Genomic DNA, 72,089 nt, shown 5'->3' with positions numbered 1-72,089 from the left:
CTACCTCTTCCACTGGTGATGCAGACAAGTAACGACAGGGTTAATTGGAGAGGCATGGGAGAGGCCTTTGCCCTGCAGTGGGCATAGTCAGGCTGATGATGAACAACAAGCAGGCTACCTGATATTGAGGACAAGTGTCAGGATAGTGCACCAACAAAGTCGCTTAAGCATTTCTGTGCTGATGAATTTTTATTAAAATCAGCTCATAGCTTAATATCTACATCCATGGGGACATTTAGCATATGTTTGGCATTTGTTTGACTTTTAATTCGCTAGTGTTTGCAGCCTTTAATGTTGGTCTTAAGACAGTGTAAGCATTGTTTCACTGTGTGGGATTTTTTAGCTGTTTTGGAGAGATGTGTGTGTGTGCATGCAGTTTTTTTCCACGGGTTTGTTATGTGGCTCATGGAACTTTCATGTTACAGAAGAAATTATTTCGTTTCTGTGTTGTACAGGAAAGTGAGCAGTATTTATATGCACCAGGTGTTTCAGGGAAGAATAAGTAGTTTTCAAAAATATGGCTTTTGCTGCATTATATTACCAGTGTTAGCAGACACCAGAAAGCCGGTGAGGTGTATTTAGTAAGCTGGTTAACTAATTTCTGATAATTAACTTTTTAACTAACACAGGTTTGCAACTGGTTGCAGTTAGAGACTTTTAGCCAGTTGTTCGTAGTAGCCATATCAGTTTCTGGAATGTACAAAACATGATTACTTTCGCCGCTGTGGCTCGACAAAATTTGGCTGCATCGCGCGAAAATACATGCGCTTTTGAAAGCACACAGGGAAAGAAACCCCTCCAGTGCATGTAACTGCTACAAATCTAATGGCAACTAGACGCCTAACTCTTATAGTGAAGGAATCATATTCTTAGCAGTAAGAAACACACACAACACCAAGACACACACACACACACACACACACAGGACACCCGCTAGACTTCAACTATCTTTACTGGACACTTGTACAACATAAATATGTATCACTGAGCACACGCAGGTGCCTCGTCATCCACAACAGGTCTAACTACGCCCTGCCCTCTCCTGCAAGGCATACGGTTGCGCCGATAAACAATCTCTTTTTCTGCCAACACCAGGGAGGGAGTGCTTACACATGTCACCCGCCTCTTGAATACGAAAGACTTCGATAATTTTTCTTTCTTTTTTCTCGGCTCCCAGGCCTTTCGTATTCAAGAGGCGGGTGACATGTGTGTAAGCACTCCCTCCCTGGCATTGGCAGAAAAAGGGATTGTTTATCGGCGCAACCGTATGCCTTGGAGGAGAAGGGAGGGCGTAGTTAGACCTGATGCCGATGACGAGGCACCTGCGTGTGCTCAGTGATACATATTTATGTCGTACAAGTGTCCAGTAAAGATAGTTGAAGTCTAGCGGGTGTCCTGTGTGTGTGTGTCTTGGTGTTGTGTGTGTTCTTACCGCTAAGAGTATGATTCCTTTAAGCCGTTCATTAATAAAAATTAGCTCACCAGCTTATTACGTAAGACTCTTCACAAGTTTTCTGGTCCCTGCCAACACTGGTAATACTATGCTGAAAAAGCCATACATTCATCTCAAAATACCTGTTTTTTGAAAATTACTTAGTCTTCCCTGAAACACCTCGTATCTATGTAAGAAAAACCTAACGGGATTTAATTGACGATGTTTTGGTTGGAGGGCCAGTCGTTTTCAAGTGTACTACAGCATTTGAAGCGCACAGCTTTTGTTTCGAATGCTATACTGTACTCGAAAAAGGCTGGTCCTCCAGCCGAAACATCGTGAATTAAAACCTGTTATGTTTTTCAATTGCTGTGTGTCAGTCATTGTTACTCAGAGGGAACTGAGGGGAAGCGTGCCGAAGGCAATATTCTGTTCCTCTATTGTTCTCCATAAAATATTTTGATGCATCATGCATGTGTTGTAGCGCGTATGTCCACTTGTGCACAATAAATGTAATAATTTGCATTTTGCTTCTATTATTCTTTAAGCACTCCAGGATAGTGTTCACAAAATGATTTTGAAGTGATAAAACTATGTTGGTAAAAGTGTTGTACTGTGTAGTTAACATACACTTTTCCAAAAGTTGATGTAGGAATTATACTTTCTTCGTACTTGAGTCTTTTGAATAACGGTGGCCAATTGTCGGAAGACCGTTGATAGGGTGTTGGTAGACATTGTCGGTATGTGGTTGATAAGAAGTGTAAAGACTTTCATGTACTTGTGTCTTTTGGATAACGGTGGCCAATTGTCGGAAGACCGTCAATAGGGGGTTGGTAGACATTGTCGGTATGTGGTTGATAAGAAGTGTAAAGACTTTCTATGTACTTGAGTCTTTTTGATAACGGTGGCCAATTGTCGGAAGACCGTTAATAGGGTGTTGGTAGACATTGTCGGTAAGGGGTCAGTAGGAACTCGATAAGGGGATGATAGGAAGTATAAAGACTTTCTATGTACTTGAGTCTTTTGGATAACGGTGGCCAATTGTCGGAAGACCGTTAATAGGGTGTTGGTAGACATTGTCGGTAAGGGGTCAGTAGGAAGTGTATACAAACTCGATAAGGGGATGATAGGAAGTATAAAGACTTTCTATGTACTTGAGTCTTTGGATATCGGTGGCCAATTGTCGGAAGACGGTTGATAGGTTGTTACTACAATGTGTCAAAGGCGTTTAAAAGACTTTCTATTCAATGTTGATAGGTTCTATTAACAATTGTCGAAAGACTTTCTAAAGAATGTTACTAAAAATTTTTGTAAGGGATGTCGCCTGCAGAAACCGAGTGCGGCTTTGCCGCATGACCTCGGTTGCTTGACAGGCAATATGGCGGACCTATGCGCAACTATGCTACCTTTGATAGCATATACAGTAGCATATACAGTAACCCTAGCGAGATGGCCGAAAAGCCGGTATCTCGGGACTAATGAGCGCGAGACGAAGTGACAGCGCGTATATACATTTCGCCAAACACAGCCGAAACGCCCATAAAAAGTTCGTCATAGTTTTTACAAACTACGCGAATATCACCAAATTCATTACATAGGCACCGGACGCTCCCCTCATAATCTGTGCCAACTTTAACGACGACGATAAGAAATCACAGTGGTTCCATTTTCACGGGCGAACTACTCGGTGCAGCAACTGCTGCAATTTGCATTGAATACATATTTGCACGACAAATCGACGTAACCAGCAATAGCTATTTATTTTACTTAATAATAATAATAATGAACTTTATTAAAGCGAGATTTGCGCAGCAGCACTACATGATAGGCCTGATAATGCATCTGAAAACATGCCGTTGCTCGCTGTGCTGCGCGACAGCAAAGACGGCACGCGTGAATAAATGTTTCCTGATAGACTGAACCTTGTGTATGGCAACAGAACATGGGTCAGCACGCATGAATTCTTCCAGCGGAACAATCAGCCGCAGGATGGATTGCACAGGTATTTTTTTTTTGCTCAGCCGTACATAATATTTGGGAACAGCGAGCAGCGAGTCTTGCACCAATTAACCTGTTCTCGCCTCTTGCACTTCGCGCCGGAACGGTGGCTCAGTGCTTATGGTGCGCGGCTGGTGACCCAAAAGACGCGGGCGCGATCAGGCGCGCGGCGGTCGCGTTTCAATGGAGGAGAAATACTAGAGGCCAGTGTTGATTGCGAAACCTGTGCATAGAACCCCAGGTTGTCCAAATTATTTGCAGCCATCCACTTCGGGGTACATCAAAGCCCGTCGATGTTGGACGATAAACCCCCTAAAACCGAAATTGCACCTGACTGCCCACGGCGCAGCAACGCCAGGTTAATAGCAGCAGCAGTGACTCAGTGGCAAGGGCGTTAGGCTGTTCAGCAGAAAGCGCGAGATCACGGCAAGGCGGCTGCGTTTCGATTAACGGGAGATGCAGGTCCGTGGTGGCTCAGTGCTTAAGGCGTTCGTGTACTGAACCGGAGCCGTGTGTGAATCCGATCGCGTCCGAAGCGTTTCGATGGAAGCGACACGCAAGAGGCGCCCCTGTGCTGTGCGAATGTCAGTGCTCGTTAGTGATCCCCAGGTGGCCGAAATTATCCCTCGATACCTCCATTGCGCCACCTCTTTCTTCCTTTCTTTCGCTGCCTCCTTTATCCATTCGGCGTGGACAATTTCGCGCCCATGACGACACCGATCCAATGAGCAGGCGAGCTGCTCGAAGCGGTAAATGATCGGCGAAGTTTGTGCAATGAAGTGGAAGGGACTGTTTAGCGAGATAAAAGTTTGATGCACAGGACGGGAAGGGGGAAAGGGACCCAGAGCTAGACGAGCGAATCTTGAGGGTAGGAGGGCGCTGAGTTGCTGGCGTTGCTGTGTTCCTGTTGTGAATTCACCGGAAAGCTGGCGGCACTCTTCGGCGTACTGAGCAGCCTGGGAAAGCGGCGTTTACTCTGAAGCGTCAGGGCGATACAGGAAGATGGTGTTAATTATGCACATAGGGTCCCGACAGTATGGAAGGGAAAAGGGCTAGAACCCAGTGGCAGCTTGCAGCGCGGTATTATACGCGTATATTTCGAAGGGAAGGATTTTCTGCGAATTACAGTGGTAGCGGTTAACATACTTAGCGACCATGTCTCTGAGAGTACGATTGAAACGCTCAACTAAGCCGTTGGTTTGGGGATGGTAAGCAGAGTAGTGCGCTGAATAAGTTGACATTCCTTGATTACTGCCTCGACGACTTCCGAAAAAAATACACGGCCACGGTCACTAAGTTCTTAGGGTGCGCCATGTCGAAGGATGAGGCGATGAAAGATGAAAGGGGCAACATCAATCGTGGAGGCGCACAACAACTGCGCGGTTTCTTTATGACGGGTGAGTGGTTCAATGGCGACGATTACATTACGATGGCCGTCAGGAGTCGGTGGAAGGGTACCGCAAAGATCGACCCCAACGCGGCCGAATGGGTCTTCAGTGCAGGTGAGTGGCAGCATGGGTGAGGTGTGAAGGCGAGGCCGTGGCTTTCGGTATTGGCAAACCGGACAGGCGAACATCATCATCATCATCAGCCTGACTACACCCATTGCAGGGCAAAGGCCTCTCCCATGTCTTTCCAATTGACCCTGTCCTTTGTCACTTGTCGCCACTATAGTTAACACACACTTTTCCAAAAGTTGATGTAGGAATTATACTTTCTTCGTACTTAAGTCTTTTGAATAACGGTGGCCAATTGTCGGAAGACCGTTGATAGGGTGTTGGTAGACATTGTCGGTATGTGGTTGATAAGAAGTGTAAAGACTTTCTATGTACTTGAGTCTTTTGGATAACGGTGGCCAATTGTCGGAAGACCGTTAATAGGGTGTTGGTAGACATTGTCGGTAAGGGGTCAGTAGGAAGTGTATAGAAACTCGATAAGGGGATGATAGGAAGTATAAAGACTTTCTATATACTTGAGTCTTTTGGATATCGGTGGCCAATTGTCGGAAGACGGTTCATAGGTTGTTACTACAATGTACAAAGGCGTTTAAAAGACTTTCTATTCAATGTTGATAGGTTCTATTAACAATTGTCGAAAGACTTTCTAAAGAATGTTACTAAAAATTTTTGTAAGGGCTGTATCCCCGAAAACTTCTTAATCTCATCCGCCCACCTAACTTTCTGCCGTCCCCTGCTACGTTTGCTCTCTCTTGGAATCCACTCCGTTACCCTTCAGGCCCAGCGGTTATCTTGCCTTCGCATTACATATTGCCTTCGCATTACATATAGAAGCGGACATATTGCCGCACAAATCAGTACATGCTTCGTCAATAGTACCGCAGAGGTAAGTGTGCATACGTTTCAAACACTCCGGCATAAGCGCACTGGCGTTCAACGTGGAAACTTGCGCAGATGTCAGAGCTCAGGTGGCGGGGAATAACCAGGAGCCACTTGCGCCCCTTGGAGAGATAGGTACGGCGGTAGAACAAATAACTCCGAACGGCGAAGTGGCGAGCTTGGGATTGAAGAGCTGGAGAAGCAGAATGGCGGGAAGGAGACAGCAGAGATATGAGGGCGGCAATCCAATGTCTATTTCTCTGTTCAGACGGCATGTCTGAGATTTCAAGGGACGACAAATTGTTAATGGTGGAGACCAGTCACTCGGAATAGGTGCACGTGAAAGGGCGTCAGCATCGCAACGTTTGCGGTAAGCGACATGAATGTCGTACTCCTGCAGGCGGAGGGCCTATCTAGCAAGAAGGCCAGATGGATCCTTCAGAGAAGAGAGCCAAAAGAGGGCCTGATTATCCGTCACGGAGCAAAACACGCGGATATAGACGTAAGGCCGGAATTTTCCAATCGCTCAGAGGAAGGCAAAGCATCGTTTTCCGGTCACCAAATAGACCGATTCAGCTTTTGTTAAGGTACGACTTGCGTAAGCCAACACGTATTCACCAGAAGCCGGCATCCGCTGCGCGATCGCTGCGCCGAGAACGACTCCACTGGCGTCAGTGTGGATTTCAGTCGGTGCAGTGGGGTGAAAATGTCGTAGAATTGTGAGGATCGTGGGAGATTGCAGGTCTTATTTTAAACAAACACAAAAGTACAAACAATAAACGAGGCGGCTTTTATCGGAAAGGAAACCAATTTCAATATGAGCGAGAAAAAAGGAAAGGAACAAGAGAGGAAGGCAGCAACACACGGGAAAAACACACGGGGGAACAGAACAAAGTGCTTACGAAAAATGCAGGAAAAAGAGTCAAAGAGGAAAGTTCACACTACTTGTCTTATTCGAGCAACGAGCGGGGAGGACTGGCTGGGTGTCGGGCAGTCAGGGAGTCTCTTGGCGTTCCAACGTCGATGCAACGCTACCGCAGCGTCAGCGTTCGTGGGCTCCCGGCACGGTTCCCAGGTCTGGTATCACGGAAAAGGTCACGTAGGCGCCAGATGCGGCCTGTGTGGAGCAGCTGACGGATGGACGGAGAAGAGTGGCGCCTGGGCCAGGTGGTTGAGGCTCTCGACGATGGATGTCCAGGTCTGGTGGCCCGGACGTCTGCGGCTGAGGCCCAAGCCCGGAACTCGGGGAGCCAGCAGAACTCGTCCACGTCCGTCGCCCACCGCGGTCTTCTCTTCTCTGCCACGTAATCCTCTTCGACCTACCCCGCGTTCCCCTCCGCACGCGCTCCTCGTGCTTTGTCTTCTACTCCTCACGAACGCCGCTTGGTGGCGCTATCTCCTTACAGAAGGCCCCCTCTTCGGAAGTTTTTTCCAAGGGAAAGAACTCAACTTCAGGAGAGCGACACCAGACGCGTTCGACGATCGCAACACAGAACATCGCACCACAGCGCGCACCCTACACACCACACACAATACGACGGTCGTCAATGTTCGAAGCGTTCACAGACATTCGCACACACAGCACAGAGAGCACATGGAAAGTCAACGTGAAGCGTCCATAGAGGGCGAAGAAACACGGAAAGCATCAAAAGTAAGTAGCCGACACCCAAAAACAAACATGAACAAAAACAGACAATGCTAACAAGAACAGGTGTGGGCTACATTCTTCCGTATTCCATTGTTCACATCAAACCACTTCACCGTCGCGAGAACTCTTTCAACTAGTACTTCCGTTTTCCTTTGTGAAACCGGTTTCTCCAAACCGACCTCGGTCTCCACCATGGTTTTAAATATCCCCGTCCTACGATGTTATACACTCTGTGCCGGCCGTTGTCCGCCGGCACCGATGGACCAACGGCGTCATTTACTTTGTTCTCCCTTTCCTTTGACACAGTCGGTTGACACTTAGCACACGATCTGACATAACTCTTAATGTGAGCCTGTACACCGGGCCAGTAAAACTCACTGAGCACCCTTGCTATTGTTTTCCGTATTCCTCGATGGCCGCATAATGCACTCTTATGCGCCAACTTAAGCACTTGCGTGCGTAAGCCCTTCGGAACCACCGCTTGCTCAACGACTCGGCCGGGACACACTTGGTATGTCCGGAAGAGAACACCTTCATCTGTATCAAAAAAGTGGGCGGTCTGTCCCTTGCCACGAAATATTTGCCCCAACTTCCTGCGACACACCTCTAAAGTCGAGTCTTCTTCCTGTTTCAGGCGAAACTCCGGCCGTGACAAGTGGAGTGCGTTCAGAGTGGGGCTTTTACTACTCTCTGAAACCTTTGCTGTCACCATAAGGGAAGGAACATCGACCGCACTCGTCATGGCAAGGGAAACTGCCTGTTCAGTTAGAACTGGCGGGTCAACCGAGAATGGAGGTTTAGCGCCAGGGACATTGCCTATTATGATGTCGTACAGGGGTGTAGACAAGTACCGCGCGATGGCCTTACCCGAAAAGTATGGTGAGGAAATCACCACCTCCGCTTCCGGAACTTCTACACGGGTCCCATTGGCCAAGATTAATGTAGCCTGTTTTCCTGTAAGCGCCGCTGGCGGTACAAGAGACTCACGCACAACAATACCGGTGCTGCCCGTATCCCGTAATACCGAACCAGGCTGGCCGAACACCTCACCGTGCCCCACGGGCATTGCAGTTTCCACAGGGGTGGAAGGACAGACCATCTCCCCCAACTGGCCCTCTACGCGCGTTACCACTGCAGTGCTATCGGGATGTGAATATCGAGGTGTCATGCAACAGGCGGACTCCTCACGGTCTCCTGGCCTCTTAGCTTTGCATGACTGGGCATCATGTCCTACCTCGCGGCACCAGGTGCAATACGATTGCTTCGGCTTCGTCCGACAATCCGCCGCCTTGTGCCCAGTCTTCTCGCAAAGAAAACACCGCAGGCGAGATTGTGAAGCTGAAACCTCGTCCTTGGCTTTATTCATCGTATGCTCCCCCTGTTCTTTGAAGAACAACAAGTTATTTTGCCGCTGTGATTCGAGAAAATGATCGGCAGCCTCCGCCAGCTTGGAAACTGTCTTGCCCTCCCGCTCACGTAAGAAAAGGGCTAAACGAGAATGACAGCTGTTCAGAAATTGCTCGCTCACGACCATCTCGCGAACCACCTCAAAAGTGCGGCCTTCTCCCCGCATCTCGACCCAACGGTCAAAGAAACTAAACAACCTGGCAGCATATTGCGAGGCCGTTTCTCCATCCTGGGGCTTGCTCTGGCGAAACTTCTCTCGGTACCCTTCCGCGGTGAACCTAAACCTCTGAAGCAAGGCAAGCTTCGCTTTGTCATAATCCACAGAATCCTCAGGCGAGAGCCGACCGAAGACCCTAAGTGCTTCGCCGCCAAGGCACAAGCTCAACGCCGTTGCCCACTTTTCTTTTGGCCAAACCTGCCCCGTGGCCACATGCTCAAACCTCTTTAAGTAGGCATCGAGGTCATCCCGCGCTTCATTGAACTGTGGTATGAGGCTGTGCGGGTTAATGGAGCTGGCCGGTGAGACGCTACGCTCTCCACGGTCACTTGGAGGATTTGCGCCACCCTCCATGAGCGTTATTTTTAGCTGCAAGTTCCGCGCCTCCAACTCCAATTTCTGTTTCTCCGTCTCTAAATTCCGTGCCTCTAATTCCAATTTCTGCTTCGCAGCTTCACGCTCAGGGGCTCTCTCTTCCCGTGCCTTACGAAGCTCGTCCTCCACCCACGCTCGTAACTCGGCGCCGCACAAGCCCATGCGCTCGCCTAAAGCAACCAAATCTGACGCGCTCATACTGTGCCTAAATTAACACACCAGGAAAAGAAATAAGAACCAACCTCGTCCTGTCGTAGTGGACGCCAAATTTGTGAGGACTCTGTGTGATTGCAGGTCTTATTTTAAACAAACACAAAAGTACAAATAATAAACGAGGCGGCTTTTATCGGAAAGGAAACCAATTTCAATATGAGCGAGAAAAAAGGAAAGGAACAAGAGAGCAAGGCCGCAACACACGGGAAAAACACACGGGGGAACAGAACAAAGTGCTTACGCAAAATGCAGGAAAAAGAGTCACAGAGGAAAGTTCACACTGCTTGTCTTATTCGAGCAACGAGCGGGGAGGACTGGCTGGGTGTCGGGCAGTCAGGGAGTCTCTTGGCGTTCCAACGTCGATGCAACGCTACCGCAGCGTCTGCGTTCGTGGGCTCCCGGCACGGTTCCCAGGTCTGGTATCCCGGAAAAGGTCACGTAGGCGCCAGAGGCGGCCTGTGTGGAGCAGCTGACGGATGGACGGAGAAGAGTGGCGGCTGGGCCTGGTGGTTGAGGCTCTCGACGATGGCTGTCCAGGTCTGGTGCCCCGGACGTCTGCGGCTGAGGCCCAAGCCCGGAACTCGGGGAGCCAGCAGAACTCGTCCACGTCCGTCGCCCACCGCGCTCTTCTCTTCTCTGCCACGTAATCCTCTTCGACCTGCCCCGCGTTCCCCTCCGCACGCGCTCCTCGTGCTTTGTCTTCTACTCCTCACGAACGCCGCTTGGTGGCGCTATCTCCTTACAAGAATCAAGGGTGACACGAGAAAGTGGCGTGAGGTGGTAAAGGCGTCATTGCAAGCTGGCGTCCAAGTGGACAGATTGTCGCTGGAAGACAGCACGCGGGTTAAAGTGATGAGACTAGAAGAAAGTTTTCGAATCAAGAGCTGAAAATACGAACATAATCCAATAAACCTTCAAAATTCTTCAACATCTGATGGCTTGGGAAAATCAGCAACCGTACGAAGTTTTGCGGAATCGAGAAGAACGCCAGCCTTGGAGACCACATGGCGCAAAAAATAGAGCATCTTAGTGGCGAAGCAACACTTATGCAAATTTATTTGAAGGACAGGAGCACTCGGACAAGTGTCGACGTGCTATAGGCGACGGAGGTGGGTAGGAATGTTCGGAGTGAACAATACAATATCATCAAAGTAACAAAGGTAGGAATGCCACTTGAGTCCGCTCAAGATAGTGTCCTTCATTCGCTCGAATGTCAAAGTGCATTTAATAAACCGAGATGCGTCAAGTTAAATTCTTTTAAGCAGTCTGGGGTGAAAAAAGTTGTTTTCGCGCGGTTAAGGTCGGCTGGGCGACACCACAGAGCCGTTCTTCGGAGCAAAGCTCTCGAACGGCAGGCCAGCCGAATGCACCCTAAAGGCAGTTATAAACCGCGACCAAGTCGGAAGGATCGCTTCACAGTTCCTACACCACTGAAGGGCAAAACCCCACAGGTAGAAGATGACCATGGACAGTTTAGTGGTGCTGTCCCGTAAATTTTTTTTTTTTGCCTGAAGTACTCTAATTACCCAACAAAAAGTATGTTAAAATCAAATATTACCTTTTGGACTCATTGGTGTTCGAGATTGGATCATGTCATATATATAGGACATCAGGGCTTGGAGGTTGTCAGAAATCAAAACACAAAGTTGCAATCTGAAGTTTATTTTCAAACAGAAACAGTTGTTTGGAGCTTTTTCTAGCAAAGGCTTAGGCTAATGCGTATGGAAGGCTCGAAAGCAGTTCTTTGCTGCAGATAAGCAAAGGTGCACATTGCACTTTTGGCACTTCACCTTGGGCTTGCCTTTGCATCCTTCAAGCTTGCATCGCTGCTGCTCTTCCTCTACAGAAGGCCAGTGACCAGTTTGGTCGTACCGAATGTCTTGGATTGGCCTCACTTCAATCAAGTTCGGCCTCTTCAGCGGCTGAAGTGGAGAAGAAAATGGCCGTCCGCGCTTCCGTGGCAACCCGGCAGAGCAAGCTTTTGCCAAGCTCTCTATTACATTCAGAGTGAACTCTAGTAAATCCATTTGATCCTTCATCTTGATTTTTTGGTGCTCGGCATGGCGCCTGTATTCCAACCACGAGTTTGTGACGCACAAATTGAAAAAGTGCGTTATTACACGCAGTGTCCATTTCTTCGATCGAATTGAGGTCCTGTAGAGGGACACCCAAAAATCTGTCTTGTCTGCTCCCCCCATGCTTTCGTTGTACTGCTCCACAACTGCTGGGCGTTTGACATTTATGAAAGCCCCGTCTGCTTTGCTCCACCTTGTCACATCGCCTAGATCATCAACGCCAACAAAATTCGATGCCAGGTTTACTGCTCGATTGTCCATCCATTGTGTGATCACAATTTTTCCGTCGTTGCTCACGAGGTAGTCTGATGACCCTCTTCCTTCTTTTTTCAATTGTTTTTCCGTCTTCAAAGGGCATTTTTCAGTTCTGTTCTTGCGAATAGTGCTAGCAGAACAAATTGTTTTCTCAAGCAGCACACGGATCACAGGCAGGGAGGTGAAATAGTTATCAAAAAACAACTTGTGCCCGATGCCATCAGGTATCCTGGATGCTAAATGGAGAACAAAGGCGCCTGTTACTCCGAACGTTTTCTTGATTTCTGAGGTAAGTTCTGTTGTGGACCCTTTGTAAACGAGAAAATCATAAATTATTCCCGACGCAGCACACAACATGAACACTTTGACGCCCCAGGGGTCTGGCTTGCCTTTGATGTATTGCTTGATATCAAGCTTCCCTTTGAACGGAATGATCTGTTCATCAATGCATAGGCGCTCCTCCAAAGGAAGATTATGGCATCTTTCTTGAAATGAATTCAGAAGTGGGCTCACTTTCCACAAGCGGTCATTATTGTTGTGATCTCCATTTACATCTACAATATGAAGACAGTTCCTGAGCTTTTCAAAGCGATTCCTGCACATGTTTACAGATGCCAAAAGTTCTGTTTTCATTGAAGGCTTCCAATACATGCGCAGCCGTGGATAGCGCAGAACACCCATTGTCAAATGAAGTGCAATAAGTTTTCTGATTTCTTCATTTGTCAGCACTGATTTTCCATCTTGGAAAACTGAGTATATGTTGGTCTTGTCGGCTAACTCAATAAACACGCTTTTGGGCACATACTTTGAAAAATACTCGTAAGGCGTGAGAAGAGGTTCGCGATAGCTTTCGTTCTCGTCAGCTACCGGCTTGAATTCAGCAGCTGGCTTTTCAAATGGTTTCCTGCACCAGGAGCCGTACTCTCGAGCGCTCTCTTTATCCGGCTCTTCCTCGTCAGACTAGTCAGATAGCTCCTGCTGGTTGTCCCAGTCGCCGTCCACTGCATCGTCCAGCTCACCTGCTTCGTCTACCTCTTCTTCGTCATCGTCGATGTCCGATATATCGCCGTTGCCCAGTGCAGTAAAGATAATATCCGGATCTTCGAGACGTGGCCTTCTTGAGCGAGGCAATCTCCTTGCCGAGTAGAACAACACAGTAGGTATTCTCGCACCTACATAAAAAACAACGCGAAATTATTGCTCCCGTAAAAGTAAACACCGAACGCCCCGCAGTAAAACCTCCCGCTGATCGCTAACCCTTGAGCCCTGGTGTCCTTTATATAGGACACGAAATTCGTGGCCTCTTGTGACCGACATACATCCCAATGTAGAAGCTGCTGTATGATTTTAGCATCTCGAAGGTCTTAAAAAGAACGTATATAATTCTCAGGGGCAGCATGCAAATTAGTCGTTGAGTAAACCAATCACAAAATCTCGCTTACCTTCACTGCCGTCGCCCGCGCCGTCCGCCATTTTCGTCGTCGTCTCCCATCGTTGCAAACGCCACAACAACATCGGCATTGATGCCCATGTCAACAGCGATGTCCCAAGTTCTGTTTCGGTTCTTGTTTCGGTAGTTTTGGTTGGTTTCTAGCCTCATGTCGCGTGTTTTGCTATGTGTCCTATATTTAGGACACCAGGGCCGAAAGGGTTAATATAGCGGCTCCCGCGGCCAAATGTGGAGAGCCAGTCGTCGACGTCTTCATCGGCGTGACCGCGGAAGAGAGGGGGGTTGTGCTAGCACGTGGTACTGGATGATGGTAGCGCCTAGGGTTGGCGAGGTATGGCTTGACCGCGGAAGAGAGGTGGGTCGCTTTTGCACGTGGCACTGGATGATGGTAGCGCCTAGGGTTGGCGAGGTCTGGCTTGACCAAGGAAAAGAGGGGTTCATGTTTGCACGTGGTACTGGATGATGGTAGCGCGTAGGGCTGGTGAGCTGTGGCTCGGTTCGTCAGGCATAGCGGACGCCAATAGCAAGGTTCTGCTGCAATGTTCCAGGATGGGGATCCAGTCGTTCCTCCAGAACATGTGAGTGGACTAGCGGGTCCCATATGATGACCAGAAGGCAGCCGCAAGGTAGCGATCAAGTAAGCGTCAGTGCGAATCGAACTAGTTGAGAAAGGCGGTTCAGCAAACTGCTCTCGCGGATTTGTCCCAAAAGTCTGACTATTTCATTGGTTGGCTGTTCTAGGGCCGCGCTGGCCTGCTGTATTACAAGACACAATCGTGTCTGATAAGTTTTCATGACACAACATAGCCATCTAAAGCTTTCCGATTAATAAGAGTGGGAGAGGTTGCATAAAGTAGCAGGGCAGATAAACCCGCTCAGGTGGCTCATGGGTAAGGGCGGTCGTCTACCGAACCGGATAACCCGGGTTCCAACGCGGCCTCCGCGGCCGCCTTTCAGTGCAGGCGATAAGTAACCATACCGGACATTTTTTCGTTTCACCTCCATCGAAACGCGGCCGCTGCGGTAGGGTTCAGCCCCAGGTACTGTGGCTAAGTATACGGACGCCGCGGTGGCTCAGTGGTTACGGCGTCGGCTGCTGACCCAGCAGACGCGGGTTTGATCCTGGCCGCGGCAGCCGAATTTCGATGAAGGCGAAATTCTAGAGGCCCCTGTACTGTGCGATGTCAGTGCACATTAAAGAACCCCAGGTGGTCGAAATTTCCGGAGCCCTTCACTACGGCGTCCCTCATAGCCTGAGTAACTTCGTGACGTTAAACCCCAATAAACCAAACCAAACGAGCGCCCTAATCACTCAGCCAGCGTGGCGGGTGGACATGAAGGATCATGACGCGATATGTATACATAACCTGTTAAGTTTTACCTGTCGAAGGATGCGAGCCTCTCGCACAGAAAGACTAGGATTAGGGTCACGGTAGAGTTTACATAAAGGCGGAGAGCGTTGTAACGCTCATTAATGGTCGCGCGAAGAGACGCCTTGATACGACCTCCGCAGGCCTTGGCTAGGGGATCAACGCCCGGAGAGCAGTATTGCGTGCGAGCTGGTTAGCCAGCTGATTGCTCTCAATCCCTGAGTGTCCAGGGATCCATCGCAGGAAGATAGCGCAAGGCAGCAGCAACGCAAGTGCGTCCTCGGCCTGCTTTTAGATTTCAAGGTAGTGTCCTAAGGCGATAGCGTGAAGGAGCCCGTTTCGCAGAAAAGCCAGAGTCGTCGTCGGCGGCGTTCGCCGTGAGCGGAAAATCCCCGAAGCATTAATAAACAAATGTTTCAGGTAGCAGCTTGGATTAGCCTATAATGTTTTTACTGACCTAGTGTATTGAATACGAGGACGTCTTGTCGTGTACAAAAGTTCCAATGCAGGCTTTCGTCGGTATGAAAATGCGGCTACCGCGTTCGCCGGGTGCCTCTGCAAGTTTCTGCAAGTTTCTGCTGCTTCACCGTGTTGCTTTCGCTCACTCATGCCCCTGCGCCAGGATGTAAAGCACGCTTGATTTCCCCGGCCATGCTTTAATTTCTACTTCAACTTCTCGTTTCCATCCTTGCGACCCCGAATGCTAGCACTCCACGCACGAGTGTGACACCTCACAACCCGCATATATCTTGCTCTGGGGTTAAGGTTAATAAAGCAACCACAAATGACATGACGGTCACGAGGTGTGAACGCGATATTCAGCGACAGCTGGTAATGGGATACATTGTGGTTGAGAATATGAGCGCGACCTATCATCTGTGTAGCTTTGTGGCGTTCTTTTGAATATCACACACATAGACGTTTACGCACCAGCGTATGCAGCTCGCTCGGTCGGAAAGCCATCGACGTCGTAGTTGTAGCTGCCGGCACCGCGCGTCGGAAACGCGTCTACCATGAGAACAGTTTCCCGCAGAATGTTCCAGATGGTGCAACACCATTCAGCATTTTGAGCAACATAACATTACTAGTTAAGTTAGCTTGCTGCAGCAATTAGAACTGGCGACTCATAATCGGAGCTGCGGGTAAACCACAGAGATGTGTGAGACAGTTGCTGCAGGTTCCGCTCCTCAAATGAAATTTTTGTTTCCCTCATTACGGCACCTCTTTCTCTCGCTCCCTTTTTTCGTCCATTCCCACCTGCCTCCCTTTCCTTACGGCGGTGTTCGGATGTCCACCGAGATGTGAGACAATTACTGTAGACGCGGCGCATGCGTTCCTTCCGTTGGAGCCGCTGCGCTTTGGCTTCCGCAACCTACCAGGCTTAACCAAAGCTAAACTCCCGCCATTTTTTAAATCTGAGTTTTTCTTTCGATCGTGTGCAGGTTGACTGCGCGAAGTGCTCTGCTCAGTGATTTTTCGTAAAAAATTTTGCACTGCGCCCCCTGCAAAAAGTCGTCCTGTTTGCTTTCATTGGTGGAAGTTGCATGAATTTTGGAACCGCATCTTCGGCGCTTGAAATGGCAGAAAAAGCTTCCGCTCGGCATGTGGAAGATCAATGCTGAGGAGAGAGATGGGATGTTCGTCGTAATGCCCCTTGAATGAGACCCTTCAGCCAGTAGCGCCGACCTAGTGTCCCGACGTCGCGTTCAGCTACATTGCACCGAGAATCACTGCTTGGAACTGAAGGCGCCCATGACATATGCGTCGACTGCGACGTCATCATGATTGCTTGATACCACTGGTTAGAAAGACTCCTTTAACAGCATACTTCTTTCGAAAGAATACCTCCACTTTCCAGCGTTTTTAAATGAACGCAGCACGTACACATAAGAGCAACGAAGGAAAAGACGCACTAAAGCCTAGTAAGTCTGATTGCTCAACCGAGATCTCACAACCCGACATCTCACGACATCTCACATCTGACCGACATCTCACGGACAAAAAATGAGCAACGAAGGTATACGCGGAAGTGAAAAATCTGGCTGGCACCGCCACGTTTTTTTATGCGTTTCTCAAACCATATACAAAAAGAGGATCTAACGGTGAGTATCACGCATTTGCCTTAAAGAGTTCTAAGAGGCACAAGATTTGCAATAAACGAAGAGCATGGGGAGCACACGCACGTATGTGTAAAAGAACAAAAGGACTTTCTGGCAGAATGAAGGGCCCAGTTAAAAAGGAAAGAAAGGTCGGAATATGGCCGGTTGGTCCGATCGTACGTTGGTCAGCGGTACTTTGTCCGCTCGTCCGGCGACACGTTGCCGGTTGGGGCAGCAATTCCAAACTTCTTGCGACAAAACTGAAGCAAAAAACTAATTTATTGAAGACGAGACCAAAACACAACGAACTTAAGAAAAAGGCGGTTTAAAGAAAGGCTGTCAAAAAAAGGCTGTTTAAAAGAAGGGCTGTAGAAAAGCGGCCGAGACTGAGACTCGGCGCGCTCCCTCCGCTCTTTGTTTGCAGCGGTTTTTATCCCCTCGATAATTGGGCGGAGCTTTAATAAACCGGCTCTCGCCCAATTCCAACCAATACTGCTGCAGTGGCACTGCGCATACAAGTAGGCGGAGCCCAGTGCACGCCAGGGCCCGACTCTGGAGGCGCCACTGCTTAGCTAGACAGTCGGGGGTTTAAGGAGTCGTCGACCTTATTGTCCCCAGCTCCCACCTCTATGTTTGTCAAGGGATCCTTTCAAGGGGTCGTCGGCCCCTTGGTCCCCGACAAGGCGGTCGCGGTCTTTCCCGCATCCTTGGACGGCATCCGAAGCGCGCGACCCGCTGTCGCCATTCCTAACCCCTCCCGACTTCAGACGGACACGGTAGGGGGGGGGAATTAGCCTACGGGCGCCGTAGGCTTCTGCCTTAACACCTCCCCACCAAGAATGTTGGGTGGACGCTCGCCGTACACCCAACATACAAAAGGGCGCACAGGCACAAAAGACCCGGCCCTGAACAACAAAAAAAAAACGCCACAGCACAAGGGACAGGACCGTCAACCGGACGCTGCACCAACAGCATAAAAAAAGGAGCGCTTCTGCGTCCTGCAAACAATTCCAAGAGAAAACCTGCTCAGCACGCTGTCTGCATGCAGATGCAAACACAATGCTCAATTAACACATTTCAATTCCAAGCAGAGAAGCACAAATAGAACCCTCTGGTAAACTCCTGACGAAAATCATACATGGAACAATATGTCAATAAACACAAGATGAAGAAAACATTATGCTACAGAGTTTTCATTAAATTGCATATACACCGCAACACGATCCCAACGGGGGCAAGACAAATAACACGGCACTCTTCAGACGCGGATTATGTCCTCAGCTCAAGAACAGCTCACAAAGGACACAATCATCACACCCGCATGATCCTGTCAAGTCATTTTCACAGTCTCAGCTGTACACTGTTCATGTCTCCCCACTCTCACCCACTGCCTCATATTGCGCTCGAGCCACAGAGCATTTTTGCGCGTATCGCAACCTGGCAGTGGCAGAGTGGGCTAAGGCTGTGGACATTAGGCGCTCGTCGCCATCCACCAGGATCGAACACGCCGTCATAAGCGGCGTCTAAGCTTGCGATCCACCTGTTGCGCCGACCCGCAACGAGATCGCAGCATGGATCGCGATACGCCCCTATCAGCGACAGTGTAACTTCGCTCCTCTGAAGGCCTGGAGCGAATTCGCCGTCGCCACTACTCAGATTCCACTCATCTACCCCGAAGGCTATCGCGGTGTTACACGGGTCTGATTTTTCCGAATCAGAACAGCCTCGCCTACCCAGCTGTGCTGCTGGCTTCTCCGACACTGCTGTGAGTGCTGCGCATGGTCTCTGAACACACCTGTCACTTTCATCAAACCCTGCCTGGCATACTGATGCTTCGGTGGGCAACGAAAGGTCGTACTGGGCAACCCGGCCAGCCGAGCCGTTCATACCGTTTTGCTCATCAGTGCCATTAGCACCACTACTAACATGTTCGGCTGCCTCGCCAGAGTTGGCTTGCACAGTTTCATCACGAGACGAATTTTTACCTGGAATGTCCGTGGAGCTCGCCTCCACCTCGGGAATCAAGGCCTGCTTTTCTGTGTCAACAGTCGTGGCTGACTTCACAATGTGCGGCTCCTCGGGGCTAGTGATTGCTTCACTGTCTGCAGGAACCAGAGGTTCCTCCTTACTGTTCTCAAAGGGAACCGACTGAATGCCGCTGCACTCTTTCTTCGCTACCTCGATCAGCGTTAGATCAGCGCCTTTCGTGCTGTTCAGGTATGCCTTTGTCTGTGCCGGCTCCGGCAGTACCCTAGCCGCTCTCCGTGAGCGCTCCTCCTCCTGAATTCTCTTCCTCTCCTGCCGGAGATTCTCTTCGGCTATAGCTAATTGACGCTTCAGGTCTCGTATGTAAGCGTCGCTCCTCTCCTTTGCTCTTGCTCGCTCAGCCTCTGACATTTCGGCTCGCTCATGGCCATCCCAATACCCACAGCCATAACCACTTCGCCAACCTAATGTTGCCATTTTGCCTTGGTTAATAATAACCCTGCGGCTCAAGCACTCCCGAGGCAATCAAAGTGAGAATGGTGAAACTCACTCCGTTGTCGGGCTGCCGATCATGGCACTTGATCCGTGGCAGCAGGAGGTCGCGTCCATAGGCGCAGATGAGTGGCCGGCATCCAGATCTCGCAGTAGACCCGTCACGTCCTCTCGGCAGAAGAAGTCGGCAATCGCAGGTGTCGCCCAAGTCGCAGCGCTTCGCTTTGTCGGTCTCCCTTCGCTCGCTCCTTGGCGCTGTCGTGGAGTCTTGGCTCCGAGGCCTCTCACAAAGACCTCGCCTCAAATGGACCTTGGTCCCCGGGGCTTCTCACTAGGATGTTGCCCCGTCAATCTTCCGGAAGGCACTGCCTACAACCGCTTAGCAGAAAGCCGCTCGGACGATCCTGGTCACGGCACCAGTTAAAAGGAAACAATGTCCGAATATGGCCGGTTGGTCTGATCGTATGCTCGTCCGGCGACACGTTGCCGGTTGGGGCAGCCACTCCAAACTTCCTGAGACCAAACTGATTTAATCAAGACGAGACCAAAATACAAACACTTAGAGAAAAGGCGGTTCAAAAAGAAAGGCTGTCAAAAAAAGGCTGTTTAAAAGAAGGGCTGTAGAAAAGCGGCCGAGACTGAGACTCGGCGCGCTCCCTCCGCTCTTTGTTTGCAGCGGTTTTTATCCCCTCGATAATTGGGCGGAGCTTTAATAAACCGGCTCTCGCCCAATTCCAACCAATACTGCTGCAGTGGCACTGCGCATACAAGTAGGCGGAGCCCAGTGCACGCCAGGGCCCGACTCTGGAGGCGCCACTGCTTAGCTAGACAGTCGGGGGTTTAAGGAGTCGTCGACCTTATTGTCCCCAGCTCCCACCTCTATGTTTGTCAAGGGATCCTTTCAAGGGGTCGTCGGCCCCTTGGTCCCCGACAAGGCGGTCGCGGTCTTTCCCGCATCCTTGGACGGCATCCGAAGCGCGCGACCCGCTGTCGCCATTCCTAACCCCTCCCGACTTCAGACGGACACGGTAGGGGGGGGGAATTAGCCTACGGGCGCCGTAGGCTTCTGCCTTAACAGGCCCCTTTAAGCCTAACAAGGTCCCTTTAAAGGCTCAACCGATGCGGCTCGAAGATGCACGGCTAAGCGCGCTAGCGTATCGTCCGAAAAAGACACCACGTAAAAAAATTTGCCGCAACACATAATGCGCAAGAAAGCAGGAGCAACGGAGGTGGTTGCAGGGATAACGAAAATACTTGGAGCTGTCCGGAAGGGCCCGCACCCGTAAGGCTTAGCATGTAGTACTACCACTCAACCATTATCTTACCTATGTAAGGGCAGGATACGAATACAAAATGTACCAAAACCCAGGTAATAAAATAACAAGGAAAAGAGGAACGCTGCTAACGAAAACACGTTTAGGCTGGTATGGTTAGGATCCCCTTCTGCCTAGCAAGGCCTATTTCTAACTATGCTTAGGCGAAAAAAACATCGGTTTACTCAAGGCTCCTTAATTTTGGTCATCTGCCTCGTCCAGCGCCTTCGCGAAGGCAACCGAGCGCTACCAGAACGCAGAAAGTCTTCGGGCGGAGACGACTAGAAAAATCCAAAACTTCTTACAATCATCACTAAGTCCTCGCCACGCCTCTGCCCAGCTCTCGCCGGCGAAATGTCCAAAAACGGCTTACCGATGGCGCGCCGCTCTCTGCGCTAGCCAGACCAAGCAACACAGTACAGGTACAGGCCACCAGCAGGAAGACGAGGGCATCCACGGCGGCCAGCAACCGGGTCAGGGTAGCAGCTGGGGCCAGGGTAGCTTCGTCTTTCTTTCGCGCGTTGCTGGCGCGGCACGAGCCAGCTCGGCTCTGGTATCTCGGAACAGCGCGTTCAAGCGGAGGCCCGAGCTGTGGGCGCCTTTTCTTCTTCTCCATATGAAAATGGCACATACCCACGCGAGGGGATTGGCCAAGGTACGGTGGTGAATGCCAAGGAGGTATAAGTGCGGAAAAAAAAGCTAAGTAAAATAGTAGAATGTTTGAAATTAGAAAATATGTATCAATTGTTAAAAATATTTAATAAATAAGCAAATTAGATACATCAGGAACAAAATAAAATGCGCTTTTGGACATTCAGTGCAATTTTATATGGATTCAACAGGGAAAGCGACCAGTTGCAATGATGTAATCGTGAAGGTAGCCGCGAATGGTGGTTAACGAGAATCCCGTGGCGCTCGCACCAAAAGAAAGCAGAACTGGTAGAGACAAAGGGAGTCCGAACCTGGAAAGAGGGACCACCAAATACTGTTTTCTCTGAAATGCGAATCGCCGGCTAGAGAGGAGATAATGGTCAATTGTTTCAGCTTCTCCGCATGTGTTACATAGGTTAGTCGTAGCGAACCCGCATCTGCATAAGTACAAGTTGAAGTGCGGGATTCTGCATCGCAGAAGCGTCATGGACACTCCATACCGCCTTGTTTTACATAATCGAACATTCCATGGGAACTTTAAATGTTGGAAGTCCAAGGTATTCAGCAACGGATCACCCAAGCTGGCTGATATATGTTCGAACCGCTGGAAACGGGAGGTCATAACACAATAAGGTGCGGTTCGGGAAATATTACAGGGGCATTGAGAGCTGACCTTGCAATAAATCGGCCACCTCGTTGAAATAGATTCCCGAATGACCAGGTACCCAGACAAAGCGGACCTCCCTTACTGTGCGCGGAACAAAAATTACCGACGATTACGTTACTTCCTAATGCGAAATTTGAGCGCAGCAAATAAGCTTTTTCACCTTTTCGATAGATTGAGGCAAAGAAATCGAGCAACACATGTATGCGCTATCACAGAATTTTTTTTTTATTTTTCACACGTATTCCTTTAACAAAGACTCCACTAACAGTTCTTGACAGTCATGAAGGAAGCTTTGTGGTCGGAGAAATAGACTGATATATGTTCGACTTGGTACACCAATGCTTGATTCTCAAAGACGAGATCTATAAAAGTGCCTCGCGAGGTTGTCACAGCCGTGGGACGCGTTACGAGCGAGAGGAACGGGATGTTCTCCCGCATAAGTGTTAGGAAATTGCTGTTTGTCTTTATGTCAACATTAAAGTCCCCCACTACTAACATCGGTGTGGATCGATGGACGGTTAATGCGAGTTGCAGGAAGTGCACGACGTCTTTCGTGAGTGCGGTAGGGGCGAAGTAGGCAGCTACTACCAGCAAGCCGTTGGGCACTTTGCGGCGCACAGTTCGCCAACTTCATGTGACGTGCCAGACATTTCGACTGGTATTGCAGAGAGACCTGTGCGCAAGTAGATAGCGACTCCCGCCGCTCTGTTGTGGTCTCTGCGAGCACCACAGCAGTATAGGAAATCTATGATTTCGAGAGGCTCTTCGGGATCCATCCAGGTTTCAGCAAAGCAAAGTACAGAGGAATGGCGCAGAATGTGATCGTGGTGTACGTCCTTGGCATGTGCGGCAAGGGAGCGTACGTTAAGAATGTGGTTGTGAATGATGAATCAAGTGCTGCCAGCGAATGACGCGTCCATCGGCTGTCTGCGTGTGTTACTGATGTGTGGTTAACATATTAAGCTTCACCTGTAAGAGTGGAACGCGACAGCGTCTTGCAACGCTGCCAGGGAGTCCACAGAACGCCATCGCCAATTCGGCTGTACGCCTTGCTGGACGGTAAATTTATTTTTTGAGGAAAGGAAATGTATCTCTCTCGCATATCTGGGTGGACACCTGCACCTCGCCGTAAGGGAAAGGGGGAAGATGGGAGTGAACGAAGACGCCGTATTAGCTAGACGCGCCTTTGTTCATTCCAAACCATTCAGCTGGCATTATGGAGTGGCTAGCGTGCTCGTATCGCACTCCGGAGACCCTGGTTCGATTCCCCAACTCGACCAATTTCGTTCTCGGTTTAATTGATTTATACGGTCTAACTAGAAAGGTTAATTAGGCTATTTCATATTTATATTATTGTATTTCTATCCATCGTGTTCTGTCATTAACCTGTCAATTGTTGGAACTGTCTAGGATGTTCGACACAACGTATATGAAACGAGCAACGTCTTACTGAGTGGGGAAGTGCGTGGTGGTGGAGGGAACGCGGCTTCGTACTTATCTGTTTTTTTCAGCAGCGTCTCCTTCCGCGGACGCTGCTGTCGCTGCGGCGCGCGTCTTTCTTTTCTTTTCTTCTGACCTCTTCATTCTGCTCTATATTAATTAGGCTAGTTGATTAATTAAGCAATTAACTAAACTCAGTCCAACTTAGTTGCAGCATCACTATACGATCCCTTTGATTGGTTGCATGGTTACTAGCCAAAGTACAATTGGCCCCATTTGAAATTCGCGCACTGTGACGTCACGAGCATTTCGACCAATTGAAAAGCGTGACATTGGGGGCGGAGCTGGTTACGAGGCCGACGCCGGCGCCGACGCTTACGCGAAACCCAGGAACGGACGCCAAAGAGCTGCGCTCTAAAAACCAAAGGGAACGCATCAATAGAGAGGTGCCGGAAGTTTGGAGAGAGACTAAAACTGAAAGGCAGTCTGTAAGGATAAGTACCTGTGCTACAAGCGTCGAAATTTTAAGAAGAGCCAAACCGAGTGCCAAAAACTCTGCAAAGAATCCAGAAGTGTAATATGGGATACGAACGGAATAGCTGAAAGCGAGATCCTGTGAATATATCCCTATTGCCGCCTTCTCACAGCTCCCGGAAGCATCAGTGGAGAGAACAGCATGATGAGGAAGATGCTGTAAGTGCTCAGCCAGAAGACCATTTAGGATATTTGAGGGCATGTGTTTTGGTTTGGTTCGTTGGTTTATTACGTCAAAGCGACTCAGGCTGTTAGGGACGCCGTTGTGAATTGCTCCGAAAACGTCGACCGCCGGAGCCCTTCAATACAGCGTCCCTGATAGCCTGAGTCGCTTTGGGAAGTTGAACCACTAAAGCAACCCCGAGTTGAGGTGGTCGCTAGGGGGCCCGAGTGAGCGGACGCGTTTATTATCGGCTCCGCCTATTTCTGGTTCCTGTGCCCAGGTAAATCCTTTCTAGGACCCACCAAGGCCTTCAAGGATCCTGCAAGGTTCAAAGCCCCGATCGCTACCATCTTCTGGATGCGCCAAATGACCTCGGTGAGCTACCTGGTGAAAATGTCTCTGGCAGCCACGCCGCTGCGCTAAGCCTTGCCTCATCGAAGAGAGTCTCGTCGGCGCGCCGCGTTCCTCACTCCCCAACAGCCATGGAGGACCCGTGAATGGAGAGACCTCGGACCCGTTTTATTGCCACCTTGGTGAGTGGAAAACTGTGCTCAATGCATACCCTAATCGGACCACGGATTCGAATTCGCCCCCAAAACACCCGGTATCGGCCTCCGTTCAACCTAAGCCAAGCGCCAGCAACGCCCGCGCGCTACCAGACGCTGCATCTTGGAACCCCCGAAGCGCGTTCAAGGAGACGCCGCCGCTCCTACGCATGACGCGCGCTGTCGCCCATAGAAGTAAGCAACTCGCCGAACTGCCGGCGGGAACCATCAGATTCGTCTTTCGCCAGCAAGGCGGCCTCTCCCCGGAGAAGATCCCGGCTCCCGGTATCCTGCAGGCACTTCACTCGACGCTCAGCTGTTCTGTGATTGGCGAGTTGCACATAAGAATCCATCCAACTAACAACACCTTCACAGTGGCGACGGTAGTGGAGACAACAGCTCTCGAATTGGTCAAAGTCCATCAAATTACCTTAGATGGACAGCAATACCCGGTAGCCGTGTACATAGCGGCCCCTCCAGCGGCAGTCAAGGGCGTTATTTCCCGGGCGTACTTGAATGAGACACCTGTGCAATTGTTAACAGACTTGCAGTGCAGAAACTCGGAAGCTAACGTTATAGCAGCCCGACGCATGGGAAAAACAGCGTCCATCTTAATAATTTTTGCCTCAGGTCCCGTGCCTCACACAATTAAAAAATTCAGGGGGCACTTTGGCTCTATAAAGTGTTGCAAGGCGAAAGCGTTTCCTGGCCACTGTTTGGTTTTATTTACTTTTTTTATTTTTCATACTTTGTTTTTTATTTATTTTTTGCTCTTTCTTTAAATTTTATTGTTTTTATGTTTATTTTCACATCTTATTCTTATTTTGTTCTATTTTTGTTTATTTTCATATTTTTACATTTTATTTTCCTTTTCTTGACTTCACTCCTTTTATTTTATTCATGAAGCCCATGCATTCACTACATGCGCCTTTATTCATGCTGGAACCTTGAGCCTTTTAAGCAGTGACGCCGAAAGGCGGACGAATCTGCCGACGCGTCTGTCGACACGGCTGCCGACGCGTCTGCTAACGACAGTATGAGACATTAAAGGCTTTCGCCTTAATAAATGTGTAAGGGATCGGTAGTGCACGTGGGGTCATCGGGACCGGTATTTCCCCCTCACCACCCCGCCAGCTGCCATCTTCAATGGACGCCACCGGCGTAAGGGGGGGGGGGGCGGCCGGGGCGTTCAAAGCGGTGCGTCTCCTTTCTCGAAACGTGGCCGCTCGCGAATGCGCCGGGAAGTACGGGTGTCCCCCGCCCGGCGTGTACTTTTGTGCGAAGCAAAGGACGTTTTACCTCGACCTGCGGGCACGACTGGGTGTTTGCACTTGCTTTTCTTTTATTCTTTTTTTTTTGCGAGGAAGAAAATGTTTTACCTTGCACGTGCTGGCACGTCTGTGCGTGTGTTTGTTTTTACTGGTATTTTGTGGTGGAGAAAGTGATTTACCCTACAGAGGCTGGAGGGCTGGCCATGCTCTCGACGAACCAATCATGTTAGGAGTATAACATGACTGTGTGCTACTAAAGGTGGCCCGGGCTTCTAGGTCTTTAAAACCGGGCCCCGGAGCCGGAATAAGGGTTCTGGGCTAAGGTCAGGTACTATGCATCTTCCGCTATGCCGAGTATGGGCCTCCCCTAGTGTTAGCCAGATCCACTTTTTGGTTGTTTTTATCTTTGTTGCTTAATTTCTCTTTTTGCCGCTAAATTTGTCTCCAGTGACTAAATTTGTATCTGATGTATATATCTGTATAGAAATCTTCAAGTATTCCCTATTTATATCTGCGTTCCAACTCATTGGATGACCGTCTCTGTCGGGGCACCCATGGTGCGAAGATAATGGTTCAGTCTTCTGGTCTACAAACCGTCTCTGGTGGGACACCTCTGGTGCAAGGAAGGCGAAGAACCTGAACTTTGCTATAGGTGTGTGGTACACCGCTGCACCAAATACAAGGGTAGCCCCTATGCCTGCACAAACTACAGGAAACCTGGACACAGGTACACTGTTAACAAAAAAAAACACCCAGAAGGGAGTAAATGGCTTGTCCTCTAACGCACACCCAAAAGGAGTTTTTTTTACTCCATATGCATGGTGTTTTTTATGGAAGAAGAAAGAAGAAGAACCCGAACTTTACTGGCGCAGTCGACGAGGTTCCTGATGGCATCGGAAGACGGCGCAGGAAGACGACTGAAGGCAGGGAGAAAGGCGACGGTCGGGCAACAGCAGCGTTCGAGAGAGGACCTGCGGAGAGACGGCGGCAAGGACGCAAGGACCACGGAAGTAATCCAGCGACGCGGGACTGCATCCGGTCAAGGAAAGCAGAGCGTCGAGAACTTGACGGTCGCCGGCAAGTCCCAGCAAGTTACGACAACGTGCACAGGACCAGCAGCGTGCGACAGCTCATCGCAGCGTCCGGTGAAAGTGGCGGTGGACTCCGAAGCCAAGGAGCTGGCAATGCGGATGGACGAATCGAAACTGTGAGTTTCCTTCGTCGCATTGCTCACGTCGCTGTTCATGTGTTCGAGCCGGTAGGACAGTTGTGCGGTACAGACGGCGGTATAGACGGTTACCCATGCCGGCCCACACTCAATCTCAGGTACTGAGTAGAAATGGTAATGGCGCGCTTGGCTTATTTTCAAGCTGAACTTGCGAAAGTAAATGGTGGAAAGGTGCCGCTACGCGAGGAAAAACCTCAGGATGTTAAATACGTCCTGAATGTAATAGAAGCAAGACGCCAGCAGGTAGAGCTCGAGATCTCTAATCTCAAGGAGTCTAGGAGAGGTTGTCAACTAGCGAGGGTGAACTACTCAGAGTTCCGAGAAGGAAACAGCAGTCAGGTCGCTGTAGGCAGTCAGCCGATATGCAAGAACGTTTCTTTGTTAGGAAAGGCCGCAGAGAGTGCAGGAAGTGAGAAGAAGATTACTGAAGGGCGCCAAAATATTGCAGCCTTTCCGCCACTGTGCGCGGCTAGCAACGAAATGGAGCAGACAATTTGTGATGATCTGGGGGCAATCGAGACCACACTGTCCCAAAACAAACAGGACAGCGGTCAAGTTCCTGCAGGCTCAATGACGGAGGTTGCGACCTCCGACACGTCAAAAGAGAGGAAGAAAAATAGCCAAGCAGAAGTAAAAAGAGAGCCAGCTTTCAGCGCAACTGGAATATCTGGTGAAGAAAGTATCGTGACGGAACGCAGCGTCGCGGTATTAGAGGCGGTGAACGCGCACTCCGATGATTCATCTGCACAGGTTAGCTCTACCCCAAATGACATCCGGGACGCGGACGCGAGTTCAGGATTGTTGGAAGTCACTCTGAAAATTCCAAAAACGAGATCTCAAGCAAACCGCAGAAAAGGGCCGTTCGTTCAACATGAAGCGGCCAGTGATTACAGATGTAAGATCGGCGAGCGTGTGACAGGAGAAAGTGTAACGTTGCTGGAACGGCACACTGTGTCGGGCATGGGGCATGAAGGGCCCCGTAGCGTTATTGATGGAAAGAGCCTTTCATCCGAGGCAGAGAACGAATGTGCGCCTGTTGCGCCGACCGGGAAGAGCACCGCGCAATTGTCGAACGCAACCAATGGGCGTCCTGCCAGGTCCTTCGAGGAGAAGGAAATGCGTGGCGACTTGCCATTAGGCAAATTTGGGTCAAGTGACTGCGAGGAAGCTCATGCAGCCGACGATGCCACGTAGCCGGCAAGCGCCAACAATACAGGGAGCGGAAACTTCGAGGTTTGCCCGTGCAGGAGCAGTGCAAATAGCTCGAAGTGACACAAAGTAACAGGAGGCAGGTGCATAGCTTTCACACTGACAGTCGGCGCGTGGAACAGTACGTTCCGTGCTGCGGTACGCTATAATAAATGTAGCAAAGCCGACCGCACTGGTACGGTTAGACTGGCGAGGGGCTATGCTCCTTACGCAGTACGTTGTTCGTACTGGGGCGCCGGAGAGAGCGTGCCCTTAAGGGCGTTGTGTGGTCAGGGTTTTGGACCCATCGAGGACCAGGACGTTTTCGATGCTGGGGGGCAGCAACTTCTGAGTTATCACCCCGTTGTGGGACCAGCTTAATGAGCAGATAGACCGTTAGGTGTCAATCGTGTCGATTGAGACACGTGGTGGCTCGAACGCACACAGGGACGCTCGGTTTGACCAAGGATGCCCACGTAGCTGCTTATGGACGCCATATCAGTGCTACTGAACACTCCAGTTGCGAGTATCGGTGTGTGTGTGTGCTCGTTCGTGAGCAGGACGACGGTGTGCATGCAGGTGCACCAGGTCGCAGGGCGACAACTTGGGCTCCGTTTTACAGCGCACAGCAAGCATGCCACCGTGTATATTTGAGAGTGCATTTTGTTTATGTTCCTCGTCCTGCGAGGGTTTTGTTGGTGGCAGTGCTGATGTAATTACGAACTAAGTGCTGCGCTACAGTATGTCACCCACAGTGTGGTTTCGTGACAGCTACCGATCCCTTTTGTTTGTAATTCTAAAAGTGCCATTTTGGCCCTTTGTAGAATCTTGGGAAGGGCGTGTAAGAGAGCGGTAGTGTACGCGAGTTCATCGGGACCGGTAATTCTCCCTCACGACCCCGCCAGCTGCAGTCTTCAATGGACGCCACCGGCGTGTGGGGTGGGGGGCGCTCAAACACCACCACCTAGTCTAGGTGGTGATGGCTCAAAGCGAAGCGTCTCCTTTCTCGAAACGCGATCGCTCGCGAATGCGCCGGGAAGTACGGGTGTCCCCCCCCCCCCCCCCCCGCGTGTACTTTTGCGCGAAGGAAAGGATGTTTTACTTCGCACCTGCGGGCACGACTGGGTGTTTCCACTTGCTTTTCTTTTATTCTTTTTTTTGCGAGGAAGAGAATGTTTTACCTCGCAGGTGCTGGTACGTCTGTGCGTCTCTGTTTTTACTGGCATTTTGTGGTGGAGAAGGTGATTTACCCTACAGAAGCTGGAGGGCTGGCCATACTCTCGATGAACCAATCATGTTAGGAGTATAACATGATTGGGTGCTACTAAAGGTGGGCCGGGCTTCTAGGTCTCTAAAACAGGGCCCCGGAGCCGGGATAAGGGTACCGGTCTATGGTCAGGAGCTAAGCATCTTCGGCTACGCCGAGTAGGGGCCTCCCCTAGTGTTAGCCAGTTCCACCTTTTTGTGTTTTTGTATTTTTGCCGTTTAATATGTCTCTAGTGCCTAAACTTGTATACGATGTAAATATGTATATATATCTTCAAGTATTCCCTTTATCTCTGCGTCCCAACTCATCGTAAGACCGTCTCTGACGGGCCACTCCAGGTGCGAAGATAACGATTCAGTCTTCTAGTCTACAAACCGTCCCTGGCGGGGCACCTCTTGTGCAAGGAAGAAGAAGAACCTGAACTTTACTATATGTGTGTGGTACAACTCTGCACCAAATACACGGGTAGCCCCGATGTCTGCACAAGCTGCAGGAAACCTGGACACAGGTACACTGTTAGCAAAAAAAAACACCCAGAAGGGAGTAAATGGCTTGTCCTCTAACGCACACCCAAAATGAGTTTTATTTTACACCATATGAATGGTGCTTTTTATTTACTCCGTTACATAAGGGAGTTATTAAAGAGTGAAAGGGTATCAAATTATTACTCCCTTATAGAAATGGGGCCCGAAAATGGGGTGTTGTTTATAGTTTATTTATCCTCGTTCAACCTCATTCTTACAGTGACAGCGGTGGTAACGGGCAATAGCTCTGCGGGCCGCCGGCAACCCAACTTGGGAAACTGCGCTGCTCTAATGTAACCCGGCGTTCCAATTCTATTCGCTGTCTGCAAGCCCAGTGGCGGCGTAGGCGGCAGGAGTCGTCTACCTTTGCTGTACGAGCTTGTTTGGTTGGCCGTGTTTGTAGGTAAATTGATGTAACATTATAATCAATAGTTCAAAACTGAGAAGGAGTCACTAGGTAGTTTTCACGGTCATGCACCACGCTATATTTGACTAAAAACCAGAGGAGAAAAGTTGAAAACACCCCTGATAGTAGTTTGGAACGGCAGTGTTTGCTTCCATATTCACTTCATTAAGGCTTGGCTTTTCAATATGAGTGAGGAAAAATGTAGCCTCATGAGCTGAACCAAGAGCTAAGGGTTGACACTATGTTCTATGTTCATGAAACACATAATCTGCTGCAATACACTGCGAGAACCACACTGAAAAAAAACCTCTGAGAATTAGGCCTAAGCGGGGGCTGTAACGGGGTGTCGACACAAACAAAGGAAAGTTAGGTATGGTTAGATCACTGGAGGCTTCACAGGAGCGTCTCAATAATGTCCGTACTGTAGCGGAAAACGGCGACAAGCCGATGTCTTGTACCGCGGCAGGCGCCCGTGAAGGAGCAGAAGTGAACGGAGATCCAGTGACGATGGTAACCAAGCGGTCTTCACTCACCGCCATTACCATACGACTGACCAGAAGCAGACAAGACGCTAGGTGGAGGGGCGGATTGCAGAAAATGTTTTTTACTCCATTTCGGCACTGGTTGAGTACTTGGTACAATTAACTCCCTTTCTAGACTGGAGTAAATGCTGGTAAATTCTCATTCTATATTCATTATTCCCTCATGGGGGTAAAATGGTGGACAGTCGAACTTTTCACCCCATTCATGGAGTAAATGTTTTCACAAATGGAGTAAAAAGGGTGGCCGCCACCATTTTTACTCCCTTTGGGTATATTTTTGTTTACAGTGTACGACGTGTGCCCTCTCCCCAAGGCTGGACTCTGCCCGCGGTGTGGCGTGAAGCAAACCCCTCAAGAGACCCCATGCATGCCAAGCTGCATTCTTTGGGGTGGTTCCCAGCTTACCGGTACCGGCTCGTGCAAACCCAGGACCCCTCCACCTCGTAGACAAACCGCGCCGAAACCCAAGCAACCAGTGCCCACGCCAAAGGACTTTCCACAGCTAGTGCCTCATCAAGATCGCCAGCGAGCCAGAGCCAAAACCAGCAGTACACCCCAAACCTCACAGCGGGAGGAAGAGATAGCTCTCTCGCGGGAAGAGGGAAGGCATCTTAGGGCAGCCATTAATTCTATCCCTCCTACCGTTTCTCCACCCACTCCTTCACAAATTGCACAGATAATTGCTGGAATGTCTTCACATATTCCAGCTAGCAACCTCGTAGCTGCTCCCATCCTCCGCCCCCCCCCCCCCCCACCTTCCAGCTTGACCCAGTTGACGGGGAATAATCTCCAATTAAGCATCCTACGATGGAACTGCAGGGGGTTTCGTCGCAAACGAGAACCCCTACAGCAGCTCCTCTCTGCTTCCCCCGCACCCCGTGATATAGTAGCACTTCAGGATGCTGGCACAAATTAATCGCTGCCAGGATTCGCTCTGGTTCCCTCGGACACCACTCCAAGCCCCCGGGTTACCACGTATCTCCAACATTTTGCACCATACACTTGTTGAGTTGGGTTGAGTTTGAGTTTATTAACATTTTAGTTCTCAGTACAGAAAACTATGGGCCGGGAAAAAAAGGTACAAAACCTGTACCTGACTGGGTCCCTTGACCCCATAACAAAGTTGGTAGCGATGCACTCTCAATAAACAAATCACAAACTAACGAAGAAAAACGAACAAAGCTCTTTGAGCGAAAACAACTTAACATGATATTTGAAATTGTGCACAACACTCGTGCCAATATTTAAACAAAATAAAAAATCTCTGCCTCTCCCGTAACCGAGAGTAGAGTAAGCATGAAATGTTTACGGGCCTAATGTCATCTCGGTGGACACCCGAACCGCACCGTACAGGAAGGGAGGAACGCCACCACCCGTTCAGCGCGATGCCTTGCCATTTGGTTTTTTGAGGAAAGCAAATGGCGCAGTAATTCTCTGCCATCTCGGTGGACACCCGAACCGCACCGTAAAGCAAGGGAGGAACGCCACCACCCGTTCGGCGCGATGCCTTGCCCTTTGAACGCAGCGCTTCTCCCCCGGGCCCCTGTGCACCTGCGCAGCTTTGCTTCGATGCGCGAAGCCCCTAAGAGATCACGTACGACAACGAAGTGTACGTGGCATTTTGTGCTTTTTGCACGCGTTATTAGAAATCGGAAATTATAATTCCGTGCATTATCAAACGCACAGCGCGACTGATATCTTGATAAACATTGAGAAGGCACTGGCAGCAGTTATTTTTGTGACTCGTTTGGAGACCAACCGTTGCTTGCATGCCGGTCGCGTAGGAGGGCTTAGAGAGTCTCGTTAAATCTCGTTAAGTCTCGTACGGTGCCCGGATGTTCTCGTTTCAGAGCCCGGATGACTGGAATTCAGTGCCCGGATGACTCGATTTCAGTGCCCGGATGACTCGATTTCAGTGCCCGGATGACTCGATTTCAGTGCCCGGATGACTCGATTTCAGTGCCCGGATGAGTGGATTTCAGTGCCCGGATGAGTGGATTTCAGTGCCCGGATGATGGCTCTCGGTCTCGGCGTGACGTCACCACACTGCCGACAACGGGGGCTAAAAGCATTTCATGCTTAAAACTGTTTTAGCAAAACCCTGTGCAGATGCCATCAGAAAAATACAGAATCCATCAGGAGAGACACTTATAATCAGTAATGTACAACAAATAAGTATGATGAACATGAATCAAATATAGTCCATTCCACTCAAAAGCAGTCACTCCAAAAGGAAGTACACATTATAGAAATTCACAAAAACCGTGAACCCAACTACAACCACAAAATTAAAATTTCGCGCAAAAATCTTTTCAGTGTATGAATAGAAGGATAATTGATAGCTTCAGCTAACACCGCATTCTCGTTTAAAGCGTTGGGAATAAGGTATTTCATACTTTGTAATCCATAATTTGTTCGTAAATGTGGTAATATGTAATTTATTTTCCTGAAGCAAAAGCTGTCATTTTTCATGAGATATGTATTATCAAAGCTGTGAGAATTTGGTTTCCTTTGGGTGTATATGTAGAGTGCAAGTTTGTATAAATAGAGCTGTTCAAGATAAAAAATCCCATGTTTCTTGAAAAAAAGGCCTTGTGCTCTCATTATAATTTAAGCTTTCCAGAGCCCTAATGGCTTTCTTTCGCATGATTGTTAACATTTGCAAGTTACCTCTAGTTGTTTTTCCTTGGATCAAAAGACAGTAAGTTAAGTGGGATTGGATGATTGCATAATATGTATTTAATCAGTACCTAGTTGGAATCAGGTTCTTCACCCTCCATAATGCTCCAACTACTTTCGTCATTTTTAATTTCAAATGATTTACATGTTCATTCCAGCTCAGAAACTCTTCCAAGCGGACACCGAGGAATTTAATGGTTTTTGTTTGCTGCAAACTTTCAGTGTGGAAGGTGAGATTAATCTCGTAGTCAATAGGTGTGTTTCTTGCTCAGAATAGGATATATTTTGTTTTCGTGATGTTTAACTGCAAATCATTGCTAATGAGCCAGATCGATAAGTTACATAACCAAGTGTTGGCTGCTTCTTCTATTTATTTCAAATTTGATCCGGAAAAACAGCATTTGTATCATCAGCATACAAGAGTATGTCTTGAGTGAAAGGAATATTTTCAATATCATTAATATAGAACAAAAAGAGAAGCGGACCTAATTTTGACCCTTGTGGTACACCCTTATTTATAGTTTTCAATTCGGACGCATAATCACCCAGTTTAACGAACTGTTGTCGATTACTTAAGTAGCTTTGAATTAAGTTATAGGCATGTCCCCGAATTCCATAAGCATTTAGTTTTTCGATTAGTATGCGATGGTTTACGGAATCAAACGCTTTCCTTAAGTCGTGGAAGATACCAACTGTAAAAAGCTTTCGTTCGTTATTCTCGATTATCTTCTCTTTAATCTGAATTAGTGCTGTTTCAGTCGAGTTATTTTTGCAAAAGCTGAACTGTTTGGGAGAGATTAAATGAAAATCAGTTGCATATGCAGCAAGTCGTTTATGTTAAGGCATTCCAATATTTTCGCAAAAACACTTAATAGCGATAGGAGGCGGTAGTTGTTAAGTTCGTCTTTGGAGCCGCCTTTATGTATCACTGTTACCCGTGTTTATCTAGAAAAAGTCCACTGCGCAGGATACTATTGTATATATGGGCAAGCGGGGAGGCTAGAGTTGAGGCTACTGACTTGATTGGCAGTGGCTTAATATCGTCAGGACCTGCAGCACTATTGCTCTTTAAAGAATCAATAACTCGTTCTATCTCGCCTTCATCAGTAGGGTGTAAAAAAAGCGTGCCTTGTGAACAAGTATTAATGTAACAGACTGGATCTAAATCTGATCTATCCCGCATCTGGTCCATCGCAACTGTCAAAAAATGTCTATTAAATCTTTCACAAAGTTCAACACTACACAGTGTTTCGCCCTGCGTGTTTAACTCCGAGAGACAAGTGAATTCAGGTGTCATATTGGTGACTTCTTTGTAGACCTTCCAAAATTTTGAGGTTGATCCGCGCTGTGAAATTTACGGTTGTAATACTCACGTTTTGCATTCCTTAGTTGTGCATTAACTTTGTTGCGATATATTTTAAACTCCTTAAATTTTCATTCACCTTTGTGTTTCAGCCACTCCTCAAACAATTTATTTCTTTGTTTTATCTTACCATACAGCGCGGGGCACATCCATGGCTTTCGAGCCCTTTTATGTTTTTTCCAAAAATACACTGGGAATGCCTTTGAGTAGAGCTCTTTGATTTTAGAGCAGAATAGATTGAAACTAATGTTTTAATCTTGCTCGTTAATCATCTGAGACCAGTCTACCTCCTGAACTAATTCTCTAAAAGCTTGCAAGGTATCATCATTAATCTTTCTCGTTTTAAACTGTGTTTCATTAACTTTCTTAGAGGAAAGGTCTTCTAAAATACAAAAATATAGCCAGGTGATCACTAATATCTGCCGCAAGGAACCCAGAAACAATTCGGCCCGAAACGAGATTAGTGAAGCAGATATCAATCAGAGTTTCCGATGTTGCAGTAACACGTGTGGCACTGCCTATACGATTTTCATAACCATAACAAAGCATCATAGTATAGAATTCATTTTGTACATTACTAACGATTTGCAGATCAATGTTAATATCTCCAACAACTATTCCAAATCGACCAGAAACTGACAACTGCGTTAATACTCCATCAAAGTATTCAAGGAAATCCTTTGTTTTGCCCGAAGGAGGTCTATATACAACAATAATAACGGTATCTCTACAAGCTGCTGTCAGTATTTCAAAATCATTGGTCATAACAAAAACGTCATGTGGTAAACTGCAATTTAAACTAACTTTCGTGTATAAAGAAACCCCACCACCTCTTTTTCGAGAGCGAAATAAACCCATGTGGTTGTAACCGTCAAAATGATAAACATCAGATTGATTCATATACCAAGTTTCCGTGAAGCAAAGTACATCAAATTCCCAAGAGTGCTCTTCTAGATAAAATGCTAATTGGTCTCCTTTCCTTCGGAGACTACGGGTGTTCAAGTGAAACAAAGATAGTCATCTACGCACCCAGGCATTCTTTAAGATGTCTTCCTTAAATCGATTAGAATCACACATCCTTCCATTCATGGCTTGAGATCAAGCACAACGTGTACATGGAGTGAGAACATGTGATCGGTACAGCCGTTTAACTGCCCGGCGAGAAATCACCGTCTTCTTGCACACCAGAATTATCACTTGATTGTGCGATAGGCGAGCTCCGAGTACCAGCCCCGAGCAGCTGCTTGTTTTTCCGCGTCAAGTGTTCATTTATGTACACCGGTTTAGCTGTTCCTTCGAAACCGAGCTTTTCAGTCGTTAGCCGTGTCTTCCTTGCTTTGGCCAAAATCGCATTACGCTTAGTTCCGCGCGTGAAACGGACAATTATGTTCTTTGCCATTGAATTTGGTACATCAACTTTGTGACAGATATCAATGTCATTGTCATCGATTACCTCATCCAGCTGTTCACCAATTTCCTTGACGAATGTCATTGTCATCGATTACCTCATCCAGCTGTTCACCAATTTCCTTGACGAATTATATCTCATCACAACTCCCAGGCAAACCCTTGATTTCCAGATTATTGAGCCGGTTAAACTGCTCAGTTTCATCCAGTTTATCCCGCAGTTGTTTGTTTTCTTGTTCAAGCATCTGGTTTTTCTCAAGAAGCTTTCTAATTTTCAGCTTCAGCTCTTTCATATCTTTTTGAATTTCTGTGACACCGTCACACGCATCCGAGCAAACCTTCACGCCTTCTTTCAGAGACCGCATCTCAGCTCGCATCTCTCTTCGAAATCGATCCAGTTGTTTAGCAAAGTATTTACCACCTTTTGTCATCACTGCAACAGTTGCCACTCAAAAGGCAAATATAGCACAATATCACTTGCTGTGTTCGGCAGCGGTGCACAAAGGAAGGAGGGAAATGAAATTCAAAATGTAACTCACCTGCAAAAGCAAGCGTAAAAAAGTTGAGTCCCTTATTCCGAGAGCACCGCCACTGAACTGAAGCGAGTGCAGGCACTTTTCCACATTTATAGTGAGCGTCGTCCCAATGTGCGCAGTGGGCGAGATGTCCGGTCCTTATTAGTTGGCGATACGCAGGTCTTGTACGCAGCTTTCTTCAGATAGAAGCAACGCCGTCACCGAAGAAAGTAGATGCAGGAGGACAGAAGGCTGCAAAAGCAAGCGTAAAAAAGTTGAGTCCCTTATTCCGAGAGCACCGCCACCGAACTGAAGCGAGTGCAGGCACTTTTCCACATTTATATTGGGCGTCGTCCCAATGTGCGCAGTGGGCGAAATGTCCGGTCCTTATTAGTTGGCGACACGCAGGTCTTGTACGCAGCTTTCTTGAGATAGAAGCAACGCCGTCGCCGAAGAAAGTAGATGCAGGAGGACACAAGGCTGCAAAAGCAAGCGTAAAAAAGTTGAGTCCCTTATTGTGAGAGCACCGCCACCGAACTGACGCGAGTGCAGGCACTTTTCCACATTTATATTGGGCGTCGTCCCAATGTGCGCAGTGGGCGAGATGTCCGGTCCTTATTAGTTGGCGATACGCAGGTCTTGTACGCAGCTTTCTTGAGATAGAAGCAACGCCGTCACCGAAGAAAGTAGATGCAGGAGGACAGAAGGCTGCAAAAGCAAGCGTAAAAAAGTTGAGTCCCTTATTCCGAGAGCACCGCCACCGAACTAAAGCGAGTGCAGGCACTTTTCCACATTTATATTGGGCGTCGTGCCAATGTGCGCAGTTGGCGAGATGTCCGGTCCTTATTAGTTGGCGATACGCAGGTCTTGTACGCAGCTTTCTTGAGATAGAAGTAACGCCGTCACCGAAGAAAGTAGGTGCAGGAGGACAGAAGGCTGCAAAAGCAAGGGTAAAAAAGTTGAGTCCCTTATTCCGAGAGCACCGCCACCGAACTGAAGCGACTGCAGGTACTTTTCCACATTTATAGTGGGCGTCGTACTAATGTGCGCAGTGAGCGAGATGTCCGGTCCTTAATAGTTGGCGATACGCAGGTCTTGTACGCAGCTTTCTTGAGATAGAAGCAACGCCGTCACCGATGATAGCAACGCCGTCACCGAAGAAAACAGATGCAGGCGGACAGAAGGCTGCAATAGCAAGCGTAAAAAAGTTGAGTCCCTTATTCCGAGAGCACCGCCACTAACCTCGCCGGTAGCTCACACATGCCTAGAATTAATCCCCTGCACTCACAGATCTCATCCCCTTTTCATCCTCAACTGTTACCTCCTTCCGAGGCAACCGGTCTTAGATTTAATCTGTCTCATTCAGGCCGCCTCCAACGCTGCAAAAAAGGACCCCCTCATTATATTAGACAATTTCAACTGCACACTTGTAGACTGGGGTATACACGCACTAACAAGAGAGGAGCTGAACTGCGTAACACCCTTCAGATGCACTGCATATCTATATATAATGATCAGAGCACACCTACAAGAATCGGCAATAGTGTCACTGCCGATACTAGCCCAGATCTTACTTTCGGTCGCAACCTTTCCACACCAGTGTGCACGAACTCAAATGAGACCCTGGGTAGTGATCATTATATTGTAACTATACAGTTCGACTTCGCCAAAAAAGCTAAAAACTACCGTGCCCGAATTACCAGCTGGGGTATTCTTCCAAAGCACAGAGAGGCCAAAACATTAGAATCCACCTTTATCCTCCACACATGGATGACAGAGCTGAAACATGATGTCCAGGCATTCGCGCAAACATTAGACGCCACCCCCGAGACTCCCGTTGCAGATAGTGGCTTAGCGCACCCACTCCAAGCTCAAAACAGTATCCTCACACGCTGCAAAACCCAGAAACAAAATCGGAAACTTATGCTAAAATTAGCGCAACTACAGAAACAAAGAAAAGAGCACAGTGCTGCACTCAGTAAATCTGATTGGGACCAATTTTGTGACGGATTACGAGGTAATCTCTCCTCCAGCAGCGCCTGGAATCTTCTGCGACATATGATAGACCCCACTGAAGCTAAAAAGCAAACTCCGCTTTTACTCAAAAGACTTACCCATCAAAATCGACAAAATCATCAAGCGCTGTTACGCCAACTTCAATCAACTTATACCAGTGTGGGCCAAGCTGTATCCTATCCCGACTGTGTAGGCCCCGATCAATCCTCCCTCGACGCCCCCATTATGGAGGTTGAAGCCAGAGCAGCCCTTATCAAGCTCCGAAACTCAACCCCTGGGAAGGACCAAATCACAAATGTCATGCTCAGAAATCTAGATGACCGTTCAATTTCCCTTCTCTCCGAATACTTCATAGATGGCTGGGAAATGTGGGCGCTACCTGCTGAATGGAAGCACGGGAAAAGAATTTCCATTCCTAAAACAAATAAGCCCATTAACTCCCAAAATCTCCGTTGCATTTCGCTGATTTCATGCCAGGGCAAACTGTCTGAGCATGTCATCCTCACCCGTCTCACGCAACACATGGAGTCCCATGGACTGTATCCCCATACTATGGTAGGATTTCGACCCCACCTCTCGGCACATGATGCCCGGCTGCAGATTTAACATGCTATCCTCAATGACATGTTACATCACACCAGAGCAATCTTAGCAGTCGACCTTACCAAAGCATTCGACAAAGTTACGCACAGCGCCATCCTGCAGGGCATCCAAGTGCTGCAGTTGGGGCCTAAGATCTACAACTCTATCCGGGCCTTCTTAAACGGGCGCACCGCCTCCTTGCATACAGATGATATACAGACCCCCTCCTTCACGCTTGGTAACATTGGTACCTCGCAAGGGGTGGTGTTATCTCTCTTCCTCTTCAACCTCACCCTCATCCCCCTGGCCAAGGCTCTCAGCCGCATGCCGCACTTAGGACACACACTTTCCACGGATGATATAATGGTGTGGACCACATACGGCTCGGATGGCGACATAGAATCGACCCTTCAGGAAGCCGCCACAACTATAGCTACTCACGCGGCAAGCATTGGGCTTGAATTCTCCCCCACAAAGTCAGCACTCCTCATAATTCGCCCGCGGCGCGTACCTACCTCGCCTATCACGATCTACCTGCATGACACTCCCATACCGCAAACACCTGCCCTCCACATTCTTGGCCTGCATTTACAGGGCACTGGGAAAAACAACCTTACCCTGAAAGCACTAAAATAGTCCACTTACTCCGTCATTCATCTTCTTAGAAGAGTTTCACATTCACGGGCTGGTCTAGACGAAGCAGACAATCTCAAGGTGCTGCATGCCTTTGCGCTTAGTTGCATTCTTTACGCCTCTCCTTACCTGAACCTCTCCTGTGCTGATAAAGATTATATTGATACATGCATTCGAAGAAGAGACAGAAGTAGCGCATGCGCTAGAAGAGGAAGAAGTTAGTTGGCTCTCTGGCGCGCGCTCGAACCACTAGGGGACCGCTGCAGGTTTTTCGGTACGCTTCCCGACCTGCAAACTCCGTACAGCGTCACTACGGACCTCACACCGGTTCACCAGCGACCCAGCCGCCGTCTCCGCGGAGAGTCGCCTGAATTTGGGCCCCTTCCCCCGCCAACAAGGACGACGCAGCCTCGACCGCCGAGTCGAACTGACATGGCCACTGACACCAGGACCCAGCCGCCGATCCAGCCTCTACCGTCGAGTCCAACTGCCATGGCCGCTGACACCAGGCCCCTGGCGCCGATCCTCTGCCACCCACCGCGAACACCGCCATCTTTTCACGGTGACGTGTTCGAAGACGCTGAGGACTGGCTGGAGACGTTCCAGCGGGTCGCACGCTACAACGGCTGGTGCGACGAGCGCAAGCTGAATAACGTCTACTTTGCCCTGGAAGAGTCTGCTCGGACGTGGTTTGAAAACCACGAGGCTACACTTCCCACCTGGGAGACGTTTTGCCGGAGTCTCCTGGCTACGTTCCCCAACGCTGACCGCCGGGAGAAGGCCGAAGCTGCGCTGCACTCCCGAAATCAGCGCACGAACGAAAGCGTGCGCATGTACACCGAAGACATGGCCCGTCTTTTCAAGCGCGCCGACCCCAACATGCCAGAGGAGAAGAAGCTGCGCCATCTCATGCGTGGGGTTAAGCAGGAGCTGTTCGCGGGCCTCGTGCGCAGCCCACCCCGCACGGTGGCGGAATTTCTAACCGAGGCGACCACGATCGAGACGACGCTGCAACAACGGGCCCGCCAGTACAACCGGGACATCAACTGCATGGTGCCCGAAGGCTTTTCGTCGTGTCTCGGCGGCACTGTAGACACCTTGCGTGAACTAATTCGCTCCGTTGTCCGGGAGGAACTGCAACGGATCCATCTGCCTCAGGTTGCACCTGCGCCGCTGGCAGCGCTGTCCGAAGTTGTCAGGGACGAGGTGCGACAGGCTGCGCAGGCACCTCCTGTCCCCGAAGCGCCATCCCGGTTCGATGACCGACCCACGTACGCATCTGTTGTACGTCGCACGACAGGCTACGGTCCCATTACCCCAACGCCTGGCGTGAGCAACATCGGCACATGTCACGCAAGCGTGCCTGGCTACGGTGTGACCCCGTCGACCTCCGTGAGTAACATCGCCACGTATTCTGCAACCGCATCTGCTACAGCTGGGCCACGCCCTCGCAAGTCGGATTTGTGGCGTACACCGGGCCGCAGGCCTCTCTGCTACCACTGTGGGGAGCCTGGTCACCTCTACCGCGCCTGTCCGTACCGCCAAGTGGGCCTTCGCGGTTTCCATCCCGACGCACCCTGCCCTCAGAACGGCGAACGACCGCATGAGATTGCACAGCATCTCTGGGCACGCCAGAACCCTGCCTACTCTGGAAGGCGCGAGTCCCGTTCCCCTTCGCCTCTCCGTTATCGCTCTTCCAGCCCTGGCCGCCAGAGTAGCTCTGCTGGCCGTCGCTCGCCGAGTCCGCGTCGGGAAAACTAACACCAGCGACCTCTGGAGGCAAGGCCGCTGACGTCGGGACGTGTCAAGATCCTCCATCGCGGAACCCTCGAGCCGACGATACCCGGACAGAGAGAGGCAGCGACAGTATCAGATACGCTGCATCCGATTTGCGTGTGACAATTGATGGCACTGACATTACCGCGCTGCTCGATACCGGTGCTGATTACTCTGTTATGAGCCGTGCCTTCGCTGGAGAACTTAAGAAGGTTCTGACACCGTGGACGGGGACCCCCATTCGCACCGCTGGTGGCCACCTAATTTCCCCTGTGGGCAAGTGCACGGCTAGAGTTGGGATTAGTGGTTTTACGTACGTTGGTGAATTTGTCGTACTCCCCGAGTGTTCCAGAGACTTGATTCTGGGGATCGACTTCCTGCAGTCGAACGGCGCTGTGATTGACTTTCAGGAGGCACGTGTCACGTTCTCGACCAAACAGGCCGTGGCGCGCTTTGACTCCCGCGATCCCTGCAGCAACGCTCTGCGCATTGTCGAGAACGACGTCACGGTGCCGCCGCGGTGCAGTGTTCTGGTGCTCGTGCGGAACGACCTCTTTCATGACTACGAGGGCCTAGCGGACAGCCATAGTCCACTGCTGCTTAAGCGGGGACTTGCCGTTGCAAGAGGTCTCGTCCAACTACGTGACGGCCGCACCCACGTCCTCCTGACTAACTTTGCCAACGAATATCAGCACCTGGCCAAAGGCATGGCTATTGCCTTCCTCCACGACGTTGCTGAGGTTCCAGGTTTGTGCACCGTGGGAGGACCCTCTCCGGAGTATGCTGGCCCACATCACGTTCTTCAGTCAGTCAGAATAAATCCTGCCTTGCCGTCGGTTCAGAGGGATCTTCTGTCGGCCCTCTTGGCAGAATTTGCGGACTGTTTCGCTACGTGCTCGAAGGTCGGCCGAACTCCACTCGCCAAGCATCGTATCATCACTGACGAGACTACGCGACCCGTCTGCCAGCGCCCATATCGTGTTTCCCCGGTGGAGAGAGAAGCCATTCAGAATCAGGTTGCCGAGATGCTTGCAGACGATGTCATTCAGCCGTCCACCAGTCCGTGGGCATCGCCTGTGGTTCTTGTCAAAAAGAAGGACAATACTCTGCGTTTCTGCGTGGACTACAGGAAACTTAACAGCGTGACCAAAAAGGACGTTTACCCGCTGCCCAGGATAGATGACGCGCTCGACCGATTGCGGAACGCCAGATACTTCTCGTCATTGGATCTTAAAAGCGGGTACTGGCAAATCGAAGTGGACGAGAGAGACCGGGAGAAGACGGCTTTCGTGACGCCTGACGGCCTCTATGAGTTTAAAGTGCTCCCATTTGGTCTGTGCTCAGCACCGGTTACTTTCCAACGCATGATGGACACTGTCCTCTCCGGCTTGAAATGGCAGTCCTGCCTGGTGTACCTGGACGATGTCGTTATATTTTCGCCCACCTTTGACCAACACTTGGAGCGGTTGCGCATTGTGCTACAAGCGCTCAAATCCGCGCAACTCACCATCAAAGCCGAGAAATGCCATTTTGGCTTTGAGGAACTTCGCTTTCTTGGTCACGTTGTCAGCGCACAAGGTGTTCGCCCGGACCCTGACAAGACTGCTGCCGTCTCAGGTTTTCCACGCCCAACTGACAAGAAGGCCGTTCGCCGGTTTTTAGGCCTGTGCTCCTATTATAGGCGCTTTATTCAAGATTTCTCGAAAATCGCGGAACCGCTGAACGCACTGACCCGTGACGACACGCCCTTCCTGTGGGGGACCGACGAAGAGGCTGCATTTGTCGAGCTTCGCAGCCGTCTGCAAAGCACTCCGATACTCGGCCATTTCGACGAGCATGCTGCCACGGACATCCACACTGACGCCAGCAATGTTGGCCTTGGTGCAGTACTGATCCAGTGGCAAGACGGTGCAGAACGGGTCATCAGTTATGCTAGTCGGACACTTACGCGCTCCGAGACCAATTATTCTACGACGGAGAAAGAATGTCTTGCAGTGATATGGGCCATCTGCAAGTTCCGACCGTACCTCTACGGACGACCCTTCCGTGTGGTAAGCGACCACCACTCCTTATGCTGGCTGGCGAGCCTCAAAGACCCCTCAGGACGCTTGGCTAGATGGAGCTTACGCTTGCAAGAATACGACTTAACAGTAGTTTACAAGTCTGGCCGCAAGCATCAGGATGCGGATTGTCTGTCGCGCGCGCCTATCCCAATTATCCCAATCAATACCGAAGAAACCACCGATGATTTTCCTTTCCTGGGCTCTGTTAGTACCACCCAAATGGCGCAGCTTCAGAGGGCGGACACGGAGTTGGCGCCGCTCATCGATTACCACGAAGGCAGTGAAGCTCCCATTCCGCGTGTTTTTCTTCGAGGGCTTCACACCTTGACTTTACGGTCTGTTGTTCTCTACAAGCGCAACTTTGCCAACAGCGAAGAAGTGTTCCTACTTGTCGTACCATCACAGCTGCGGTCTGAGATCTTGAGTGCCTGTAATGATGCACCATCCGCCGGCCACCTTGGAGTCAGCCGTACACTCGCGCGGATTAGACAAAAGTATTATTGGCCCAGGTTACTCCCATCGGTGCGGGCCTACGTCAAAACATGCCGTGAATGCCAACGTCGGAAGACTCCTCCATTGAAACCGGCCGGATTTCTTCACCCCGTCGATCCACCGAAGACCCCTTTCCATCAAGTGGGCATGGACCTCCTTGGCCCATTTACGAAGTCTTCGTCTGGAAAGCGTTGGATAGTCGTTGCGACTGACTACCTCACACGGTACGCTGAGACCACGTCTCTTGCCAAAGGCACTGCTGCTGAAGTGGCGCAGTTCTTCGTCCACAACATTGTCTTGCGCCATGGAGCACCCGCCGTTGTTGTTACTGACCGGGGAACTGCTTTCACGGCCCGCTTAACCCAGTCCGTGATGACTCTGACGCACACGAGCCACCGACGTGCTACGGCGTATCACCCGCAGACAAACGGGTTGGTAGAGCGACTCAACCGCACACTAGCCGACATGCTATCAATGTACGTTGACGTCGAGCATCGAACTTGGGACGCCATTCTGCCGTACGTAACGTTTGCGTACAACACCGCCCTGCAGGAAACAACCCGACTGACCCCCTTTCAGCTTGTCTTCGGTCGCCAGGTGACCACTCCGTTGGATGCTATGTTGCCCGTCGACCCTTACTGCGACTCTGACGCCGACATCGACGTAGATACCTTCGTTCAGCGTGCTGAGGAAGCGCGTCAACTGGCCCGCCTGCGCATCCACCGTCAACAGGAGGCTGACGCCACTAACTACAACTGTGGACGCCGTTTCGTCAGTTATGCTCCCGGCGACCTTGTGTGGATTTGGATACCTGTTCGTCGCCGCGGGCTCTCTGAAAAGCTGCTGCGCCGATACTTCGGCCCTTACGAAGTAGTGCGCCGCATCAGTGATGTGACTTATGCAGTTGCTCCCGCCCCGACAGCTTGTTCATCGCGCCGGTCGCACCGAACTGAAGTCGTACACGTTGTTCGCATGAAGCCTTACCACGACCGGCTACCTGACCGAACTGCGGTCCACTGCAGCTGTGTTCTACCCTTTCGCTGACTTTTCACTCCCAGCCGCATCGTGTCGATGCTGCAGAAGAGGGGGGCAGTGATACATGCATTCGAAGAAGAGATAGAAGTAGCGCATGCGCTAGAAGAGGAAGAAGTTAGTTGGCTCTCTGGCGCGCGCTCGAACCACTAGGGGACCGCCGCAGGTTTTTAGTCTCTGCGCGGGTGTTCTTTTTGGAGTTGCACGCTACAATATCAATGCTCTAATCCGCATGGCTATTAAAGCAGAGCTAAACCTACAAAAGAGCACTAGCAAGGATAGGCTCTTAAAATTGGGAATGCACAACACTACACAAGACCTTATAGATGCACATCGCTACACACAGTACCTTCGTATGGCTGGCACGGAAACCGGACGATATATACTGCATTCTCTGGGAATTCGCATACCCGCACAAACGACAGACTTCATCTCTCTCCCTCGCGCAATACACATCGCACTTGAACGGAAACCCCTTCCTAAGAATGTCCACCCTGAATACCATTAATTCCACCGAGTCGCGCGAGCCAAAGCTCTCCATTAAGAATATGGTACTTCAGAAGATGTGCGCTGGGTGGACGCCGCGTGTGGTCCAGAGCGTTCAGTAGCTGTGGCTTACCATCCAGCAGCACCCCCACTTGCCTATTTCATAGACCCCCCTTGTACATTGGAAGAAGTAGGGCAAGCAGCTATAGCAATACCCATTGCCCAAACCAATGCGGCTTATGTGCTTAGGGATTCCAAAACAGCCATTCTTAACTTCGCCCGCGGACGCGTCCATCCCCCCGCTTGGCAGATAATCTGAATGTGCACCCTAAATCCCGATAGGTGCACTGAGCTCGTGTGGGTGCTAGCTAACTCTGGCAATCCCGGAAATGAGGCCGCCGATAACAGAGCCCGATAACTTATTTGCCGGGCAAACGGCGACCACAGCCGGGATTTCTCGAGGGAGCAGGCACACATTTTCTCAGAACTCACTCAACAAGCACGCCTTGCCCGTCGACTCTATCCGCCTCCCCACCCCCGCCTATCCCACTCCCATCAAATCTTTTGGAGGCGACTCCAGACCCGAACTCTTCCTACCCCTGAGCTTCTATCCTAATTCCACCATGTTTCCCCAGAGTGCACTCTCTTCGGAAATCGCACGCCACGTTGGACCACATCCTCTTCGGCTGCCCTGCCGATCCTAACCCGCAGGGACAGCCCGCCATCGGTACTTGGGAGGACTGGGAGGCTCTCCTTGCGTCGCAGTACCCGGACACGCAACTTTGCTGTGTGAACCGGGCTGCCAGTGCTATGGCGCTACGCGGCCTGGACACATGCGCGTAATGTGAGAGCTGTGCGCTGGCCCTGAGACCCTGCACGGTCCACAATGGCTTGCTTTATAAAGTTTTCCATCCATCCGAGTTGAGCCACAGCCATTTTAGAGCGCAGCTCTTTGGCGCCCGTTTCTGAGTTTCGCGGGGTCGTCGTCACCGTTGTAACCAGCAGTGGACACCTTACTCGCGCATTAAGCTGCCAAACCAATGGAGCGGGAGCTTGGAAAACACAGGAAAGGCGTATAACTATTCTCTTTGAACAGTGGAGTCCACAGTTGTGATTTAAGCTACGAGGCGGTAGTGACAGAAGTGCGCGGCGTGCCTTGGCATTCACAACGTCGTGTTATTCTGAAGAAAGGAAGTTTAACTAGCTCCTTGGGTGTGTGGACGCCTGAATCGAACTTATAGGTAAGTGGGGTGATGAGAGAGTAATGGAGTGCAGGCCATGACAACGTTGTGCCAGGCGCGCTGAAGCAATAGGCCGTCAGCGTTAATTTTGTTCTTTGGCATTGGGCGCTTTACACTCCGATCATATCAAGGAAATGAAGTGGACGCCTGAATCGCGCTTAATGTAGGTGGGGTGATCAGAGAGAAATGTGGGCTGCTGGCATTGAGAACGTTGTGTCAGAAAAGCGGCGCTGAAGCCATAGGCCGTCGGCGTTCATTGTGTTCATTGGCATTGGCGTTCCGAACGTTTTAGACTCCGATCATTTTAAGAAAACAAAGTACGCATAATTGGATCACTGGGTCAGCGAGCGCCTGAATCGCGCCTATAGGTACATGGAGGAATGTGAGAGCGATGTGGGCTGCATGCGTTAGCGATGATACAGGTGACGGATTTCTCACGATACACCATAAACGGCCCCCTATCCTGGCAGGTTGGCTGGGGACCCTAATTTGGATGTAAAGACAAACACGTACTTTTTACCACTTATGCGCTAGAACATCCCATTACTCTGACACGTAACGCCTCCCACGGCGGTGACAACCTCAGGAAATACTTGCACACACCTCGTGTTTAATAACCAGGCATTGGTGCAGCAAGTCGCGCATATATGCACGTATTAAGGCGAAAAAAGCCTTTAATGCCTCATAATGTCCTCACTAAGACGTGTTAGCAAACGCGTCCGCATTTCAGATGCATGCTTAATATGGGCATAGCCAATAAATAAATAAAACCAAGTAGAAAACTGGTACACTTGGGGAATGGAACCAGGCTCTCCGGAGTACGAGACGAGCACGCTAACTACTCCGCCATGCCAGCTCGATGGTTTGGAATGAGCAAAGGCGCGCCTAGCTTATACAGCGCCTTCTTTCACTCCCATCTTCCTCCCTTCGCTTAAGGCGAGGTTCAGGTGTCCATCGAGATATGCATGACAGATTCTTTTCCTTTCCTCAAAAACCACTTTACCGTCGAGCAAGGCGTAGAGCTGAACGGGCGATGGCGTTCTGTGGACTGCCTGGCAGCGTTGTCGCGTTCCACACTTAGAGGCGAAGCTTAACATCTTAAGCACACATCAGTGACACAAGCAGCATCACTGCGCTTAAGGCTTTCACCTCAAGGCACATTAGGTGAAAGTAGTGCCCCTGTGAATTTTTTCTCCTGCCAGCCCAAACACCCTTCATGACAATCAAGAACTGTTATTGGAGTGTTTTTTAAAGAAGGAAATTGTGTAAAAATAACAAGTTCCCTATAATTGTATATAAATGTATTGCTCGAACTCTTTGCCTCCATCTATCAAAAAGTTTTGAAGAGATGATGAGCGGCGCTCAAATTTCGTATTAGCGTTAAAGAGCTCGTATCGCAGAAAAGTATGTAGCGGCGTTGCGGGCCATTGTTGGCGTTGTAAGAATATTTTTGACGGTCCCTGGAAAATTTGGGCACTCCCAAATGATGTGGTCGAGGACCACTCTCGCCCCACAGTGTGCGCATCCACCATGCCACGTTCCCGTGGCACCGCCCCGATTCGGGACGAAATTACAGTCAAATTGTTACCCAACCTCCCCGATCCGGCATACTTGTCTTTACTGAATTACATTACCTCAATCTGGCTTGGGGAAGTGCCACTTCCCATCGCTGGAAGACCGCCCTGGCCACCTTCATTCCTAAAGCTGGCAAGGCCATCAAAACGGACAACCTCCGCCCCACCTCTCTTACTTCCTGTGTGGGCAAAATCATGGAGACGATGGTGCGCGACAGGTTGTCCGAGTTCATGGAATCCAAACATCTTTTCGCAGACACCACGTTCGGGTTTCGCCCACACAGAGCTGCAAAGGATGCCCTGCTACAATTCAATCGGGCTGTCCTCGACCCCGTCGAATGTCCTCACAATGACAAAGTCGTACTCGCCTTGGATTTGAAGGGAGCATTCGACAACGTTATTCACGAGATCATTCTCACCCACCTCTCTCCAACTAACTGCGGCAGAAACACCTTTCAACACATTCGGCAATTTTGGACTGACAGGCAATCTTACATTCCAATCCAGGATAGAGAACATCGCCCTTTTCATTTAGGAACCAGGGGTACACCGCATGGCGCGGTACTCTCCGCCCTTTTATTCAATCTGGCTATGATGCGCCTACCGGCCCAGCTGGGCTCTGTCGCTGGTGTTCAGCATGCGCTGCACGCCGATCACGTCATCACCCTGTGGGCCACAGAGGGTTTCCTTGGAGACATTGAGGCCAACCTGCAGGTGGCGCCCCTCCTGCTTGGGCCTACTGTAGGCCTGCATGTAGTATGTTCTAAATAAATAAATGCGTCGGTTGAAATAAAGCAAGGGGTCTGGTTAAGGCCACGGAAATATTTTTTGACGTAGGCTCAGCTAATGTAATGCAACCAGCAACTGAACGTCGGAATGAATACAAAAGAAAATGCTTAAATATTCGAACGGTTCCAAATGAATTTCAACTGTGCTGTAAGTCAGTTGCAAGTGACCAAGGGAGTGTAAAAGAAAAATAACCTCAGCAATGCTCATGGCATATCGAACAAACGATTTTCTTCTGTAAAGTTCAATAATAAGTTTTACAGGGTTTCGTGTAATGCAAGAATAATCTGATAAGATAGGAGTTATTGATGCTAGCCACAACTGTGCTTCTAAGACGGAGTTCTCCACTTGAACGCTAATATTCAAATATGTATTGCCCATTCGGCTATGTCTGCCATAGAGTTATCACACCAATAGTTCACTTCAAACATGCCATACCTTGTAAGAGAGAAGCCAACAGCGATAGAAATCAAGGAACACCGGTGATTTTTAATTTATTTATTGATTTGATGCTTTTGTTCGATTTAGAATATTACTGAATATGTTGTCGCTTAAAGCTAATTGATTAGAAAAGCAGAATAAAAAACAACCACATGCCGCCGGTGGCATCCGAACCCACGACCTCCGAATTACGCGTCCGGTGCTCTACCGCTGAGCTACGGCGACTTTTTTTTTCTTTATTAAATCTGAGCTACGGCGACGGCTGTCAAATCTTCTAGTTTCGGGGGTATTTATGTTTACAAATAACCTAAACTTGAGAGTGTTCATCAGCGCCACCCACGTTCTTAAGCGGCGGACGTAGCACGTCCTGAGTTACCGCCGATGTTACGGAGAACGTCATCGAACGGCGAAGGTGGAAGCTGTGTGAGAACCCTCTTATGCTTCCTATGACATCAAGGCTGCGAGAACCGAGGCCCTCATATCCCACCGGCGGCATGTGGTTGTTCTTTCTTCTGCTTTTCCAATCAATTAGCTTTAAGCGACAACATATTCAGTAATATTCTAAATCGAACAAAAGCACAAAATCAATAAATTAATTAAAAATCCCCTGTGTCCTTTGGTTTCTGTGGCTGTTGGCTTCTCTCATACTTGTAACGTAGTGAGGGCCTTGGTTCTGCCAGCCCTGACGCCACAGGAAGCATAGGAGGGTTCTCACACAGCTTCCACCCGCGCCGTTCGATGACGTTCTACATCACATCAGCGGCAACTCAGGACGTGCTACGTCCGCCGCTTAAGAACGTGGGTGGCGCTGATGAACACTCTCAAGGTTAGGTTATTTGTAAACATAAATACCCCCGAAAGCAGATGATTTGACAGCCGTCGCCGTAGCTCAGCGGCAGAGCACCGGACGCGTAAATCGGAGGTCGTGGGTTCGGATCCCACCGGCGGCATGTGAGGCAATGCATATTAGTTTTATTTAAATATACTGTGGCCCAGGTTCCCATGTATGAGATGCACAAGTGAAAAAACTAAGAAGCCTTACACAATATAACAGAAAGCACTTGACTAGAGCAGTGCTTTCATGACGGCCGCTATATATTTTTTATTTTTTCTGCTGCTCCTCTTTCAAAAGGTGAAAAAGAAACAAATGAAAGAGACAGAGATCTTTGCACCAGAAGACGTTTGTGCCATCCTTTTACAGGTGGCATGCATGATATCCAGTGTTAGTGGCTCATAGGCTGTACCGGCAGGTCTTGGTGCCATTTTCCTCTGGTTAAGGTAGCGTTTGCTCGATGATGGATGAAAGCTGGTGCAATAGCACCGTGATGATACCGCTGGAGCAGCTGTACAGAGCTTGACTGCGGGCACATTTGAAGAAAGACTGCATTACAGCCATGCTTTCGTAAGCATCATCACAGAAGCCACATCCCACTGCAACATATAGCTGTTCAGCCGAACCTAATCATAAGTCGATGCTAATGATTAACTACCCATGGCTCGAATAGTTCGCAAAAAAATGGTTTACAAAGTCAGTCATGCTTTTACTAGGGCGATTATTGGCGAATCACGTTATACTTATATCGCCTGAGAGTAAAAATTTAGGAATGATATAAATGTACTGAATGCAATTCAAATAAAATGAGAACAAACCTTCCATTATGTGAATATCTCAGCTGCACTGCAATGGAATGGTTCTGCTATACTTAGTCGCCGTTTCGTTGACCACAGGTACTAAGTACCACAGCACTTGATGTGACTTCGGCATAGAACGGGCAATTCTTCATATCTAGTGAGCACTCAGGCAGCAGAATCAAAAGACGCACGCCGCTACAAGCATTTTTCGTCCTAATGGTCTACTTTTCACGGGCTGCTCCTTTTCTGTCAGAATAACAAACCAAGACGCACCCCATAGTTCTCAGCGTGCAACGAAACTCTATCACATAACTTCTTCGCCTAGGAGTAGACGCAAAACGCGCAAGGCGACGGGTTAAAAGTCCGTGGTTGGCAAGCAAAGAATCCCGAACTCAGGAGCGTCCCCTTGCAGATGACGGCTTGTGCGGTGGACAGGAGTCAAGTCGTCCGGTGAATGACTAAAGGGCTGGCGTCGCGACTTGCTGGGGGTGTCCGGTACATGCAAGGCTACCCCGCACCTCCACCAGATGTCACGCTGTAGTGACGGCAATCCAGCAGTCTGGAAGACAGCAATAAAACTAGCAAACGAAGCTCTTTATTTGGGCTGACTTGCGCCCGCAAAAAAACTGAATCACTCGGCGGCGGCGTAAGCAAGGAACGTGCTCGTCAGTCGTCGAACTACGAATGCCCGCTGCTCGCGGTATCGTTCATTTTAAAGCCGGCAAGGAAACTTCGAGATAACAGGTCGAGATCTAGAGTTATCTGGAAACACGTAGATGCAGGTCTTCATGGCTGTGATCAATCGAGATTAGTCCGGTAGCTTCTCGCGTCACGAACAAAAATGACAACACCCCTTTCCTGCGGCCTTGCGCGAACGAACGGACACTACCATGATACGTGGCAATATTTTTATTTATTTATACAACACTGCAGGCCGTTGAGGCCCAAGCAGGAATGGGATAAACATACAGAGAACTCCGACGAGCAGAAGACGACGCCAACAGCAGAATTCAGTAGAAGCGATACGGAGCATGAAAATAAAACAAATTGAAACAAACAACAGACAATAGTTACCGGTCAAGTACTTGTTCAATGGCGGAAAGCACATTTTAGGATACAAACACATGAGGGGGTAGGTTGTTCCATTCTGCTAGAGTTCGAGGAAAGAAAGAATATTTAAAGTTATTGGTGCGGGCAAACAAAGGAGATAATTTATGCGGGTGGCAATGCCTTGTTACTCTAGTTGGTGGAGGCTTCACAAACAATGAAAGGACAAGACGGAACTGAGAATGGTAGAGTTTAAAGAGGAATTCAATTCTTGCTAGCTTTCTCCAGTACTCTAAGGGTTTGATGTTGTTGATTGTCATTAATTCAGATGGGGAGTCATGTCGTCGGTACCGTTTATATATGAAGCGAACTGCTGATCTTTGAATCCGTTCAAGTTTGCGAATGTCTTTTTTAGTGAAAGGGTCCCAAACCTCGCATGCGTACTGCAGTTTAGATTTGATCAGTGTGTTGTAGGCCAGAAGCTTTACATGGGAGGGGCTGTATTTGAGTCTGTGTCTTAACTGGCCGAGTTTGCGGCGCGCCGAGGAGCAGATATTGTCAACTTGAGCGGACCAGCTTAAATGTTCTGTAATCGTTACACCCAAATATTTAAAACAGTCAGTTTGAGTTATGGTAATCTGCTTGATAGTGTACTGGTGAGCAAGAGGAGGCTTTTTGCTTGTGATACGCATGAAAACCGTTTTATCAGGATTCAGTTTCATATCCCAGCGATCACACCAACTGGAAACAGCATTAAGAGTTTCGTTAAGCACAGCCTGATCATTGCTATTTTTAACAGCCTTGAGGAGCAAGCAGTCATCCGCAAATAATTTAATACTGACGCTTTCATGTATGACGGAGGTTAAGTCGTTTACATAAATTAAGAAAAGAAGAGGGCCTAGGACGCTGCCCTGCGGGACACCAGAATTGACAGAGAGGACGTCGGAACGGTGCCCTTCGAAATCAACAAATTGCTGGCGCTTATCAAGATATGACGATACCCAGTCAACTACAGTTCGTGGCAAACCCAGCTCGTCAAGTTTGAATAACAGACCGGAATGAGTAACCTTATCGAATGCCTTGCTGAATATAACGTCAATCTGACTGGAACTATCGAGAACGGAGGAAAACGAATGAATTGTGGAAACTAGTTGTGTGGTTGTCGACAAGCCTTTGCGGAAACCGTGCAGATAAGGAGAGAGTATGTTTTTACTATCGAGGAAATCAGTGATGTAGTTGGAAATGATATGTTCAATGAGTTTGCATGAAGTGCTGATGAGAGATATCGGTCGGTAGTTGGTTAACTGAGAGCGGTCACCTTTGTTAAATACAGGCACGACACGTGCGAGCCTCCAGTCAGATGGAACATCGGCACTAGAAAAAGACAAACGAAAAATGGCAACAAGACACCGGGCAAGCGATTCAGCGCAACGGCGCAAGAAGGCGTTTGGAATACCATCAGGGCCGCACGATGATTTAGGATTCAGATTTAGGAGCATAGAGAAGATGCCCTCACAGGATATATATTCTGGGCTGACACTGCTCGTGCCGTTAAAACTAGAGGGTCGGGGGCGGGAATCTGAAAAAACTGACTCAAAGAAAAGATTAAATTCTGTGGCTATCTGAGGCTTGTCGCGGAAGGTTTTTTTGCCGGTCTTGATGTGATCGATAGATTTGCGTGTATCAGAGGTAAGGTGGCGCCAGAATTTGGCAGGATCGCTCTTGATGAACTGCGGTAATGTGGAAGAAAAATAAAACTGCTTACTAGAGCGAAGTTTTTCTGCAAGTAAAGATCTTAAGTTTAAAAGCGCAGGGTTGTTCTTCGTGTGCTTTCTGAGCCTTTTTACTCTGCGTAATAAATGAATTATTTCGCGGCTGATCCATGGGTTTTTACGACGCACATTCTTAGTTTTGCTCGGAATGAAGTGGTGAATACAGAAATGGCAAGCAGATTTTAACTTATTCCATAGATTATTGACATCATTTCCCGTGAATTTTTCTAAGGCCATTTCGAGGCAATCAAGAACTGACTCATCGTTAGCCCCACTAAAGTCTTTAACTGTGCTCCTGTTTCGAGTAGACGAGTTATTCCATGCGTGTATTCTGTATGTGAAAACTACAAGCTTATGATCTGATATTCCGTCTTCAACTGCAACACTAACATCATCGAGAGATCTGGTATGAAAGATAAGGTCTAAAACAGATGATGATGTTCCCTGCACTCTGGTTGGAATATTAACCGCTTGGGTAAGGTCACAAGCAAGCATGATATCTGAGAGGATACTTTCACGGAGAGAATTCGATGATATGTCGGGCCAAGCAATGTCAGGTAGGTTGAAGTCTCCGGCTATTAGTATGCAACTTTTACTTTTGCAATATTTAATAAGGTGGATATGCATTTTGTTCAGGAAGTCTATGGACGCAGAGGGCGGACGGTATACTGCAAATAATATAAATGAGTGTCCATTGTAGTTTATTCGTAGGCAAAGACTTTCATGGTGAACGACTTGTTGTATCTAAAAACGACCAGCATTAATTGTATCAAATGCATTTGAAATGGAATTAGTCTATGCGAAAACGTTTCAAAGTGAAGATATAGTCCATTTTAATAAATTACGTACTTTCTGTATCTAATATCTTTATTTACTGTTGGAAGTAGAAATAGACTGAAACACAGAAACATTTGGTAATGCGAATAAATGCCTAAAATAATCTCTGTAGGCGAACGCTTCAAAGCTATTTAAGCAACCTTGAACAGTAAGCATACATTAGCAGTCAAATTCTCTTAGCCGAGTATAATCTTTTAACATTTGCTGATAGGAACGTAATACGATTTCCTTACTGCTTTCTGTGTACTCCTGTCAGTAAAAATATGCTACAATCCTACAGGACGCTTTATCATGCAAATCAGAGTCTAAATAATTAAGTTCTCTAGCCTAATATGTCAATGCAACTAATGCAACCTTGACCCGCGAAACAAACATTAGCGGTCACAATTTCTGAGTCGCACATATTCTATTAAGCTTTGTTGACAGGAAGTTCCTACAATTTTGTACTACTTTGTATACTGTTGTCAATAGAAATGTACTAGAAACTAAATTAGCATTTTTGGTCATGGGAATAAATGCCTCAAAAAATCAAGTACTGTAGCCGTCAACTTCAATGCAGCAACTAAGCGAACCTTCAAGACAAAACTAAAATGAGCAATCACATTCTCATAGCCGAGCACAAATTGTGGTATTTCAGAAATTGCAGCTCACTTTTGTCAATGCCAGCCTTACTGCTTTCGTATTTTAGAGAGCGAAAAAAAAAGGTAAAGTTCATAACAGAACATTTACTCGGGAAATCAGAAATGTGCCTTGAATTGAAAACATTTAGTGGCACTTTAGTGCATGAAGTATTGTTCGAAAAACGTTCCCAGCAAATGAAATAATTTGGGTACAAAGTGATTAAGTTGATAAAATAATCAAGTGTTATTGCCTCGCACTTCATGCAAATTAATATTACTTTCTATGCAAAATTAGGAGTTAGCGTTATATTGTGCTACTTATGCAACATGATGAGTTCGCTATAGCAAAGTACTTTGCGTGATGGCTCATTCTACACGAACACAGTGCTTTCTGCCGTGTATTCGGCCTTAAATTCTATACTGAGGCAGTAATTAAACAGATGTAACATTTCAAAACTAACAGAGAGTTTTAGCATAGCTGTAGAACCGCTCTGCCAGTTCGGTAAGACGTCGGTGTTGCTACTGATGCAATTCTTGATGGGTCGTATTTTAACATGCAGTCGTAGTTGCATTAATTTAGACTACGAGGGCACAAAAACTCTCCAGTGTTAATAGCGCTTCGCTCTGGGATTTCAGAGATTGTTGTTGCGAGCTGGAAAAACAATTGAAGTTGAGCAGCCCGTCGATGTGCTTATACGCTATTTAATGACACGTTCTCGCCCATTCAAAAGGCGCCCAAAATATACCTCTAGCTTCAGGAGAACTCCTTTTGGAACCTACCCCACAAGCACACTCTCTTCCCCTCACACTACCCTTCGCACTTCCCGATATGTGAAAACGCCCAGTCCGCTTGGTGCCACTCCACGTGGGAGTGCCTAATTTAAACTCCCTCGATACCTTCCTCCCCTAGCGACCAGAAACGGCTGATCGCACGGCACTGAAAACCCTGCCCGCAAACGGCTCTACCGCTTCGCGCTCTGAGGTAATTCTGAGCAACGTGTGCAGGCTTACAGCTTCGTAAACTCAAGTCGCTTCGTTCCTGAGCGGCCGTAGAAGGCAATATTAATTTTTATTTTTGTTAATTTGGGGGGGGGGGGGGGGTCGCTGCCACCATAATACGAATATACATCGGGAATGAAGCACAAGAGTGGAGCAGGGACGCGGGTAATAGAATCGAGGTTGGTTAAAGTGTTTTCTTATAATTTACGGATGGGTGTAGTTGATTTTCTGAGGCCGATTCTACAAAGCCGAGTAGAGAGATAACTGGTAACAGCGGCCCGCTGTACTGAACTTGGATAACAGAGGTTTTGCAGGAGGGCGCTGCATGGCAATTAGAGCATTTTAAGCCCTCATTCTTCAGTTGTTACATTTTTCACTATAACTGAGCAACAGAGGAGGTTCCAGTATAGAAAAAGCTAGGTTGTGAGCAACCCCCGCTATGAGCACCGCTAAAGCACCAGCGCAGTGCCTCTTCCGCATCTCCAGTTGCATCCCCTTCCACGCAAAACACGGTACGAAGCTGTAGCGAGGGAAAACGTCGACGTGAGGCAGAGCAGAGGACAGCGAAAGGCAGAGGCAAACATCAATGTAGCACACAAAATACTACGGTAGCGAGACTGCCAGCAGGAATCACTCGCGCAAAGAGCGTGCAAGGTGTCTAATGGTTGGATTAAAATGCACTGAAAAGAGAGGCGATGGTGCAGCGCGGGCTTGCAAATTTCGCATGTCACTTTGTTGCGGCGTGCGAACGCTCGCGTTCCCAAGGTACACGCACGTGCAATAAGTGACATGGGGTAAGCTGTGCAGATTACACAAAACCACACAATGTGCGAAAATAACAACCGAAACCGTAGCGTTCGCCAACGTCATCATCATTTCTGATTCTGCGATGCAGTTACGAGGGGCTTGGCTATAGCCTCCGAACTCGGTAGAAAGTGGAACGGTGCAGCGGCCGTGGCGCTCTGCATGACCCCAGCTGCGTGGCTTGTAACTGCCCGCTTTCCAAAGCTTTCTTTCGCAGCGCCGCCAGAAACAGATGGTTGTGAGTAGTCGCACCTTTTCAGCTAAGTCATTGTCGCCTTGCTGACTACGAAATTGAAACAAAACATTTCGTCCTTTAATGCAGCAATTATGCGGCAAAAAGAGCTTTACCAATTATTTTTTAGACCATTTAACGTTAGGCGACATTGGCGCCCCGTTTCCTGTCGATGGTGGCGGATTGGGCGCCTCATGCATAATATTCGCCGCGCGCTACACTACCTTTTTTAGCACGCTGAAACGGCTCATTGTAAACGAGTTCCGACGGTTGCTTGTGTGTACGGCCCCGTTAGTGTTGCGGTTGCGTGACTGAATTCGGAAAGCGACAGATGGCTCCTGCGCTAAGGAAGACGTTCTTGCGCGCATGAAGTTCTCGAAAACTGCTGGCACACACTGTACCTAAAGTCACGCCGGAGAGGTCGGCGCCCTATGCCGATAGCGAAAACGGCTTGCCGTGATTTCTAACGAATGTAAGTGCAGAACTGGAAAATGACTTCTGCGATGTGTCGAAGTGATGAATGAGGGCTGGCAATGAATTTGTTTGGTCTTTACGTCTTGTTAGCAGTGTTACCTATAGTAGAAAGTTTGAAATAGACGTAGGAACTAAAGAAGTTTGGAAAAGGCTACGAGGATGACCATAAGCATGACTTGTATTAACCCAAGAATAGAGAAGATAAAGAAGTATTCGGTGAGGTGGGAGAAGATGATGGCCAGTACGATAAGGATGACGTACACCAAAGCCAAGGTTATAAAAGAACGAGGGATAGTGTAGCCAAAGGGGAGGTGTTCACGAAGCGCGGCTACGGCCGCTTATCTGCTTTTTGTTTTTCAGCCAGCGTCCGCTTCGGCAGGCGCGTTTGTGTCTGCGACGTAAGTCTTTTCTTTTTCCTCTCATCTTTTAACTTTCCTCTATCTGCACGTGGCAGCGGCGGCGGTTCGGCTGGAGCCAGTTGGCAAGCCCGTGCAATTTCCTTTTTATCCTTCTCTCAGTCGCCACAACAACAGTCCGAGGGGGAAGGGGAGGGGCGGTGAGAACAGAGAAACGGAGGTTTCGAAACGAAAAAACTCCTCAACTCGAAGAGAGCAACGCCGGCTACTTCACGGTAATCTCGAGTTCTACGGCGTCGCACCGTAGACTTTCTGCCATTTCTGAGCCCGTTCCGCGGATTCAACGGCTGTTGCAACCACCTCCTACGGCCAGGGGTGCCTCAAGCCCTGTTATCCACGCCAACATCGCCAGCATCGCCTCCACGGGCTCCTGGGCCGGGGGTTCGTGCGACGCCGCCAACGACGCCGCCAGCGACGCCAGCCTGAATACTCAGGACGCCACTTCGACGCCGGTTACCTAGATCCCACTGACTGGGCCCAGGCAACGCTTCATCAGCACCGAACAGTGAACACGAACGCCGAACGATAGTAGACTGGATGTTCCCGGGCCGTGTGCATTGGGTTTTGTGTTAGTTTTGTTAGTTTTGTGAGCTGGTGTTTGTGTCGCGTAGAGTGTATTAAATGTGCGTGTGTGTGGGTACACCTGTCACCTGGTCCATTCTTTCGGCCCGAGTGTTCTCGGGGGATCCGTGACGCGCAATGAGCTGAAAAATGCGACCACCACGCGATCGTTTGCATACAGAAGGTGTTCTGACGCGCTCGCTTATGTGATAGAGTGTGATATGTGATCGTTATGTGATAGAATTTCGTTGCGCGCTGAGAACTATGGGGTGCGTCTTGGTTTGTTATTCCGACTGAAAAGGAGCAGCCCGTGAAAAGTACACCATTAGGACGAAAAATGCTTGTAGCGGCGTGCGTCTTTTGATTCTGCTGCCTCAGTGCTCACTGGATATGCAGAATTGCCCGTTCTACGCCAAACTCACATCAAGTGCTGTGGTACTTAGTACATGTGGTCAACGAAACGGCGATTAAAAATAGCAGAACCATTCCATTGCAGTGCAGCTGAGATAATAACATAATGGAAGTTTTGTTCTCATTTTATTTGAATTGCATTCAGTACACTTAAGTCATTCCCCAATTTTTTGTCTCAAGCGATAAAAGTATAACGTAATTCGCGAATAATTGCCCTAAAGAAAGTATGACTGACTTTGTAAACCATTTTTAATCGAACTGTTCGAGCCATGGGTAGTTAATCATTAGCATCCATTTACGATTAGATTGGGCTGAACAGCTCTATGTTGTAATGGGATGTGGCTTCTGTGATGATGCTTACGAAAGCATGGCTCTAATGTAGCCTTTTTTTCAAATGCGCCCGCTGTCAAGCTCTGTACAGCTGCTCCAGTGGTATCATCACGGTGCTATTGCACCAGCTTTCATCCATCATCGAGCCAATGCTACCTTTACCTGAGGAAAATGGCACCAAGACCTGGTGGTGCAGCCTATGAGCCACTAATACTGGATATCATGCATGCCACCTCTAAAGTGGCAGCAGAAAAAAGGAAATATATGTAGCGGCTGTCATGAAAGCACTGCTCTAGTCAAGTGCATTCTGTTATATTGTGTAATGCTTTTTAGTTTTTTCACCTATGCATCTCATGCTTGGGAACCTTGGCCGCAGTACATATCAAATAAAACGAATATGCGCTTCCTGACAATAATATAGTTGCATAAAAGCAGCAATTAAGTTTTATTGGTTTACGTCACTAGTACCTGCCTCTTACAAGGTATGGCATGTTCGAAGTGAACCATTGGTGTAATAACTCTATGGCAGACATAGCCGAATGGGCAATACATATTTTAATATTAGCGTTCAAGTGGAGCACTCTGTCTTAGAAGCACATTTACGGCTAGCATCTATAACTCCTATCTTACCAGATTATCCTTGCATTACAGGAATCCCTGTAAAGCTTATTATTGAAGCTTTACAGAAGAAAATCGTTTATTCGATATGTCATGAGCATTGCTGAGGTAATTTTTCTTTTACACTACCTTTGTCACTTGCAATTGACTTACTGTACAGTTGAAATTCATTTGGAACCATTCGAATATTTATTCATTCCTGTTTTTATTGATTCCCACATTCAGTTGCTGGTTGCATTACACAAGCTGAGCCTACGTCAATAAATATTGTCGTGACCTTAACCAGACTTCTTGCTTTACTTGAACCGACGCATTTGATTTTGCCTCTCTGCCGAGCCATCAAGGTTTGCAATATGCCGTGCAAATCACTTCAGTTACTTTCACGGCGCATTTAATGTTGCAGTTGGTGACAGGTAATTGCCTTAAGAATAACCTGAGTACTCACTTTTATCTTCATTGGTACACTTGTTTACTTGTGTTCCTTGAATTCTTGACCTAAATAAATATGGGCAGGCCTCAGTGCTGGAGAGATGCGCTGCGGGACGAACAAAAAACTACGTGTTCAGCTGCTTCCTTATGGGCACGTTGCTGAGGCTTTTATCGCTAGTATATTTATGCGGCTTTACTCGCAAGCATTGTTTCTGACGCAGTGTGTGCCTTAATATGGTGATTCATTTGCTTTAGAGAGTGCAACTCTGGTTGCCCGACAAAGTTGCTCGCCTGTATAGTCTTGTTCACACATTTTGCCCCAACAGCTCATATAGCTCCAAATGGTGCTATATTATCTACATGCAGGTAAATAAAATGAACAGGAAGAGAAGTTAAGTTACTTTCCCCTAGCTGCTTTAAGAGAAAGAAACGTGCTCAAGTCATATTGCAGTGTGTTTATGCTACTGCTTTTTAGAACAAAAGCTGCCTGAATTTTTGTACAGACCAGTCAAAAAACGCGGGAAATAATTTTCATATCTGATGGCCTGCATGTTACGTTCACATGAATATCTCCTCTTGGTAGCCGTATTTCACACAACATGGTAATGTCAGTTAATGTAAATATCAGTCGGCCTTCGAATATGGCAGCAGAATTGAACACAAGAGCATGTTATAGCTTTTTCTTGTTCAAAGAAGCGTTATATTAGGTTCTAGCCTTGTGACTGCTGCTTATGCTGTTATTCGGCAACCTTATCAAACTGAATCAGGGTGCTGCGTTGTAGAGCATATTTACCTCTTTATTTTCTAAAAGAAGTTACTATAGCTGTATACCTGGAATCGTTTCTTATGCAGTTCTCTTGCCGCTGCATTCCGCCATGGAGGTGGCTACCTGTTGGTGCTGTTGATGCACATATCTCATCCATAGGACGCTACCTCTTCCTGCTGGTGATGCAGACAAGTAACATAAAGCAGGCTGCCTGATATCAGAGACAAGTGTCAGGATGGCACGCCAAATACCAAACCAGCAAGGTCACTTAAGTATTCCTGTGCTTATGCATGTCTACTAAAATCAGCTCAAAGCTTGATCCCTACATCGATGTGGACTGTTCACATACCTTTAGCACCCTGTTCGAGTTTTAATTCACTAGTGTTTCAGCTTTTAATGTTCTTACAATTGAGTAAGCATTGTTTCAATCTGTGGGATTTTTTGGCCGTTTTAGAGAGGCGTCTGTGTATGCATGCATAGCGTTTTCCACAGGTTTGTTATGTGGCTCATTGAACCTTCATGTTACACAATCAATTAATTCACTTCTGTGTTCTTCAGGGAAGGGACTAGTATTTATATACACCAGGTGTTTCTGGGAAGACAAAGAAGTTTATAGAAATAAGATTTCTGCGGCATAGTTTTACTAGTGTTAGCAAATACCAGAAAGCTGGTGCCTTGTATTTAGTAAACTGGTTAACTAACTTCTTATAATTAACTTTTAACTAACGCAGCTGAGAAACTGGTTGCAATTAAGATTTGTACCCAGTCGTTAGTAGTAGCCATATCAATTTTTGGTATTTACAAAACACGATTACCCTCACCGCTTTCGTTCAAGAAAATATGGTGGCATCGTGCGAAAATACATGCGTATTTGAAAGCATACAGGCAAAGCGACTCCCCCAATCCATCTAACTGCTACAAATCTCTTAATTGCAGCTAGACGGCTAGCTCTCGTAGTTGAAAGGTTTATTAATAAAACTTAGTTAAACAGCGTACTACTCAAGACGATTGACTAATTTTCTGGTGCCCGCCAACACTGGTAACGCTATGCTGAAAAACCCATATTTTGACCCGAAAAGCTATTTTTCGAAAATTACATAGTCTTCCATGAAACACCTTGTATAAATGTATATTGCCACTTGGTGGTGGCTTCAGTCCGGGGAACAGGAAAACCACAAGAATGGTTTCCAAACGAAACTCTTTATTTGCGCCGGCTTGCGCCCGCAAAACATTGAATCACTCGGCGGCGGCGTAGAAACAAGCCTGATCAGCCGTCGTCGAACAGAATGCCGGTCGCTCTCGGCCATGCTCTTTTTAAAGCTGATAGCGAACTTTCGAGATAAAGCTTGGAAAGTTACTAGAATAGTTTGGCACTACGTAGAATTGTATTCGCCTGGATGCGATAAATCGAGATAAGTCTAGGCGTGTCTTGCATCACAAACAAAGCGATCAAGCGGTGTGCCGGGAGCTTTGAAGAATGAACAAACACTACCAACATTCGCGGCTTTACTCCCCTCTCAAAGGGGCATCGACCCGATGTTTAGTACATAATGCGGCCACAAAAAGCTAAAACGGAATGCGCGAAAACAAACACCAAGAGTGTAAACACAACGTCCTTTAGCGCACATAATAAGGCTTTATCCGGACGACATGGACAACTTATCGTCGTACGCGGCGTCGCTGGGACGCAACCATTTCTTCAGGGACGACTTCATAGTCCAGTTCACCTAGCCGACGAAGAACCTTGTACGGGCCGAAGTAGTGTTGCAATAGTTTTTCACTCAATCCGTGGCGGCGAATGGGCGTCTAAACCCAGACGCGGACTCCTGGCTTGTATTCTTTTTTGCGTCTTCGTAGGTTGTAGTGTCCGGCGTCGGGGCGCTGCTGGTTCTCGATCCGAAATCTGGCAAATCTTCGGGCTTCTTCTGCGCGTTGAAGGTAGGCGGCGACGTCGACGTTATCTTTTTCGGCAACATTGGCCACCATGACGTGTAGCGTGGTGGTGGCCTCCCGGCCATGGAGGAGACTAAAAGGCGTCATCTGTGTGGTCTCCTGCAACGCGGTGTTGTATGCAAAGACGATGTAAGGCAGGAAAACGTCGCGGGACTTGTATTCGGCACCGACATACATGGCGAGCATATCGGCGATGGTTTTGTCAGGCGCTCGGTCAGTCCGTTGGTCTGCGGATGGTATGCAGGTGTCCTCCGGTGGCTGGTTTGGCCTTAATGCAGGAATACGCACACAGCTTTCTTATCGGACGGTGGCGGAAACATTGCGATAGCAGATGTTTTCTGTGGGTCTGGCAGTACTCTCTCCTTGCTAACGATGTCGCCGAGAAACAGCAGCTCTTCGTAGGCGAAGTGGTACTTCTGTGGTTTCAAATTTAGTCCGGACGATTTGATTGCGTCTAGTACTGTTAGAAGCCTTTCTAGGTGCTCCTCAAAGTTCGAGGGGAAGACAACAACGTCATCTAAATATACCAGACAAATCTGCCACATCAGGCCTGCCAACACTGTATCCATTAGTCGCTGAAATGTCGCTGGTGCGGAACAGAGACAATGTGATATCAGAAGAGCCGATCTGAAGTGATGAATGCGGTCTTCTTGCGATCTCTTTCATCGACCTCAATTTACCAGTAGCAGCACTTGAGGTCGGTCAGTGAGAAATACTTGGCGTTGCAGAGGCGGTCCAGTGTGTCGGCGATGCAGGGGAGGCGGTAGTCGTCCTTCTCTGTGATGTTGTTCAAGCGCCGGTATTCAACGCAGAATCGAAGTGCACCGTCTTTCTTTCTCACTAGAACAACAGGTGCGTCCCAGGGGATCTTTGAAAGCTGAATAACGTTGTCGCGCAGCATTTCTTCCACTTGGTCCCGGATTGCTTGTCGTTTTCGCGCCGACACTCGGTAGAGGCTTTGGCGGAGTGGTCGGGCATGCTGGTCGGTTATAATGCGAGGCTTTTCAATCGGCGTTTGTCGGAACTTCGGCGATTACGAGAAGCACTTGCTGTAGCTCCGATTGAGATGGCGGATTTGGTCTTGTCTCTTTCTGGGCAGGGCTGGGTTTATGTCGAAAGTGGGCGAGTTCTCTTGGTAAGGCGAATCTTCTGCGGAAGGGTCGGAGAGGGCGAAGGTCTCGTACGTCGGATATTTTTCCGAGGAATGCAATCGTCGTTCCTCTGTTAACGTGATTGTATTCTTCGCTGAAGTTTGTCAGCAGTACTTCTGCTTGTCCTTTCCGCGAATTTGCGATGCCTCTTGCGGTGCCGATTTATCGGTCGAGACGCAACTGCATGTTCCCCTCGATAATGGCTTCAGTGTTATTCGCTTCCGTGGCACCTACGGAGATAATGACGCTTGGGCGGAGTTGGACATTGACTTGTTCCTCCAGGACACTAAGAGCAACGTGATGTTCCGGAGTTCTTATCCACGGGTGGCCTCGTCCGTGGATAGTGAGATCATCTTGGATCGCAGGTCGATGATCGCCTGATGCTTATTAAGGAAAGCCATGCCCAAGATAATTTTCATTTCCATAGCTCGCGCCATTGTTCTTAACTTAAGGGGAACCCTCTTTGTTAGCCTCCACGTTTCTGCCCCATAGGTGAGTACCGGTAGGATACAGCTGTTGTATACTTTTCTCTTCAGGGATATTGGTAAGCTACAATTCATGATTTGGGAGAACCTGCCATACGCGCTCCACCCCATTCTTATTCTTCTAGTTATTTCCATCTCATGATCAGGATCTGCGGTCACTACCTGCCCTAAGTAGACATATTCTCTTACTACTTCCAGCACCTCGCTACGAATTGCGAACTGCGGTTCCCTTGCTAGGCTATTGAACATTACTTTGGTTTTCTGCATGTTAATTCTTAGCCCCACCGTTCTGCTCTGCCTGTCTAACTGATTGATCATGCTTTGCAGTTCTTGTCCTCAGCGGCTTAGCAAGGCGAAGTCATCGGCGAATCGCAAATTACTCAGGTATTCTCCATTAACTCTTATCCCCAACTGTTCCCATTCCAGTCCCCGGAATACCTCCTGTAAGCAGGCAGTGAAGAGCATTGGCGAGATCGTGTCTCCCTGCCTGACACCTTTCCGCATTGGAATTTTATTGGTGACTTTGTGGAGAACTATAGTAGCTGTGAAGTCGTTATATATATATCTTCCAATATATTGACATAACACTCTTCTACACCCTGATTCCGCAATGCCTGCATGACAGCTGATGTTTGCACTGAGTCAAATGCTTTCTCGTAACCAATGAATGCTATATAATGGGGTTGGTTATATTCTGCGCATTTCTCTATCACCTGCTTGATAGCGTGAATGTGATCTATTGTCGAGTGTCCTTTACAAAAGCCTGCCTGATCATTTGGTTGACTAAAGTCCAAGGATGTCCTCATTATATTAGCGATTACCCCAGTAAATACCTTGTAGGCAACGGAGATTAAGCTGATTGGTCTGTAATTCTTCAAGTCCTTGACGTCTCCTTTCTTATGAATTAAGATAATGTTAGCGTTCTTCCAAGCTTCTGGCACTCTCGAGGTCACAAGGCATTGCGTATACAGGGTGGCTAGTTTTTGTAGCGCAATCTCTCCTCCGTCCTTCATCAAATCTGCTGTTACCTGATCCTCGCCAGCTACTTTCCCTCTTTGCATTGCTCCTAAGGCTTTCGTTACTTCCTCCTTCGTTACTGGCACCATGTCCCATTGCTCTGCTCGACTGCCTCCCTTAGTAACTTTATTACATTCCGTATATTACTGTATAGATTTGTGTAGAACTCTTCGGCCAATTCAACTATCTTATCCATATTGCTGACGACATTGCTCTGTTTGTCTTTTAGCGCATACATCTGATTTTTACCTATGCCCAGTTTTCTTCTCACTGATTTTAGGCTACCTCCGTTCCTTAGAGCATGCTCGATTTTCTCCATGTTAAACTATCTTATGTCGGCTACCTTGCGCTTATTTATTAACTTCGATAGCTCTGCTAGTTCTGTCCTGTCTGTGGAGTTAGACGTCATCATGCTTTGACGTTTCTTAATCAGATCTTTAGTTAAAAGAGTAGCACTCTCTAGTAGAATTCTAACTCTGTAGTAGTAGTCTAAAAGTAGTATAGCAGTCTGAGCCTTTCTTTATGTTACCCGCATCTTTTGGATCCGCAACAATTGTGCCATCACATCGCTTTCTTCACATGTCGTGCCCGCTTCTATTCACGTTGCATCAAGAAGAACTTACTTTGTGAAGACTTGAAGCCACTTTTTGGAGAATTGTCGCCCTCCGAAGGACACGCAAGGAGAGTTATGAAGATCATCAGAGCTGAGTTGTGGCGACAGATCCGCTTATTCACCGGCTTCCTCAAGGTGAGGTGTTGTGACGAAAAATCTCATCGTTTTCATTTGGCCAACGCTAGGTTTAGCACGGAGCACATGTGGAATGTTTGGTTCCTACCGAGTTTGAAAATATGTATGCAAGGCCGGAAGAAGCATGCTACGACAAGCAAGAACCCAGTAGTTACAATAGGAGCTGTGCAGCTTTCACGTCCTTCAAAAGAAGTACTGGAACTTGGTCCAAAATTTGCCTTACCCCCAAAACTTCACGCCGCAAAGAAGCTCGCCATTATCAGACATGTCGCAACAAGAGCGAATGAAGAGGACTTTAGCCGGGTTGTGGCTGAAGGTGTTGACGTCTTGGCCCGTTAAAAGGAACGCGGACATTGTAAGCATAGTTTTGAAAAGACTGTAAAGGAGCTTAAGGAGAATAACTTTAAGTTATGTCTTTCAGATAAAGAGGGCGGCTTTGTAGTGCTCGATTCAGGCAGCTACAACACAAGAGCATTAGAAGCCATCAACAAAAATTTCTGCAAGGTCGAGAAGAAAGAACTGAAGGAAGCTAAAAGAAGAGTCAAGGTCAGCTTCGTCTACGTTCTATGTGTTTCTTTCTGTGTCTGCGTTATATTATTTCGGCTGTTCCCACCAAGAAGATCTTTAGTGTCCTGAGATAGCTTGCTGGTATCCTGTCGAACCATCCTACCACCTACTTCTGTGGCGCACTCTCTAACGATAGCTGTAAGATTATCATTCATTTTTCAACACTACGGTCGTCTTCTTCAGTTAAAGCGGAAAATCTGTTTTGCAGCGACATTCTGAATTCATCTACCTTCCCTCTTAATGCTAATTCGTTAAGGTGTAACGTTAAGAGATCGGAAGAGGGCGGAGTGGGTGAGGGAACAAGCGTGGGTTAATGACATCTTAGTTGAAATCAAGAGGAAGAAATGGGCTTGGGCAGGGCGTGTAATGCGAAGGCAAGATAACCGCTGGTTCTTAAGGGTAACGGAGCGGATTCCAAGAGAAAGCAAACGTAGCTGGGGACGGCAGAAAGTTAGGTGGGCGGATGAGATTAAGAAGTTTGCGGGGATACAGTGGCGGCAACTGACAAAGGACAGGGTTAATTGGAGAGACATGGGAGAGGCCTTTGCCGTGCAGTGGGTGTAGTCAGGCTGATGGTGATCATGCCCAAGATCACTTCGCTCGAACATTGCTGTTGCTCTACGAAGGTCAAGGGTTAGGTATATCCATTGAGATTCACTCGCGCTGTGCATCATCCTGATTGCGTAATGAGGTGGCCATCAGCGTTGCGAATTTGCGGGCCGTCCCAAGCGGTCGCTACTTTCCTCAGCTGCGCAGCTAATGGTCCGTTCATCACCGAATAATCGGCTTCTGTGTCAACTAGAGCGGTGCTTTTCCGGCCGTCAATACCCACTTCTAAGTCGGATGTGCTGGCTCGTGTGTTGCACGTTTGTCCTCAGCGTCGGGTCACGGCTTCGTCGGGTATGTGAATCGTGGGTCGGGCGTGTGTTCGGAGCTTTTCTTGATGGCGTCGTAGTTGTGAAGGTGGTTCGCGTCGTGGTCGAGGTTGTCGTTGTATGCGGCGTCGGCGTAATGGGTGCGGCGCCTTCATACGGCGTGGTCACTGGAGGATCTTCATCGTCTCTTCGGCAAGCAACCTGACCTCCCTACGTTGTTTTTTTTAGTTTCCCCTACGAGGGCTAGGGGACCTTCCTCGGACAGCTGTGGCGTAGGTGCGGCCCGGTGATTCAAAACGTGCGGTGGACGGCGACGGGGAGCGGGAAAGACGGCCTGATGACAGGTACTCCCCTCTACGCAGGTAGTCGTCAATTTCCCTTGGTCCCTCGCCGGAGAGCGGGCGTGGGGCGTCGGTGGCGAAACCTCGCAGGCCGATGCGTTTGTACGGGCAGTGGCGAAGTATGTCCCTGGCGTGGCCACAATAGAAACACAGTGGCTGGTTGACGGGAGTCCGCGGCTCGTCGCATTTTCTAAAGTTGTAGCGCCACTCGTAATGTGTGCTTGCGGGAGCTAGGGGCCGTCGCAGTTGTAGAGCTGGTGCCCGTCGAAGTGGGTTTAATAGTGTCGTCGAGTCGGAGGACTGCGTAGTGCTGCAGCGTAGGTCCTGGCTGTAGCTTCCTCTGGCGTCGCCGGTGAAGAGGAGCCAAGTGCATGAAGTACTTCTTCGCGGATAATGTCCGTGAGTGACGCCACCTGAGTCTCTTGTTCCGGCTTTGTTGGGGACGTCAACAGTCGGCGAAGTTCTTCGCGAGCAATTTCGCGTATTATATCTCGAAGGTTATCTCCCCTTGCTTGGGTATCTTCAATGAAAGCTTGCCGTCAGCACTTCAAGTGGCCGGTTGTAGTGACGGGCCCGGGCATCAAGGGCATTTTTGATTGTTCAAGCTTCAGCTACAAACTCGGCAATGGTTGATGGAGGATCCCGGATCAGGCCGGCGAGTTGCTCCTTCACGCCAAGCATCAGAAAGTGGAGCTTCTTTTCTTCATTTATATCAGGGCTGGTGCGCCTGAAAAGGCGTTTCGTATTGAAGCGGGTAGACGAGGACGACAAACAGCGATTGCACGAGTGGGAAGAGTAGAAGACGACAACGAAGTTCGGACTGTGTTCTCGGTGCCGCTCGCAGCTGTTCTTGTCTATTTGTAAATATCTGTAAATATATTTTTTCCCGCAACATATTTGGTGGAGGTGCGGATTTCCCCTACGTCTACCGACGACGGAGCTCCGCAGCGGTCGCCAGTTGCCTTCACTCATCATGACCCAAGACGCCGCCCAGCAAACCTCAGCCCCGGCTATGACATCACTCGTTCTTTCTCCCCCTCGTGACCCTGGGACATTTTCTGGTACCGACAACACTGACGTCGACGACTGGATCAGCATGTACGAGCGAGTGAGTACCTACAACCGCTGGGATCCGACCCTCATGCTCGCAAATGTAATATTCTATCTAAAAGACACCGACCGGGTCTGGTATGAGACGCACGAAGACCATTTGACCAGCTGGGACGTGTGCAAAGAGAAACTCCGCGAATTGTTTGGACGGCCGCTCGGCCGAACGCTTGCCGCTAAGAAGGACCTCGCCTCCCGAGCTCAAACATCTACGGAGTCCTATGTGTCGTACATTCAAGATGTGCTGGCCCTCTGTCACAAAGTTGACGCCAACATGCCCGAGTCTGACAAAGTCAGCCACGTGTTGAAGGGAATCGCCGACGATGCCTTCAACTTGCTTGTATACAAGAACTGCACTACCATCGACGGAATTATTAAGGAATGTCGACGCTTCGAGGAAGCCAAAAGCAGGCGTATTAGCCAGCCGTACACACGCCTCCCCAACACGGCTGTGACTTCTTCATGTGAAGACCTGCGACACCGGGAAACTCCAGCACCTCCAGAAAATGTGACCCGCATCATCCGACGCGAGCTCGAAGCTATGTCCCCTGCCGCCCTGCATCTACATGATGGCGACAACCGCTTGCCTACCATCTCTCTGGTACAAGCTGTCGTCCGCCAAGAGCTTGCAAACCTTGGTTTCCAGCCCGTCAGCCCTGTACGGTCTTCACCACCACCCGAAATCACTGCGATTGCTCCTGGACGACCTTCGTACTCCTCTCCACGTCGCCGAAACCCTAACGATTGGCGGACAACCGACGACAGGCCCATTTGTTTCAATTGCCACCGCATTGGCCACATCTCCCGCCAGTGTCGAAGTTATTGGTCCCGTCGCAGCACATACCGTCCTCCCAGCTCCCACCGTGACGACGAACAGCCCAGCCACTACACGCCCCCTCCAGCCCAGCACAGTGCTCCAGTCGACGGCCAGATTCCCCGCTCCAGCCGCTCCCCGTCCCCCCTGCGTCGACAGTCCCGTTCGCCCCAACGCCGTCGCTCCTCTCCTGGCCCCTACGGACGCTCGCAAGCGGAAAACTAGACGCTGCAGTGTCTGGAGGTGATGCTGCAGTACAGCCCCAGTCCCAAAATCCTCGATTAGCCCTTCGCGCACACCATAATTTGCTCGCCATTCATGTCGATGGAGTGCCTGTGCGAGCCCTGATCGATACAGGCGCGCACGTATCCGTCATGAGTTCAGCCCTACGATGCCGCCTCCGAAAAGTACTGACCCCTGCACCCAAAGCCGTTCTCCGCGTTGCCGACGGCGGAACGCCTCATGTTGTTGGACTATGCACAGCCCGTGTGACCATATCCGGCCGCCATACATCCGTTCTGTTCTCTGTTCTGGACCAGTGCCCTCATGAAGTCATTCTTGGCCTCGACTTCCTGTCTGAGCATTCAGCCCTCATTGACTGCGCCACTAATGTGTTCAGCTTGACCTTCCTCTTTCTGCTGAGTCGCCGTCCCCAGTTATACACCGTCTTTGTGCTGTCGACTTTGTCCGTCTACCGCCTCAAGCCGCAACTTACATTTCTTTCTCATCTGTTCCCCCTGTACCTGATGGTCACTACGTAGTCACTCCGGAACTTGACGTCGCCCTGACGCGCAGCATTGCGCTTCCACACACTGTATTTACAATGTCGGCCAACCGAGCGTACCTTCCGGTCCTGAACTTTGGTTCATCCACCCAACCGCTCCCGCAAGGCATCTCACTCGCCA

The 72,089-nt window shown here is 48.9% G+C and overlaps 1 protein-coding gene and 1 long non-coding RNA gene across 2 annotated transcripts in view; both read left to right on the top strand.

Annotated features, from left to right (window-relative positions):
- The window catches only part of LOC149361287 (uncharacterized), a 6,270-nt gene extending 5,377 nt beyond the window's left edge, over nt 1-893 (top strand). Inside the window, exon 3 of the long non-coding RNA XR_016288938.1 lies at nt 1-893. This exon is cut by the window's left edge and continues 68 nt beyond it. This is a non-coding gene — a long non-coding RNA (uncharacterized LOC149361287).
- Nucleotides 894-24,877: 23,984 nt separating this feature from the next.
- Nucleotides 24,878-62,672, top strand: LOC149361286 (uncharacterized). The gene is made up of 2 exons (XM_089569493.1): nt 24,878-27,144; nt 62,213-62,672. The coding sequence occupies exons 1-2, from the start codon at nt 26,756-26,758 to the stop codon at nt 62,283-62,285; spliced, it is 462 nt and encodes a 153-aa protein (XP_089425619.1). The 5' UTR covers nt 24,878-26,755; the 3' UTR covers nt 62,286-62,672.
- The last annotated feature ends 9,417 nt before the right edge of the window (nt 62,673-72,089 follow it).

This window comes from Amblyomma mixtum, chromosome 2 (genome assembly GCF_055824585.1).
Source record: "Amblyomma mixtum isolate Tamu chromosome 2, ASM5582458v1, whole genome shotgun sequence".
NCBI lineage: Eukaryota > Metazoa > Arthropoda > Arachnida > Ixodida > Ixodidae > Amblyomma > Amblyomma mixtum.
Note: the sequence above shows the minus strand (reverse complement) of the source record. Positions and strands in the feature narration are given on the sequence as shown.

Excerpts from the sequence above, each read along its gene's own strand:
- LOC149361286 (XM_089569493.1), top strand. The coding sequence starts at position 26,756 with ATGGTGTTTTTTATGGAAGAAGAAAGAAGAAGAACCCGAACTTTACTG. Across the intron at positions 27,145-62,212 it reads CGGATGGACGAATCGAAACT|TTCTCTTGCCGCTGCATTCC; the intron begins GTGAGTTTCCTT and ends TTTCTTATGCAG.